Source organism: Vulpes lagopus, chromosome 1, assembly GCF_018345385.1.
Source record: "Vulpes lagopus strain Blue_001 chromosome 1, ASM1834538v1, whole genome shotgun sequence".
NCBI classification, from domain to species: Eukaryota; Metazoa; Chordata; class Mammalia; order Carnivora; family Canidae; genus Vulpes; species Vulpes lagopus.
The window spans coordinates 14,870,137-14,942,225 of record NC_054824.1 but is presented as its reverse complement, the minus strand read 5'-3'; the positions used below and the strand labels follow the sequence as shown (position 1 = coordinate 14,942,225).

General features: G+C 37.6%; 1 protein-coding gene and 1 pseudogene across 1 annotated transcript; one reads left to right on the top strand and one right to left on the bottom strand.

Moving 5' to 3' along the window:
• The first annotated feature begins 18,716 nt into the window (after window positions 1–18,716).
• On the top strand, window positions 18,717–18,803 carry LOC121475484 (annotated as a pseudogene).
• A 2,387-nt stretch (window positions 18,804–21,190) lies between these two features.
• Window positions 21,191–46,584, bottom strand: MCHR2 (melanin concentrating hormone receptor 2). The gene is made up of 6 exons (XM_041753018.1): window positions 46,498–46,584; window positions 46,040–46,247; window positions 38,021–38,230; window positions 32,804–32,998; window positions 30,156–30,275; window positions 21,191–21,487 (listed from the first exon to the last, which is right to left on the bottom strand). The coding sequence occupies exons 2-6, from the start codon at window positions 46,219–46,221 to the stop codon at window positions 21,202–21,204; spliced, it is 993 nt and encodes a 330-aa protein (XP_041608952.1). The 5' UTR covers window positions 46,222–46,247; window positions 46,498–46,584; the 3' UTR covers window positions 21,191–21,201.
• Between the last annotated feature and the right edge of the window lie 25,505 nt (window positions 46,585–72,089).

Genomic DNA, 72,089 nt, shown 5'->3' with positions numbered 1-72,089 from the left:
CATTGATTCATCCTGGAGAGAAACACAGGATTTGGGGAAGTGAAAGGGCCAGAGGAGTGAATGGGAGCTGTGATACAGTTTTTGAGGATTAATCTGACTTCAGTAAGAGAATGGATTTTTTCTGGAGCAGGTGAATGGAGAGATGCCTGAAGGAGTTTATTTTTACAGCTTCCTTCCTATGTCCACATCTTGTGGTAATGATGATCTAGGAGGGTGAAAATGGAGAGGTTGTAGAAACATAAAATTATAAGCCTTGCATACTTTACCTTTAGCATAGTCAAAAATTTTAAGCAGTACAATAAACTGGTAGCATAATAGAGTGTTTATTGTAAGAAAGTATATTGACAAGAACATTGTATATAAACTTGTGTTCATTTAAGGTCATAGGCTATATTGGTATAGCAACTTTAGAATTTATTGATTTACTGTAGAGTTAGCTGCATTACTATGGTTTAGCTTTGATAACTCAACCTAGATGAAAGCTCTGAAAATTTTCTTAAAAATAGGTGGACAGTTGAAGGCATTTATTCCCATTGAAAAAGAATTCACAGGGCACCTGGGTGGCTTAGTGGTTGAGCACCTGCCTTTGGCTCAGGCATGATCATGGGGTCCTGGGATCAAGTTCCACATCAGGCTCCCCACTGGGAGCTTGCTTCTGCCTTTGCCTATGTCTCTGCCTCTCTCTCTCTCTCTCTCTCTCTCTCTCTCTTATTAATAAATGAATAAAATTTTCAAAAAAAAAAAACAAAAGAAAAAAATTCACAAGTACAGTATAGTTTCTTACAGATTGATTTTTAACCACAACTCAGAATTTGTTGTTGGATTGGAATGGATTCTGAAGACCTAGGAAAGGTGAATGAATCTGTGATTCACTGACTTTAAGCAGATTGTGCTCTGAGTTTCTTGCATCTGGTGACAGAGTCCCAAGATTTTCATCCATACACTTGAGGCAAAATGACCTGTGTAGGAACTCAAGTTCTCATTCTGATTGCTCAACTCATCATTGTGGATAAATCTTTGGATAAAACTTGGTATAAATCTTGTAATATCTTGAAAAGGTTTCTGAGGTCTAATGAAGTTCTAAAATGCCGTAACTTTGATTCTTTCATCTTCTTGGGACCAGTAGAATGTATTTGAAGGGTAGTTGTTTGGGGTTTGAGAGCACCCAGTGGCATGAAACCGAGAACTAACTGGCACTTAAAGAGAATGAGACCATGGTTCTGTTACCATGCTTAACTGATTGCTTTCAACTATATCTGACAGTTCAAAAAAGGCATTAGTTGGTTCTCAAGACTCTTAGAAAAATCTCTGGTTGCTCAGGCAATAATACTATTAGTTGCTAGTTAGTTTACATCAAGGTAGGTAAAAAGATGCCTTTGGAAAAGGTATTGACATTTTGTCAAACTTAAAATAATCTTTTTTGGCATTATATTTACCAAACTGAATATTTCATGCTCAACTCTAAACACATTTAGACTTGGTTTCAATAGTTTCAGGGCCCACATGTGTCTCAGAGATAATTTAATACCATATTTCATTTAATGTTCACTTACATGGTCTGTTTTTGCCACACTTTGTACTAAATTGATTCAGAAGAGTTAATCTTCAAACACTCTTACCTCCTCTGCCAGCTGGTCTCTTTTTAGGTTCTTTAGATGATATTGGACTGGTAAAAATAAAGGTCTTATTTTGTTAAGTGGCTATTCTATCATCAGAAGATCAAAACAGACTCTAGTCAATTTTCAGGCCAATCAGTTAAATCTTCTTGTGTATAAATGGGCAGTGTGGTAGCTATCTGAGAGTTCTAAAACTAAGGAATAATTTATTTGGTTCAAGTTTTTTTTACTTGTAAAAAGTAAAGTATTTACAAATATATAACATTTACAGCATATAATTTTAGTATTTATTTGTAAATTAATAAAATATAAGGAATAAGTGGAGAAATATGGGCAATGAAGGTAAATATGGTCTGTATTAGTTAGGAATCAGTCAGGAAAAGAGAAAGCACTAGGTATCTCAAGCAGAGAGGAAATCAATGCAAGGAGTTGGTTAATAACTTGTTGGAAGGATGGAGGAGCAAATCAGAAAAGAGTGTATTACCCACAACATTAGCTGCCATCCCTGGTACTGCCACTGCCACTGGAGCTTCCAGAACTTCTTACTATATTAGGAGGTAAGAAGAGATGAGACGTTTTCATTGAGCAGTTAAAGATCTATAAATGAGACCTGTGTGCCATGAGGGCTAGAAGAATACTCTGAAGATGGACTGGGGAACGATGGCTCTGTATTTCTTATAAAGAGAAGTAATGAAGGAGGTAGATTCAATGATGACTGAGACATAATAAATTTTTACAGAAAATTGTTGCATCGAGGACATTGTAGACTACCTCAAGAATTTGAGAAATTAATTTACTTTGATACTACAATCAAGGGATCCCTGGGTGGTGCAGCAGTTTAGCGCCTGCCTTTGGCCCAGGGCGCGATCCTGGAGACCTGGGATCGAATCCCACGTCAGGCTCCCGGTGCATGGAGCCTGCTTCTCCCTCTCCCTCTGCCTATGTCTCTGCCTCTCTATCTCTCTCTGTGTGACTATCATAAATAAATAAATTAAAAAACTAAAAAAAAAAAGAAAAAAGAAAAAAATTATACTACAATCAAGATGCTCTATTTCACCAGCATGGGGGAGTTATATTTCCTTTAGTTACAAAATGCAAGCCCCCTCACATGCGGAAAGTCCAAACTTTTCTTGGAGTTTCTCTTTATAATTCAAAGCATACCTTATTGATTTATGAATTAGTCCTTGTTATTAATTTGCTGGAGCTGTTCAGGAAAGAAGGAACTTCTGACACATCCTTGGAAACCATCACATCCTTGAAATCCACAAACCTGACTGGGCAATTCTGTCTGCTGGACCTTTGTGCTTGCAGCACTTTTTTCTTCTGGAAATCCTTCCTTTTTGGACTATTCTTTCTCTATTTATTGGTGCTGAAAAATGGGCAGATGCCACACATCTCCATTCTCACTGTGGTAGAACTGAACCTAATACATTGACATAGAAACAAATGTTATGAAACTGAATCCTTGTTTTCTTATTTTTTGGTGGTGGGGAGGTATGGCTGGGAAATGGATCTATATAGAATGAAGGAATCAACCATTTAAACTGGTTTGGTTAATTACTTAAACCAAATAATCACTTGTCTATTTTCCTCTTCACTAAATTGAGCAGATGTTTGACAGAACTGAGTGATTAATTAAATAAAAATGGCTATTTCAGCACATTATTCTGTTATTTGAAATGTATTTTTATTACAACCAGTGAAGTACTGAGTACTGATTTGGAAATAATTTGCTAGATTATTAGATAACCACTAGAGCTTAATATTTTTCCAAAGACATAACCAAGATATAAGGACTGACTTGAAATGCAGGTCATTGACATTTATAATTTTCTTTATATTCTTCATTTAATCAATCACTTCTTATCAACTCTTCTAAGTCCAGTCTTTTCCCAGTATTTGTCCCTTGTAATGTCTCTGTCTTCTCCCTACTTTTGCTTGGCTCTACTTTTCTACAGTCGAGTGATGACAGTGCCAACTATGAACACCTAGATCTGTTCTGCATCATTTTGGTGGTGGAAGAACAGGACTTAAAATCTACCACTATAGGAAGTAGCATATTCTCATGACTTCCAATTAAGAGCTCTTCCTTTTGTACAATTAGTAGGGTTGGATGTAACCTTGAAGGTCTATTGCAATTGAAGGAAAAAATAGAAAAATGCTGGGTGTGTTTAATTATGTTTCCTAAGCATACCACCTTATAGTCAAATGATCACAATACTTTCTTCCCCCCACTAAGTCTCTTAGGAATTGTCAGAATGTCTGAGTGATACGAGGAAAAATTTCAACTACATTTGGACCAGTACACAAAAATGGAGTTTACTGTAGTTGATGCATCTCACAGTTAGTCTGTGAAGTTTGTAATTTACCCTGGGACTCCATATCAAATGCATGGCCGTGATGCATTGGGATTTATTGTTGAGAAATGGTGTGATATAAACAAAGAAGATGATCAGGAAGGGGAGTATAGAGTTTGGCAGAAACCTCTTTACTAGGAATGGACAGGCAGAGATAGAGTGGGAAGTGCAGTTGGCTAATATCAGAGACTCAATCAGGCAAGTCTGGGATGATGATCTAGGAGCTTGGATTCCCAGCTGCGCTTTAGGCAAGCATTTGGCACCTTGTGTCTAAGCCAAAGAACCAAGAGGAACATGGCAATGGGGAATATATGTGCATGCCCTGGTTTTATCTGAGAGTTTTACATGAGTAATTCACACTGTAGATAGTCCATTTCTAGATAACTGGGACTTGGCTGTTAAGAAAAGAAAGAAGGCATGCTGTATAGATGTATTTTTACTTCCTGAGTCTGTGCTTTGACTTGATCTAAATTGTTGTCATCAGAAATAAATTACCATTGACATTTCATTCTTAGTCACAACTCAGAAGTCTTATTCTGTGTTCTTAAAAAATCTTTGGTTTGACAAATAAAAATTGGCAGCTACTATCTATAGAAATCCATTCCCTTAAGATGAAGTTGACAGCACCATTTAATTAAGTCCAATTTTTTCCACATAGGAGAGTTGTGAAGATGAATGAAGTAATTTGAAAACATTTCTTTGATAGCACATGGTAGGAAAAACTTTTAAGAAAAATACTGTCATGTCTAGATTTTAGTGATAGGGACATAATCTTTTCTTAAAGGGGAATCTATCATTTATTGAACTCTGTTCTCTAATCTATGAAAGAATGTCTTTCAAATATATTTGATCTTGACCTAGAATAAGAAATATATTTTGTATCACATACTAGTGCATGTATGTGGACACAAACACACATATACACAACTTATGTTCTATTAATTAAGGGTGGGGGGGAAGAGGAAAAACAGATAGTCGAGAGCCACTAACCTGGTCTCATGGCTCTCTGGTTTGACATGCACCTTGAAAAACAGTATTAGTAATATTTTATGTTATAAAAACAGATAAGCATTAAAAAAGCTGTATGTCAAAACCCTTTATAATAACAAATTAAAGTATAGCACAAGATTCAAAAAAGTGTTTAACTAGAGCAGAATTCTTTCCTTTAGGGATCTAGAGGTTGTGATGAGAGTCTATAACATGTTATTTTTTAGTTCATCCTAATTGAGCACTATCTTCCCCATGGGTTTCTGATTGAACCTTCTTTATTGTGATGAGTGATAAAGAAATTAACAGGCTAATTCCCATACCTAGTCTATTTTTTAATAATAAAATTGTTATTTTTAAAAAATAAGTATTTAAAGATACTGAAGTTATTTCACATTTCTTTTGCATCATATGTACATTTTTTTTCCTAGAAGACAACCACACAGTTCTACACCCCCCCTTCCATTGTTACAGGAATCTAGATGGTAGGTTGGATAATCCCCAGAGATATTTGCTCACATTGGCATTGAGACATTTCTCCAAGTAAAAATCGACAATATCTCTGCTCATTTGTTTAGCTTTGTCAAAATGATTGGCCAGTTTTGTGGCAATAGCCTGACCTTATACTTTAATGATTGTTTACACAGTAACTACCATGCCAGTTCCCCCAAATTAGAAGGTCTGAACCCCAGTATAGTGTATACTTTATGCTTTTTATAACTTACATTCTGCCTTCATTTTTAAAGTGTACTTTGTATTCAAAATCTCACACTGTTTCAGCAAGAAATCTGTACAGAGTAGTGACATGCTGTTTTGATTATGTCTCAGCTCATCCATTTAAGAAGGCTGAAAAGTTGTTTCAGCAGATTTCCTGCAGGTGTGCCTGATTACCTGGGCTCCATTGTTTCAGGAAGATAAATGGAAAACTTAGATCTTCATGAAATAAGGACTGGAGGGAGAAATTCTGCAATGAACTGTCTTAAAAAGCAAGAAGCTTTCCATCCCTAGAAATCTTTAATCATAGATATGGTGACTGCTGTTGGAGGTATTTTGGACAATATGGTGATGTAAGATTGTAAGGCTCGTAGACTTATACGGTCTTACCCAATTGGGAGATTTTATGAGTTTAAATTATGTCAAAGGACTGACATACTAGGCCTTAGGATCTATTGAATTTTCAGTGGCATACACATGGGCTGGTACCCATGTAAGGCTGGCACCCAGTGGTTAAGTTTGGGTTCAGCATGACAGCATCTTCAGTAAAGCTTGTGCTAAATTTATTCTTCAACTTAAAAACATCAATTGCCATTCTCCAGACTATTCTTCTTTGTCAGATGTCAAACTCTGATTTGAAGAAAAGTTGTTGAGGTTTAAAGATTGGGTAATCCAGTGTCACATGTGAAAACTCTTTGAAGAACTTCTCATGATTCTTAACCATTTTAAATCACAGGTCTCTTCAAGACTCTATCCAGAAAAGTATGCACTGAATTTTATAGGCTTGGAAGACTCACCCCAGATTAAGAATACTTGTATGGAGAAATGTATTTTCTTAAAGTCTCACCTTTTCACTTCTTAGGGATTGCCAGAACACACCAGTTACTCCTGAAGTTATTATTATGAGGCACTGAATCTCTTTCTGCAAATTAAATACCTTAACAGAAGTAATAAATACCTCTCCTACCTAACAATAACTGTGAGTTATGTTTACACTAAAAGTCATCTCAGAATTGAGTTCATAAAGTTGTAAAAACAATAGAAATTCAAAGTAAAAAGGCTAATGAATGATTATATAAAAATGAAAAACTGTTCAGCAAAGAACACTAAAAACAAGATTAAAAAGAAAATGGGAAATTGGGGGAAAATAATTGCAATAAACATTTAGTATATAGACGGCTTTTAGAAATCAAAAAGAAAAACGTTAAAAACCAATGTAACAAATGGTCAGAGTATGTGAAAATATGATTGTTTTTACACCAGTTATTGAGTCATTACACCAGTTATTGAGTCATTACAGTGTGGCAGGAAAACACCCCTGTCCTCAAGGGGTTTAATTCACAGTAAATGGAATACAAATGACCAGTTAACATGTGAAAAATCCCTAACTTAAAAGTGTACAAAATTACTGAGAAACAACGTAGGCCTGTCATAATAGAGACAAAAATAATAATAATACTGAGTATTATTGAGAAGATGGGAAATAGATGCTCTTATCTATTGCAGATAGGAAGTTCCATAGTGGCAACTTTATGGAGAGTATCTTTGCAACATGTATTAAGAGTTTTAACAACTAGGTACTCCTTGGTCTATTTATTTCCCTTCTATAAATCTGTTCTAAAAAAGTTAAAAACTCAAATATTTATGCACAAAATCCATTGTAGTATTAGCTATAACCTCGAAAAAACCTGGAGTAACTTAATTCTATTTAAAAATATGTACTATGGCCAATATATGTTAAAATAACACATATACTTAGGAAAATCTAATCTAGAAGGCATTGTGATTTTCATTTAATTCTTTTCATTTTGTATTTCTGAGTTTTCTATATTATTTTTCTTTTTCTTTTTTTGAAGATTTATTTATTTCTTTTTGAGAGAGTGAGAGAGTGAGTGCAGGAGGAGGTATGGAGGGGGAGGGAAAGAGAGAATCTCAGGCAGACTCCTGGCTAAGCACAGAGCCTGACACAGGGCTGTATCTCACAACCCTGAGATCATGACCTGAGCAGAAATCAAGTGTTGGGTGCTTAATCAACTAAATCACCCAGGTGCCTCTCTATGTTATTTTTCTAATGAAACATTATTATAATAAAATATTAGCAATAATTATTTTGGGCTGCTGAATTTGGGATGGTTTTTATTTTCTTCTAAAGAACTCCTGCTCTTCAGATCCAGTGTAATTATAATTTCTTTTCACTCCTACTCTTCTAAAGGAAATAATTTATTTGCTTCCCAAATTCTCTATAGTGAGCATTTTTGTATCTTTTATGAATTTAGAGAAAAAATAAGCAGTACTTAAAAACATGTCTTGACAGCAAGAATATATTCAAATCACCTTTGAATTATAATAGATTTCTGGAAGCAAGAAAGAATTTACTCATGTAGAGAAGACACTTGGTAGAACCAGCCATCTTTAGAACCTGTTGTTATTTGCTTAGTAACATTTATAGGATTTTGGTTTATTGAAAAAGAAGACAGGATTGAATATTTTCTGCTTGATACCTGATGTAACTATATAATTTTGAAAAGGTTATTCTTTGGACTTTCAAATGTTCTTAGAAACGAAGTTTAGAAATTGGTCTACAGAAGTCTAAGCTTTAAGTTAAGCACTTGCAGCATTTATCAAATACTGTTCTCATAGATTCACAGTAAGGCATTTGAAACCACATTAAATCTTTTTTTATCTCATTTATTTATATTTTTTCACATTAAATCCTAAGAAGTGCAAATCAGATGCCTTTTAGAAAATCCTAGCTAAAACCTAACTAAGGCAAAATATCTACAAGCATTTTAATATACAAGTGATATGCCACTGGTTTATTACTACATTCAAAATAAAAAATGAAAAGGAGAAGTTTAAAGAGATTTGTAAGATATTTCAATCACAAAAGCCTTTTCATAGTTGATATGAGAAATCTTCCTAAATGTTAACATTTAGATACGTGTCTTTCAATGCCCACATAGGACTATGGATACCCACACACAGCACACACAGATGCCCCAACATCCGTTCAAGTATTCTTTGACTTCTTTCCTTATTTATTTATTCGATCACTTGAGTGTTTCCTGGACACTTGTTATGTGATAGATACTTAAGTATCACCAGTACCATGATGAGGTCGGTATGTTTTGATTTGAGGAGCTTAGAAATGTAGTGGGTAAGACAAGTACATAATTGCTATTACTGATTATGTTCTATATAATAGAGGACACCACAGAGTAGTATGTAATACAAACAGGAAATGATTAATTTGGCTTTCTTTGGGAATGGGAGTGTAAGAAATAACAATTACATTGTGTCTGAAGAGCAGGAGTTTGTTAAGTAGAGAGTATTCTAGGTAGCAGGAATGGCACTTAAAAAAAAAGCATGGATTTATGAATGTATACCCCCATGAATATGACTGACCAAATTGTAGGGTGAGTAGAGAGGAATGGCCCTTAGAGTTCAATCATGAAAGGCTTGTAGACCAGGCTATATTTAAGCCTCAATCATGGTGACCTGGAATATGACTATTGTCAAGCCCTTCCAGGCCAGGTGTGATCTTCTCATCTTCCTGATCTAATATCCCAGAGGGTTCTGTTTGGGAATGCAAATACGGGCTTCTCTTTGTAGAAAGCAGTCCTCCAGTCCTGCTGAGTAAGTGCTTTGCCTAAGCCCATTTGTCTCTTCAGGTGTACCTCCTTCAGAATCAAATAGTAAACAATGCCCAGAGCGCTTTCACAAGACCTTCTCATTTGCAATGACCCAAGAAACCCAGCTTTAATAAGCAGTGAACACCTACTCAGGCTGGCAACTGGGTCAAAATGTTAATTATTCTTCAATAGCCACATTTTTTTTCTCTCTCTTCATTTGCTTTTTCACCTCCTCAGAGACTTTAATCAAGTTTGAATTTTTCTTACTGCTGAGACTAGTGTAGTGTTAAAAATAAGTTAGCCCTTTGTCTGTCTCCTGGGCACCTATAATCTCAGGCGTCATTAGCTTCTCTCCCTTTCCAAGTTAATTATATTCAGTGTGAGCTTGAATTTTCAAATCCATCTGCTTTCTCCATCTCTGGAGATAGTTTATTTATATCTACTATTTTAAATAGAAAAGAGATGGAACAACAATTTTTTCATACTTTAAATGTTTTGAGTTTGATGCAATAGCCAATTCTTTTAGAATAAAATCAATGAGATTCTTTCAGAATAAAATCACAGCATCTCTGGGTTTAGCACTGACAAAAAACTACCCAGTAAAACTAAGACATGGTTCTGCTATTCTCTCCTCTAGGCACATCACAATTTATAATTATATACATATTCCTGTATTTACATTTGTAATGCCAACAGGGCTGTAAACTCTGTAAGGGCAGGAAAATGTTTTGTTATCATTTTATATCTGAAACTTAGTATATTATCTGGAATATGCTAGGTGCTCAGTAAATCTTTATAGAATGAAGGAAGAAAGGAAGAAATCAATTTCATAGTAACTGTAATGCTTTAGAAGCTCATAAATTTTTTATCACCAAGGTGATAAAATTTTTTATCGCCAGTTTATTAATTTTTACTTTTGTGAATGCTATTTTGATTACCTATTGCTGTGGAACAAATTGCCTCAAAACTTATGACTTAAACAACAACAATTTATTATTTTTCACAGTTCTGTGAATTGGTTGGGTGGTCCTCTTTGGCTTTTGTTTGGGTCACTCATATGACTATGAACACTGGACAGTCAGCTAAACTCTAAGATCCAAGATGGTCTCATTCACGTCTGGGAGTTAGCATTGGCTACCAGGTTGAGTGTCTCAGTTTTCCTCCACATGGCTTCTCATCCTCCAGTAGGCTAGACTGGCATTTTACTTGATGTCTCAGTGCAGGATTCCAAGAGGGCACAGGTGGAAGCTGCAAGCTCTCTTGAGGCCTACACTTTGAAATTGACCCAGTGTCACTTCTGTTATAATCTGTTGATCAAAGGAAGTCACAAGTTTAGCCTAACTTCAAGGGATGGGAAAAAGACTACTTCTCAATAGGAGGAATTGTAAAATATTGTTCATACATTTTTAAATTTGTCCAATATTTTAAAGTGATGATGATAATGAAGATGATAAGGGTGATGATGATACTAAAAGTACTAAGTATTTACACTAAGCAGTGTTCTAAGTGCTCTCAGTGTTTACAACTCACAAAAGAAGTGTGAATTGGGTGATATCATCATCCTCAATTTATAGATGGGGAACCTGAGGGTTGGTTAGAACAGTTAAAGAACTCAAAGTATTACACAAATTTAGGGATGCAAACACAGATTGATTAACTTTAAGTCTATAGTTTTCCCCTCCTTCCTTTTCTTTCTACTCTTTATGAAGTAGTAAGTCCCTGCTGACTGTGTTATGTTTTTCCATGTCAAGATCAATCCTGATTTAAGTAATCAGAGATTATTGTAGTGACTGAGTTGCTAATAAAAAAGAGTTGAATAAATAAGTTGATATGTATGCACTGTTTACTACTAGTAGCATGATTTTAATAATTGCTAAGAGAGTGGGTTCATTATTTATTATTAATTAATTAATTAATTTTTTAGCCCTTTAAAAATTGATTTAAGGGGTACTTAGGTGGCTCAGTCAAGTAAGCATCCAACTCTTGATTTCTGCTCAAGTCATGATCTCAGGGTCGTAAGATCCATGCTCAGCAGAAAGTCTGCTTGAGATTCTTTCCATTTCTCCTACCCTACTCTCTCTCTAAAATAAATAAATAAATTTAAAAAATGATAATAAAATTGATTTAAAAGCAGAGAGACAGAGATTATTTGATGAATACAGATTATAGCTGTTACTCTTCCTGGGTTACTATTTCAATTGGTAACTTTCCCTTAGGCTAGAAATCTCAAAACAGTTTCCTCTATTGTCTTCTTCAGTCTACACAACCAACTTTATTTTTTTGGAAGGTTTCTCCTGTCTCTCTCCTTGTTTGCACTTCCATTAGACATAACTCCTTGCAGCTCAGAGTCTGGTCTATGGAACAGAAATATCGGCATCAACTGGGAACATGTTAGATAATGCAGAATTTCAGACTGCATTAGAACTGCTAAACCTAGAACTGCTAAATCAGAATCTGCATTTTTTAAAAAAGGAGAAGATAAATAAAATTAGAAATGAAAGAGGAGACATTACAACCGATATCACAAAAATGCAAAGAATCTTAAGAACAATGAAAATGAAGACTCATATGCCAACACATTATATAACCTAGAAGAAAGAGATCAATTCCTAGAGAAATATGATCTTTCAAGATTGAATCAAGAAGAAATAGAAAGCCTGAACAGGCCAATAATGAGTAAAGAGACTGAGTCAGTAAAACAACAACAACAACAACAACAACAACAAACTTCTAACAAAGAAAATCCCACAAACAAATGAATCCCACCAAACACTCAAAGAAGAATTAATATATCAATCTTTCTTAAACTATTCCAAAAACAGAAGAGGATAGAACACTTCCAAACTATTTTATGAGGCCAGATACCAAAGATTCAACAAGAAAACTATAGGCTAATATTTCTAATAAATTTAGATGCAAAAGTCCTCAATAAAATGCTAGCAAACTGAATTCAACAGCATACTAAAAGGGTCATACACCATTATGAAGTGGGATTTATCCCATCCCAAGGATGGTTCAACATTCACAAATTGATACTACATTAACAGAGTGAAAGATAAAAACTACATGATCATCTCAATAGATACAGAAAAAGCATTTGACAATATTCTACATCCAATCAAAATATTCAGAATAGGTTTAAAAGGAACTTACCACAACACAATAAAGTCCATATATGAAAGACTGGTAGCTAACATCAGACTTAATGGTGAATAAAAGCTTTTTCCTCTAAGATTCAGTAAGAGGCAAAGATGCCTACTCTTACTAATTCTGTTCAACATAGTACTTAAAATCCTAGCCAGAGCAGTTAATTCGGCAAGAAAAATAAATGAAAAAACACCAGTTTGGGAAGAAAGAAGTGAAATGATCACTATTTGTAGATGACGTGATCATATATGTAGAAAACCCTCAAGACTCAGCAAAAAACTGTTAGAACTAATAAATACATTTAATGAAGTTGCAGGATACAAACTCAACATACAAAAATCAGTGGCATTTCAATACACTAACAACAAACTATCTGAAACGGAAATTAAGAAAATGATCTCCGGACTCCTGGTGGCTCAGTGGTTGAGCATCTGCCTTCTGCTCAGGACATGATCCTCAAGTCCTGCATCAGGCTTCCTGCGGGGAGCCTGCTTCTCCTTCTGTCTATGTCTCTGCCTCTCTCTCTGTGTGTCCCTCATGAATAAATAAATAAAATCTTAAAAAAAGAAAATGACCTCATTACAATACCAACTGAAAGAATGAAATAGGAATAAAATTATCTAAAGAGGTGAAAAGCTTATCAGCTGAAAATATAAAATATTGATGAAGGATAGTAAAGAAAATACAGATAAATAGAAATATATTTTTCGTACATGGATTGGAAATAATATTGCCAAAATATCCATACTACCCAAAGTGATCTATACGTTCAGTGCAATCCCTATCAAAATCCCAATGGCATTCTTTTCAGAAATAGAAAAAGCAATTCTAAAATTCATATAGAAATACAGATGACCCCAAATAGCCAAGGCAATGTAGAACAAGAAGAACAAAGCTGGAGGGCATCATACTTCCTGATTTCAAAATTTATTTTAATAACTAAAGTAATTAAAATAGTATGGTGCTTGCATAAAGATAGACATGTAGACAAATCAAACAGGATAGAAAGCCCAGAAACAAATCCATGCATTTATGGCTAACTCATCTTTGACAACAGTACCATAGACACACAATGGAGAAAGAATGGCCTCTTAAAGAGTGTTGGAGAAACTGGATATCCACATACAGAAGGAAATTGGACTCATCTAACACTATGTAAAAATGAGAGATAATCAGCACAAAATCAACTTAATATGATCAAAGACTTAAATGTAAGACCTTGAATATGAAACTACAAGAGGAAAACACAGGGAAAAATCTTCTGACATTGGTCTTGGTGTTGATTTCATGGATATGACACCAAGTACACCAAAAGACCAAAGAAAAAATAGGCAAATGGGATTGCATCAAAGTAAAATGCCCCTGCACAGCAAAGGAAACAATAAATGGAGTGAAGAAACAACTTAGAGAATAGGAGAAAATATTTTCAAATCATAAATCTTATGAGGGGTTAATATCCAAGATATATAAGGAACTCAAACAACTCAATAGCAAGAAAACACATAACCTAATTAAAAAGTGGGCAAAGGACCTGAAAAGATACTTCTCCAAAGAAGTCCTACAAGTGGCCAGCAGGTAGAGGAAAAGTTGCTTAACTTTACCAGTCATCAGGGAAATGAAGTTGAAGTCACAATGAGATATCACCTCACACCTGCTGGGATAGCTATTATCACAAAGACAAAAGATAAGTGTTGGCAAGGATGTGGAGAAAAGGGAACTTTTGGAAAAAAAAAAAAAAAAAGAAAAGGGAACTTTTGTATGCTGTTAGTGGGAAGGTAAATTGCTATAGCCATTATGGAAAATGATATTGTGGTTATTCAAAAAATTAAAAATAGAGTTGCCATATGATTTAGCAATCCCACTTCTGAATATATATCTAAAATAAATGAAATCTGGAAGAGATATCTGCATTTCCATGTTTTTGCAGCATAATTCCCAATAGTCAAGATACGGAAATAACCTAAATGTCCATCAGCAGATGTGTGGATAAGAAAAATGTGATAAACACAGCTAACACACAGACACACACACACACACGCACCACACACACGTGAGAGGAATATTATTCAGCTTGTAAAAAAGAAGGAAAGCCTGTCATTGGTGACTACATCGATGAACTTGGAGGACATTATGCCAACTGAAATAAGCCAGACACACAGAGGATAAATATTGCATGATCTCACTTATGTGGAATCTAAAATAGTCAAGTGTATAGAAGCTTTGAATGACATTGTGGTTGCCAGATTCCAGGAGGTGGGGTGCATGGGGAGATGTTGGTCAGAGTTCAAAGCTTCAGTTCTGCAATATGAGTAAGTTCTGGAGATCTAATGTAGAGTATGCTGGTTATAGTTAGCAATATTGTATTGTGTACTTGAAGTTTGCTAAGTGGATAGATCTTAAATGTTCTAAAAAACAAATAAATAGGGTGATAAGTATGTTAATTAACTTGATTGTTATAATCATTTAACAGTCAATACATACATATATCAAAATATCAAGTTGTTTACCTTAAAAAAATACTATTCCTGTTTGTCAATTTCACTTGACTATAGCTGGAAAAAATCCTCTGTTAAAACTTGGGGGGAAAAAAGAATCTATATTTTAACAGAATCCCCAAGTGAAATGCATGTCTTGTAAATTTTGAGGAGCAATGACATAGTGAATGGACAAGAGCATCAGATCTGGGTTTGAATTTCTGAGTGCTCTTACTAGCTATTTGTAGATGACTAGCTATATAATTTGAGGCTGGCTACTTCAAGCTCTGATTTCCTCATCTATAAAATGGTGACAATAACAGTAATAACAGTATGTAGCTTTAAGGGTTGGTGTGAGGGTTATAGAAGATTATGCTCAATATCTGGCACATTTTGTGTACTCAGGAAATGTTAAGCATATACAACTATTGTCATTGTCTAATTGGCAGCATTTTTTTCTCCCATTGGACCATTGTGATAATTTCCTGCCCCCTTTTCTAGTTTTAGGCTCTTCCCATTCATCCCACCATATACTCCAGTGCCAGTTATTTCTACCAGCAAAGATTTGATTGTGGTACTACTCTTCTCAAAAAAACCTCAGGGTATCTCATTGCACTTATTAGCATTTTACTGCATTTGTGAGCCAAACTTCTTTGCGTGAAATTTACAACTTCCTTCTCTCTGAGTGCAGCCAGGAGAGAACGATATACTGCAAAGAAGGAAGGCCTGAGGAGGGAGCTTTAGCAATTTGCCCTCGTTTTAACAATAAAAAGCTGCTTGACTTTGTCTACCCTTCTTTGGGCTCCAATTTTCTAATTCATACAATTAAGTAGTTTGATTAATAGTTTTACCAAGGTCTTTTACATCTAGTGACTGATGAAGCAACTCTACTGCACATTAGGAATTCCAGAACTTTTGCACAATATTGAAAGCTGGAGAGAGGGACCTCATTCCTTATTTCTTATTCCTGGAAATAATTTTGTCAGTTGTTTGGAAATGTTAAAAAGAAAACCACAGGCCCAAAATAGTGTCACTTAGACCAGGTTCCTAAACCATGGCTTATTACCTAAACTAATTACAATTTCAACTTTCCCTAGAAATTTTGTCTTAACTAGTCAGTCACGAATTTTTTGATCAGTGCCAATGAGTTGGCTGAATGCGCCTCCTCCATCACCCAAAGAAAGATGAGGACACCTTCATGGTCAGACCCTTGCCTTTACTGATTTCCCCTAAAGGGAAATCAGCCTTTCCTGGAATAATCCTTTCTTTTGTTAATAACTTTCCTGCCCCATGCCCCTTCTGTAACAACCTTCTATTTTGTACAACTCCTCTTAGAGCCTTTCTTTTTCTTTTTCTTTTTCTTTTTTTTTTTTTTTTTTAAAGATTTTACTCATTTATTCATGAGAGACAGAGAGAGAGAGAGAGAGAGAGGCAGAGACACAGGCAGAGGGAGAAGCAGGCTCCATGCCGGAAGCCTGATGTGGTACTTGGTCCCGGGTCTCCAGGATCAGGCCCTGGGCTGAAGGGGGGCACCAAACCGCTGAGCCACCCAGGGATCTCTCTTAGAGCCTTTCTGTTTGCTAGATGGGATACTACCCAATTCTTGAATTGTTTAATAAAGTCAATTAGATCTTTAAAATTTACTCGGTTGAATTTTTGTTATTTAACAGTAAAAAACCTACATAGGATATTTTAGAGAGCGGTTATTAAAAAGTGCCTACTGTTACTTAAATATTTCAGTGAAAGAGGTAATTGCCTTGAATATTTTTCAGAGAAATAGCAAGCATATTGTATTCAATTAAGAAGCACAACACATTTTTTATATGTGCTAGAGATAAACTGTATTCTCCATAAAGATCATGCTTTTTATTTATTTATTTTTTTTTTATTTTTTATTTTTTTAAATTTTTATTTATTTTTGATAGTCACAGAGAGAGAGAGAGGCAGAGACATAGGCAGAGGGAGAAGCAGGCTCCATGCACCGGGAGCCCGACGTGGGACTCGATCCCGGGTCTCCAGGATCGCGCCCTGGGCCAAAGGCAGGCGCTAAACCGCTGCGCCACCCAGGGATCCCAAGATCATGCTTTTTAGAAATGTTTTTTGCGGGATCCCTGGGTGGCGCAGCGGTTTGGCGCCTGCCTTTGGCCCAGGGCGCGATCCTGGAGACCCGGGATCGAATCCCACGTCGGGCTCCCGGTGCATGGAGCCTGCTTCTCCCTCTGCCTGTGTCTCTGCCTCTCTCTCTATCTCTCTGTGACTATCATAAAATAAATAAAAATTAAAAAAAAAAAAAAAAAAATAGAAATGTTTTTTGCTTTTGATTAAGATGCAACTTTATATTTTTGAATAGGTTTCTGATATAAGAGTACACTTTTGAAGCAGTCTCCCAGAATTACATTCCAAGTAATGGAGTGATGAAGCCCAAGATAACTTTTTACTCTCAAGAAACTCAAAGTTTTATTTTCAGGATGCCATGTTAAGTTTTTCTGTTGTTAAGGTCGAAAGTACTTGTGGCTTTGTTGTTATAGAAATACAATTAATTTCAAAATTATTTACATTTTTTTCTCAATCCTGTGCCTGAAAAAAGTAAAACATTTTGTGAGGTGTTTAACTAATTTAGATCCTTTTATATGATTAATTTATGTATTTGGATTTAGGTATATACTAGTAGGGAGGAAATCTGTTGGTAGAGAATTGTTTCATTGAATAATAGAGATGAATACATGTAATCTTAGAAGAAAATGTGATGATAAATTGTCAGTGTTTTTTTTTTCAATTCAGTAATATGCAATTTACCCACATGTTAGTGTTTTTGAAATTAGGGTATGCTGTACGTTTAATGTGAATGTTTAGTGTTCTATTTTTGTTTCCCAAAGGCAGTTATTCAGTTAATGGTGCATTTTACCATGAATTGTGTTTTAGAATTGAGAAATCACTAGAGATTGTTTTCTGGGTCACCCAAGTAGGTAGAATTGATCTACAGGAAACATAGGAGACGCCAGATTTTCAATTCTTGAGACTGGGTAATGTTTTAGGCATTATTATTTTTTTTTCCAGTGGAGCCCAGCATAGTGTCATAGAGGTAAATTTTTATATAAATATGTGGTAAATAATGAATATACAGACACCAAAAATCTAGATGTCTAGAAATCTAGAAATCTAGATGACACCAAAAATCTAAATTTAGCATAGTCTTTTGGATGGACATCGCTGAACCTGAACTAATTACTAAAAAGACAAATGAACTAATTTAATATTATCCTTCCTGGGATGAAGTCATAAAGGAGTCATAGCTGTAGGGCTATTCCTAGCCTTAGGCAAGGGAGGAGGCTACCTGTAGAATGAACTAAATTTTTGGGATAGAGCAGTGTCAACAACAACAACAACAACAACAAAAATAAAACTGAGGATAGTAAAAGAAAATATTGTTAACTTCCTATATTTTGCTTTGGGCTCATTCCATGGAACTCTGTGAAATAAATAGAAAATTAATATCTGCCATCCTAACAAAAAGTTATGAATCATGAAAATTATGAAAGCAAATTATGAGAAATCAGCTTTTTTTTTCTAATTCTATAACTTTTCAAACATACACAGTCTTTATTTACTCACTGAGCTCTCAGAAATGTGTTATAGTCATTAAATCTTAACTTTAATTTTATTAGTTGTTTTTCACTGTCCTGAAAAGAAGGAAAGTTTGGTGGAAAGAACTCAGGGCTGGTTTCTAGCTGCCCATTAGGGGTGGGTCTTCAGACAGACACTGGACTGTGTTAAAAATAACTCGATTTTAAAACTGTGCTTTCAGGGATCATTTCTATAGTTTGTTACTAGAGAAGTTTCTCTGAATGGGTAAAAATAACTTCATCTTTCTTGGGATTATTTGTCTCATCTGTAGCATCTCAGAATCTCTAAAGTATCTTTCAAGTCCCAGATTCCATGACCCCTGTGATATTATAACCCATGAAAAGCAGTAATTTCTAAGACTTCAGGTATAATATAAGTGCCCAGATTTCTGAGAATCTGGTGGATATTGCCTTTTGACTATTAGCCATATTTAGGACACATTTTACTAATTCTGAACTCTTTAAGCTTTGCTCAGGAGAAGCTATATTAAGGAAATATGAAATCCTTTATATAAGAAAGTCTTGCAAATACAAGCTACTAGCCAGAAATAAGTAAATATACAAGCATTATTCATTGATTTGTATTAATTGGTCAAAATTTAAATGAGGTACCAAAAATTGAATAGGCATAGAGGAGGAATATGATTGTAAATAATGATAAATACCCAAGTATTAATTAGATATGGGAAACTGATCATTAACTTGTCTTAAAAGTAAACACGTACACAGTCTCTATCAAATCATCTCAACGAATTTGCATCTGTGTGTGTATACACTTATGTATAGAAAAACTATATATAGAGGCCCAGAAAGGATTTTAATAGTCATCCTTTTTATTTTGTACTTTGATTAAATGCTAAAGTTCTTTACAACTCTTTATAAATTAAATCACAAATTAATTTATATATTGGAATTACTTGAGGCCTATTGGAAATGCTATTAGAAAAATGTCTGTTGTTTTAAAATTATTTAAGTCTTTAAAATCATATTATCTGTGTTAAAAAAGACAACGGAGGTAAACTCTTCAACTGTTTTTCAGTTACCAAATGGCAACATCTGTTTATGTCCCATGGTGTTGGGTCTTCAGATGTCAGGGTCACTCACTGAACCCTGACTACTGCACCTTAGGAAAGTAAGAAGGAAAGCCTCTGGAATTGTAGCCATGACATAGCTTCTTCTGAAATTGTAAAGAAGCATGTAGGCTCTGGGTGTAGCTCTGTAGAGCTCAGTTACAGAACTTACAGAACTAAAATATCTCAGAGGTAACCTATATCAGTCTCATGTTGTTTACATGATCTTTAATCTAGATATTCATTTATATATTACCTTGTTTCAAAATAGTCTTTAAAAGATCGAGAACCAAACACATTGGGTTAAAAGTCACGTGTGCTGACAGTTGAGATATAAAAATGAACATTAGGTTGTTAAAAAAAGCTGGTCTCTGTGACTCCTTTATGTAAAGGGTAGTTTAAAAATCAATTTAAGACATCCATGGAGCAAGTGATTTTATGATTTAGATGATGGAGATGGATTTATAGATTTCATCCACAAACAAAATAACAGTGTTTTAACCTTTGTTGAGAATACAGGCTTTAAAAGCATTTCTTTCTTTTCTTTCTTTACAAAGTGCATATTTGCTATAAGCTCAAAGAGGAAAAAATAGATATAATTAACATATACAAATTTAAGGGGTATTACTTTTTGTACCCTTGAACAAACATATACTGTACCCAAAGAGAATGTATCTGATTGTATGCTTAACAACCTGAAGAATACTATTATTAAAATGTAGATGCTGGTTTCTATAATCTGTAAGCATGAGAACAAAGCTAAATGCAAAAGGATATGCTTAAATCATCAACTAAATTTTTACAGACATTAGTTCTTTCCTTATGGAATTGTAGAAGAAAGCAACCCCCCAAATTATTTGACCCTCTGTAGTATGATTGGTACAGGTTGCCAAGGTGGTAGTTTCAAAGGACAGAAACAGGCAGACCTGGATTTAGCCCAGATCTTACGTAGTTTTGCAGGATCAAGCCTATCACTAAACCTTTCTGAGGCTAAGTAAACTGAGGTAATACCTCATGAGTTTGTTACATGTAATCTTACATATTGCATATGTTCAATACATGATAACTGTTATGGTAACAGGTGGAGCTGGTTATTGAAGGCATTAGATTGGATCATACAAAATTTTGTAGATAAAAAATGGCCAAATTTCAGACCTCATTGTAAGGTGTTCTCTTCTAGACACCTCAAGAGTACTATTGCAGTGAGCAAAGTATGGATGGCAAAGCCAGATTCCTTGGTGAGTTTTCAATCAATAGTCATGGATGGCCTTTTTATCAGTGATAGTTACAGTATGCTGAAATAATATCCACAACCATGGAGCTTAGGTATCTCAGACTATCCATCCCTTACTTCCACTGCAGACAAGTATTTTACATTTTACTAAAGTTAGCATATTAAACTCATTGCATTCGAATGGTTATAATTCTGTTCCATGCTACTAAGAGTCAAAAGTACACAGGAAGGATGGACACAAGCACACTGTTTCACTGGCCCTTTCTAATAATATCAATAACATAGACAAGCCTATCTACTTATGGTGATCCATGTACTCTCCTAAAAGCTCGATTTCAAGGTATTTTCTATATTGTTGATTTCTCAGTCACTCTCCTTTGTACTTGAGGCAGGCGTTTCCGGAAATTTCCACTCAGCATGATGTAGAGGAAAGGGTTAATGCTGCTGCTGGCATAGCTGAAACAGATGGAGAGATAATAGCCTACATGGAAGGCCAGTGTGGGCTGCTGCATCTTTAAGTTCACCAGTTGTATCACATGGTAGGGGGCAGCACTTAGGATAAAGACCGCCACCAGCACCAGCACCATCTTTGTCAGCTTCATCACTCTCTCTTTTGGAACACTGGGATTGTAACTATAAAGGAAATATTAGGATAGACAGAACATAAACAACCATAGAAATTATGGGGCAATGATTTCCTAGAACTTTCATCAACAGAGATGTAATGCAGTTACCATGTGCCCCTTGATATGTTGTGATGAGAACTGATTTTTTCCCAAAGCACATAACTACAGTCTAATTGTGATACAATATCAGAAAAATTCAGATTGGAAACATTCTACAGGATACCTAACTAGTACTCCTTAATACTCTTTAGGTCATGAAAAATAAGAGAAGAGTAGAAACTGTCATAGACCAGAGGAGACTGAGGAGACATGACAACCAAAAGCAATATAGTATTCTGCATTGAATCCTAGACCAGAAAGAGGACTTTAATAGAAAAATTGGGATACCAATTTCCAAAAAATTGTAATGCAATAAGGGATAGAGTTTAGTAAGTAGTAATGTACCAATGCCATTTTCTTTGCTTTGAAAATTGTATCATGGTAAGGTAAAAGGTATTAATGGAGAAACGAAGTGAGTATATAGGAACTTTCTCTACTGTTAATGTAACTCTTCTATTAATTTAAAATTATTCCAAAATAAATGTTTTAAAATTCCCAAGTTTTATCACGTTATATTTAGACATTCAATAGAAATGTCCTAGGGACACAGTTGAAGGTACATTTTACATTTTACCACAGGGACACATGTATATGTATATATACATATATATATATGTATATATATATAAAATTCCCTAGGGTTATTCATATATATATATTAAAAAACAGCGTGGCAGCAGAAAGTTATTGTAAGGTAATGATTCCTCTGCAGTTTATCAGAGTAGGCACCATCATTCCTCAAACTTCTTCCATTTTGAGGGATAACTAGACAGTGTGAGCTCTGTTTCATAAGATGCTCTTTGCATTTCTGAGAAAAGTGCTGGGAACACAGTGATCTGCTTTAGTGAACTATCCTAAAAGGGCTCAAGCATCCTTTCCACCTGTCAGTTCTTAATGTTCCATATGATTCCATTTCAACTGTTTTACCAGCTCAGCTGCCTATAATACATTTAGAAGCTAAATTATTTTTCTATATAACTGTGGCTGCTTCTCTTTCCCATTCTAAACAGACCACCCTTTAGGGGTGCAATATTTCCAAAGAATTTCAAGAAGCTAAGTGAGAAAAAATATCATGGGTCAGTAGAACACCTGTACCTTTGGCATTGGAGTTTGCTATAAATTTTGGCTCATGGTCAAGTTGATCACCTATTTGACTTCTAGGGAAGATGATGGGTTAGGAGAATCCTAAACTCATCTCATTCCATGGATACACCCAGATAACACCCACATTAGTGTAAAGAGTCCAGAAAATGATCCAAAGACTGGCAGAACAGACTCTCCATGGTTAATCAGAGAGAAGAGGGCAGGCACATCAAAATGGTTGGAAGGACAAAGATGCAGTCTTGCACCAAACTGATATGTGAGACTGTTTTCTGGACGGCAGGAAGCTCTAAGCATGATGAAGGCAAAGGAGCAGACCCTACACCAGGTACCCCAGACAGGGGAGGACTTGCACTTGGAAGATGAATCTTCACCACATTTGGCTTTAAAATCAGAAGGGCTTAACTTCACAAGTTTTGCAGTCAGTGAGACTTAACACCTGGAACTTTAAAAGTCATCAGGGTCAGCTCTGGGAGAGCCAGAGCGTAATAGGAAACTGAGTTCCCACCCTTAAGGAGACAGCACAACAAACCATTCCTTGGAGATAAAGAATAAAAGCAGGATTTTGAAAAATGCCTGGAGTTTGTGGGAAGATTTATTTACTAATCTCAGAACATTTGCAGGAGGAGCAGAAATTATTAGGAGACTTCTCCAAGAATAAAAGAGCTGGGAGTGCCATTTCTCTCCCTTGCCCTCTGGCCTAGATACATGGACACCTAGGGAACCAGTATAAACACTCTCTACTTGGCTTGCTCACAGTGTGCCCTACCCTTCCTGCTCTCCTCAGAACTCTCCAACATGCCCTTGGTAGCCTCAAAAGTGGCTACATGTCCCCTCCCAGAGCAGAACTATGCAAATCTTGCCAACGTCACATTCTCTGGATCTGTATTCTCCAATGTACCTTTGGCTGAAGCCCATGCAAAACAGTGCCACAAGCTTGGCAGTGTGCATATAGCTTGGATAGTGGTCAACAGCACTCCAAAGTGACTCTTGCCCTGGGGAGAAGGGAAGATAACCACCCACACCAGTTCCACTGTGGTCCCAGTAATGGCCCCAGGGCAGAAGTCTGGCCTGATTGCAGGCCCTGACCAACAATGAAAGCTTCTCTGGGGACAACACAGGGAGAGTGCCCTACAGTTCAGTGTGACTATAGCTGCTCCAGATGCCTGGTCTGACCCAACTCAAGACCAAGGCAGCCCCATATTGATCCATTAACAACACAGGAACCAAACCCTGCCTACAACAGGCATAGAGAGCCATTGCCGATGACTGGACTGAAGACAAATGCAGTTCAGCTATAATAGTAAGGCACATGCAACATGTATAGGAGACATCCCTGAAGTGCCAGGTTCTGGTGAACAATGAACATAGCACTGCAGAGGACTGTAGAGCCTTTTCTTCATAAGGCTACTACTTTCAAGAGCAGAAGATATAGCTTAGTTTCCTAACATATAGAAACAGACACGGGGTTAGACAAGATGAGGACCAGAGGAATGGGCCCCAGATGAAAGAACAGGACAAAATTACAGCAAGAGAGACAAATGAAATGGATATAAGTAATATGCCTGACAGAGAATTTAAAGTAATGGTCATAAAGATACTTACTGGACTTGAGAAATTACTGAAATTAAAAATATACTAGAGGGAATTAATAGTAGAATAGAGGCATGTGTGCTGCCAAAGTTAGTACAGAACAGTAAAATAGAGGAAGCAGAAGAATGGATCAGTGACCTAGAAGACAGAATAATGGAAAGCAATCAAGCTGAACAGGAGAGAGGGGAAAAAAATGAGAATAGATTACCCTTAACTCAGTGACACAATCAAGCATAAAAAATTTGCATCACAGGGATCCTAGAAGGAGAATTGAGAGAAAAGGGGGCAGAAAATTTATTTGAAGAAATAATAGCTAAAAACTTCCCTAATCTGAGGAAGGAAAAAAACATGCAGATCCAGGAGGCACAGAGGTCCCAATAAAATCAACCCAAGGAGATCCACACCAAGACATATAATAATTAAAATGGCAAAAAACTGACAGAGAATTTTAAAAACAGCAAGAGAAAATAAAACATTTACATAGAAGGGACACCCCATAAGACTTCAGGTTGATTTTGTAGGGAGGAAGAGAGTGACATAATATATTCAAAGTACTAAAAGAAAAAAAACCCTGCAACCAAGAATGCTCTCTATTCAGCAAGGCTATCATTCAGAATAGAAAGAGAGATAAAGGAGATCCCCAGACCAACAGAAGTTAAGAAATTCATCATCTCTAAACCTCATAAATATTAAAAGGGATTCCTTGAGTGGAAAGGAAAGACCATAAACAGGTATTAAAAAAAGTAGAAAGCATAAAAGTAGCAAAAATGCCTATAAAAGCAGCCCAGGGATTCACAAAATAAAAAGATGTAAAATATAACACCATATACCTAAAATATTGGGGGGAGGGGAGTAAACATTTAGTGCTTTTAGAATGGGTTCAAACTTGAGACCATCAACTTAATACAGACTGCTATATATAAGATGTTATATATAACCTAATGATAACCACAAATAGATACACAAAATATATAGAGAAAGGAATCCAGGTATATCACAAAACAAAGCCATCAAACTATGAGAGAAGAGAGTAAGAGAAGAAAGGAACAAAGAAGAACTACAAAAGCAACCTTAAAATAACTTTAAAAATGACAATAAGTACATATTTATCAATAATTACTTTAAATGTAAATGGACTAAATGCTCTAATCAAAGATAAGGTGATTGAATGGACCTATCTATATGTTGCATACCAAAGTCTTAATTCATTCCTAAAGACACATGCAGATTGAAAGTGAAGGGATAGAAAAACATATATCATGCAAATGGAAGTAAAAAACAAAGCTGGGGTAACATTACTTATATCAGACAAAAAAACTTAAAAAAAAAAAAAGATTGTAACAAGAGGCAAAGGATATGACATAATTATAAAGGGAACAATCCAACAAGAACACATAACAATTGTAAATATTTATGGAACCAATATGGGAAAATCCAAATACATAAAGCAGCTATAAACAAAAATGAAGGAAGTAATTGATAGTAATACACTAATAGTAGGAGACTTTAACACTCCACTTACATCAGTGGATAGATCGGATAGAAAAATCAACAAGCAAACAGTGGCCTTGAATGACACATTGGAACGGACAGATCTAACAGATATATTCAGAACATTCCATTTTAAAAGAGTGGAATACACATTCCTTCAAGTGCACGTGGGACATTCTCCAGAATAGATCACAAGTTAGGCCACAAAACAAGTCTTAACAAATTAAAAAAGATTGAAATCATATAATGCATCTTTTTCTGACCATATGCTATGAAGCTAGAAATTAGACACAAGAAAAAGTCTAGAAAGAACACAAATACATCGAGGTTAAATAAAATGTTACCAAATAATGAATGGATCAATCAAAAAACCAAGAGGAAATAAAAAAATATGTACACAAATGAAAATTATAACACAATGGTCCCATATCCTTGGGATGCAGCAAAAGTTGTTCTGTGAGGGAAGCTTATAGTTGTATAGGCTTACTTCAAGAAGAAAGAACAATCTCAAAGAAACATCCTATTTTTATACATAAAACAGTAGAACAAGAACAAACAAAACTCAAAACCAGGGAAACCCGGGTGGCTCAGCAGTTTAGTGCCATTTCGGCCCAGGGTGTGATCCTGGAGACCGGGGATCAAGTCCCATGTTGAGCTCCCTGTGTGGAGCCTGCTTCTCCCTCTGCCTGTGTCTCTGCCTCTCTCTCTCTCTCTCTCTCTCTCTCTCTCTGTGTGTGTGTGTGTGTGTCTCTCATGAATAAGTAAAATCTTAAAAAAAAAAACAGTAGAAGGAAAGAAATAATAAATATTAGAGCAGAATAAACGAAAGAGAAACTAACAAATAAAAACACCCACAATAGAAGAGATCAGTGAAACCAGGAACTGGTTCTGTGAGGAGATCAACAAAATTGATAAAACTTTAGCCAGACTCATTAAAAAAAAAAAAGAGAGAAGACTCAGATAAATTCAGGAAGAGAAGAAATAACAACCAACACTATAGAAATAGAAAGGACCATAAGAAAATATTGTGAAATATTATATGCCAACTAATTGGACAACCTAGAAGAAATGAATAAATTCCTAGAAACATAATTTCCCAAAACTTAATCAGGAATAAATAGAAAACTTGAGCAGATTGATTATAGATCAATCTTGAACAGATTTCATTGCTAGGCAGCAATGAAATTGAATCAGTAATTGAAAAACTCCCAACAAATGAAAGTCCAGGACCAGATGGCTTCACAGGTCAATTGTAACAAACATTTAAAGAAGAATTAATACCTATTCTCAACCTATTCCAAAAAAAAGAAGAGGAAGGAAAGCTCCCAGATTCATACTATGAGGCCAGCATTACCCTGATACCAAAACCAGATAGACACTACAAAAAAAAAAAAAGATAAGTCAATATCTCTGATGAACATAGATGCAAAATCCTCAACAAAATATTAGCAAACCTAATCCAACAATACATGAAAATCATTCACCACAATTAAGTGTGATTATTCCTGGGTTGCAAAGGTGGTTCAATATTCACAAATCATAAAGGCCTTTTATGAAAAACCCACAGCTAACATCATACTTTATGGACAAAATCAGCAAGGATATTCTCTCTCACTGCTTTTAATAAACATAGTACTGGAATTCTTAGCCACAGCAATCAGACAACAAAAAAATATAAAAAGCATCTAAATTGAAAAGAAGTAAAACTTTTCACTATCATGCAGATACATAATAGTATATTTAGAAAACCCTGAAGACTCCACTAAAAAATCTACCAGAACTGATAAATGAATTCAGTAAGGTTGTGGGATACAAATCAATATATAAAAATCGTTTTCATTGCTATACACTAAGAATGAAGTAGCTAGAAAGAGAAATTAAAGGTAACAATCCCATTTACAACTGCACCACAATTAATAATATGCCCAGGAATAAACTTAACCAATGAGATGAAAGATCTGTGCTCTGAAAACAATAAAACACTGATGAAAGAAATTGAAGATACCACAAACAAATGGAAAGATATTCCATGCTCATGGATTGGGAGAACCAATATTGTTAAAATGCCCATACTACTCAAAACAATCTACAGATTTAATGCAATCCTTATCAAAATACCAATAGCATTTTTTCCCCACAGAACTAGAATAAATAATCCTAAAATTTGTATGGGACCCCAAAAGTCCCCAAATAGCCAAAGCAATCTTGGAAAAAGAACAACCCTGGAGGTATCACAATTCCAGATTTCAAAACATACTACAGAAGTGTAGTAATCAAAACAGTCTGTTAGAGGCACAAAAAATAGACACGTAGATCAGTGGAACAGAATAGAGAGCCCAGAGTTAACCCCACAATTATATACATGATCAGTTAATCTTTGACAAAGGAGACAAGAATATGCAATGGGAAAAAGACATTCTCTTCAACAAATGGTGTTGGGAAACTGAACCACTTTCTCACAACAAGCACCAAAATTAACTCAAAATGGCTTAAGGACCTAAATGTGAGATCTTAGTTCATAAAAATCCCAGAAGAGAGCATAGACCGTAATTTCTCTGACATCAGCCCTGGCAACATTTTTCTAGATAGGTTTCCTGAGGCAAGGGAAGCAAAAGCAAAAATAAACTGTTGGGACTACATCAAAATAAAATTCTCTTCACAGCAAAGGAAACTATCAACAAAACAAAAAGACAACCTACTAAATGGGTTGTCATATTTGCAAGTGACATACGTGATAAAGGGTTAGTATCCAAAATATATAAAGAACTTATTCAACTCACCACCAAAAAACCAAATACTCCAATTAAAAATTGGGCAGAAGATATTTCTCCAAAGAAGACATACAGATGGCCAACAGACACATGAAAAGATGCTTAACATCATTCATCATCAGGGAAGTGCATTTCAAAACCACAGTGAGATATCACCTCATACATGTCAGAAATGGCTAAAAAACAGAAAAAAACAAGTCTTGGTCAGGTGAGGGAATGTGAACTGGTGCAGCCACTGTGGAAACAGTACAGAGGTTCCTTAAAAAATTAAAAATAGAATTACCATACGATCCAGTAATGTGGCACTGGGTATTTATCCCCAAAATACAAAAACACTAATTTGAAAAAAGATATATATTACCCTTTGTTTATTGCAGTATTATTTATAATAGCCAAGGTAGGGAAGCAACCCCAGGGTTCACTGATAGACATAAATAAAAAATGTGTGATTTATACATGTGATGGAATACTACTCAGCCGTAAAAAGAGTAAAATCTTGCCATTTGCAACATGAATTGAGCTAGAGAGTATAGTCCTGAGGGAAATAAGTCAGTCAGAAATGGAAAAATAACTATATGCTTTCATTTGTAGCTGGAAGAAACAAAGCAAATGAATAAGGCAAAAAAAAAAAAAAAGACAAAAAAATAGACTTTTAAATATAGAGAAGAAACTAGTGGTTGCCAGCAGGAATGTGAGTAGTGGGCATGGGTGAAGGAGGTGAAGGGGATTAGGAGGGGATTAATTAAGAGGGGGTTATGTGTGGGAAATCTAGTGAGTTTGTCTAAAACATACAGTAATCTATTCTAAAGACAGATTTTAATAATATTTAAAAAATCTACCATGTTATGTATTTACTGACTCAATTTGGTATAGACAATTTCAAGTAGAAATAATTTTTTAAAAAGATTTATTTATTTTTAGAGGGAGAGAGAGAAAGTACACAGGAGAGAAGGGCAGGGGGAAGAGAATCTTCAGACACCCCAACCCCCACCCTTCAACTGAGCATGGAGCTAGGCAGGGCTCCATCTCATGACCCTGAGACCATGACCTGAGCCACTGTCAAGTGTTGGATGCTTAACCATCTGAGCCACTCCGGTCCCCCTGGAAAATAATCTAGATTTATTCATAAAGGTTTTTCCCAAATCTTTTGTCTTAGGGTAAGTCTTTGGTTTTATTTAGTCCTAATTAATCTTGTCCTAAGTATTCAAATATTAATGAGATCCCTATTCTCAAAATTATAAAATTAAAACACAAAAATTAGAAAGTTATATTCAGCATCTATATTTACATATGTACACAACTCTGCAAAGTGTACAAATAAAACATTTAAATAACATTGTTGATGAAAAATATAAAAGTATTCTTTAAATAGCATCTTGAGTTCTGTTTACATTTTTATGAAACCATTACCTCAGTGATTGGAACATTTATCACTGAGAGATCTCAAATAGCTGCTTCAGAACATGTCCTGTTTTCAGAAATTGCTCATGTAGACATTAATGCCCATATGTCTAAATGTGGTATGTTTCAAGTGATTGTTGTTTAAATTTCTGTTGTAGATGTCTTAGGATTTCTGAATTGTTCTTTCAACAAATAAAACAAAATAGGGTAAACACTTACCATCTTGCATCTTTATTCTGTTGATACATCTCCCAAGTATAGCATAAAATTAAAATATAGCACACCAAAATCAAAGGCAAAGGGAAAAAAAAAGTTGTTATCGTCAAATAAAGTGTATACCTGTAAAATGAGAGAGAAGATATGACTGTCATATTCACAAGGCCAGGAACTGTCGTTTACAATTTATGAAGCATGATTCTCTAATTTTTCAGGGCCTGAGATAAAAGTCCTAGGGGAGAAGTTAAGGATCTTTGCTACTTTTACATAGAGAAAAATAAAATAAGATAAAGACAGAGAGAGAGGCAAACCCTAAGGTAAACTCCAGGGAACAAACTGAGGATTGCTGAAGGGGAGGTGGGTGGAGGGACAGGGTAACTGGGTGATGGGCATTAAGGAGGACACTTGTTGTAATAACTGGGTATTATATGCAAGTGATGAATCACTACATTCTACCCCTGAAACTAATACTACACTATATGCTAACTAACCTGAATTTAAGTAAAATCTTGAAAGGAAAAAAAAAAAAAAAAAAGAAACTGTAAAATGGGGAAAAAAAAAAAAACCCTTCATTGTTTGCTAGCAACGGTACTTTCTCCTCTCACCAAGCCCAAGGCTACTGAGTACAGACAGATGAGAAAATGTATTATTACCATTATCTTTTAGTATTATTAACAACAATACAGAATAGCAGGTAGAATTTATTATATAGCAGGCACTGAATACTTTACATACTTTAATCCACTGAATCTGTCCAGCCCTGTGAGTTCAATTGCCATTAGAGAAGAACAGCAGAAAAGAACAGTTAGAGAACATGTTCTTCTCATGTGAGAGAAGCACAAACTAAGACACAGTGGGATTAAGTGGCTTGCCCAGCTAGTGAGTAGCAGAGGTGGGATTTGAACCCAGACGGACAATTGAGCTGCACAGCCCACATTTGTAATCAAGGCTCCAGCTGGCCTCTCCAAAGGCCTGTTGTGAAATGAGCCAGTCTCTTTGTCGGTGCTCCCCCAGGGGAAATTTCTCAGGTAAGAATTCCCGTTTCTGCACAGATGCCAGGTATCCTCCTTCCTGGAAGAACCTTGGCATTGGTAAAAGAAGACAGCCCACATTGGGTAGGTGCAGACAGGGTGGCAGAGAGAGAGAGAGAGAGAGAGCACCTGGGACCAGAAGGGCTCCAAAAGTGCTTCCAATCTTAGTTCTCCATAAAATTCTCTGGGGAGATCAACCCTTGAGCCTCAGAATATCCTTTATGATAACCAACCAAAAACAGCAGAAGCAGCTACTGGTGCAAAACAGTGAATCCTTGTTATTTCTTTGGCAAAGACTGAAGTCCTACAGTCACCAGGTTATGCTCCTCTTTCAGATATGTCGGGGTCCATATTAATGTATCAGTGATTAATTACTGTACTAGTGATTAAATATCATTTCACCGTTAGATTGGCAGGTGGATTTGGTCTGTGGGTGCAGCCAGTGCTGGTGGGCGAAATAATGAATAAACAATCAATCCTACTGATGTTGCAGTCCTCTGGAGATTTTCGTTACTGGAATTGGAGCCTTGCTGGGGCCTCTACCATCATCCCTCTTGGACTGTGACTACATGAGGCAAAACTGACTCATCCATTTAACAAGTGGTGGATGAGAAAAAGGAATCTTCCAGATTGACCCGAGATAATATATGCAAAAAAGCATCTTACACAATACGTGACTCTTAGTAAGCCAGGAAAATATTTTAGTCATAGACTCTAATGCTATGTTCAAAATTTCAAATAAAATTTTTGACTTAATTTTTCTTTTCAGATTAAAATGTGAGAAATCCCTATGTTGGCTGCTGCGTTAGTTACTGAGAGCTACTATAACAAGTTACCACAAACCCAATGGCTTAAAACAACAGAAATTTATTGTTTCCATTCTGGAGTAAGAACTGAAACTAAGGTGTTGGCAAGGTTGATCCTTTTAGAGGCTCTGAGGGAGAATCTGCTCTGTGCCTTTCTCCTTGACTCTGCTGGTTTCAGGCAATCCTTGGTGTTATTTTGCTTGTAGACTCATCACCCTGTCTCTGCATCTGTCTCCCCAGGCACTCTCCTCTTTGTGTCCCTTCAGTTCTCACTCTCTTCATCAGGGCACCAATCCCTGATTTGGGGCTGGCTGTAATCCAGCATGACCTCATTTAACTTATCTGCAAAGTGCATGTGTTATCTGCAAAGACCCTCTTTCTAAATAAGGTCACATTCACAGGTACTGAGTATTAGGACTTGAGTAGATCTTTTTTTTGCAGGGAGACATCATTCAACCAAACTCCAGTGGCATGCTGATAAGGCCTGAGTCTTGGTAACTCCCAGGCCTTGTTGGAAATTTTGCCCCCCCTTGATTTGGTTGTGTCTGGTTGCCATGGATCTTTAAAATCCGTATTTAAATATGTTTGTGTCCACTGAGGCTATATAATTAAACTCCAGATCTGTTTCTAAAGGTTACCTTCCCCTTAAAATCAAGCTACCAACCTGATTGTGCAAAGCAGAAAACTAAGCAGGGAGACTGCCCCTTAGAGGATCCCCAAGGACACTCTGTGCCGCTGCTCACGTGTTGACAAGGAGGATGAAGCACTTCACAACTTAATTCAACTCTATTTTTCTTAAGTTTTAACAACCTACCGGAGTACATCGTCAGGGGATGTTAAATCAAAAGCACAACTCTCCACGCCGTCTTTAAATTTGATGACCTTCGAGTAGACCCAGACAGGCAGCGCCAGAATGAAGGAAGCTGCCCAAAGGCCCAAATTGATGCGGATGGTCTTGTACCTCGTTCTCCAACTTGTAAGTCGAAATGGTTGGACGAGAGCCAAGTACCTGCAAAGCCAGTTAAGAAGGGTTTGGGAACAATCAATAAAAGCACTGAGCTCCAAGGATGAAAGGTTCATGACAAGAGTAAATTATTAGTATTATTATCCTCCCTGAAGCACACCTCTATCAAGGTAAAAGAAAGTTATATTTTTTAAGAGCTGGCTGGTACCTGTAGAGAAAACAACTCTTGACCCTGCAAGTCTGAATAAACCACTCACTGAAATCGCTGTCATTTCCACGAACACACTGGTAATAGTGAAACTCTGCCCTGTGCAAACTCTCTCTTTACGAAGGTGCTTCCCATGTAGGCTAGGCTCTGGGAAACTTTGTCTCTGAGTGGGGGTTTCCTCCAGGAGGGAGAGGCCCTCTTTCCAGTAAGATTTACTGACAGGGAGGCAGGAAGGAGGCCAGTGCACTGGCTAGTAGGATCCCCTGGCAGGATGAGGTTCTGGACCACTGGGACAGACGTTTTGCCCAGATGGCCTTTCAGTGGGGGCCACCAGCTCCTGGAGGTTCAGGTTACAGAAGTCGCAGTGAGGATAAACAGATGTGGCTAGTACAGACAACGCAAAGTCCTCAGGGAACTAAGGCTGGACGCCGGAGAGGAGAAATGGGCTGATTTCATAGGGGAAGGGGTTTTCTTTCTTTTCATTTTTTTTTCCATTTCTGATCCAGTAAAAAAGGATAAATCGTTAATTAAACTTGAAGTCCTGACATATCAAATATATTTGGTTGTCTAGAAAATCCAAGAAGAATTTTTCAGAGCCAACTGAAAGCTAAAGGGTGAGAAAGAACCTAGAACCCAGGAGGAAGAGTATTTGTGAAAGTGCAGTTTTGCTAGAGTTGCAGGTGTTGCAAGGCAGTATTCACAGACATTAAATAAATGCAAAACACGTTCTGATGGTCATTTAATTTTTATAGAGCTACTTAAGTAAGATTTATAAAAATTAAAAGATTTCCTGTCCCTGTTCTTTCAATTTTGTATAAGAGACAGGACGTTTTAAAGGACACTTAGTTAAGGGACTATTTGGCATGGAGACACTTGTGGCCCAAGGTACCCCAGCCCCTCCTCCTTCTGCATATTGTACCTTCATTACCTGTGGCTAAGGGGAGAAGGACCCTCTTCCCCAGCTGGGGAAAGAGATGACGTGGTACTTGTACAGCAGCCCAGCCATCATTCTGTCTGGGATGAAAGGATGATGGAATCATGGCATAAAGAGATTAGGGAATCTTCTCTGATTACATCCTCATCCTAACACTCTCCTTTCCCCATCTGAAAACGCTTCAATGATTTTCCAGCACCTTTGAGATAAAATTCAGAATTCTTACCATTATTTGCAAAGTCTTTCTCTACCTGTCCCTCCCTGTCACTCAGGCTGTCATTTGTGCCCATCTCCCTGCTGGCCTTCCTTCAAGGTCTCTTCCCTTTCAGGGCCAGGTGCATGCTGTCCTTCCTGCCTAGCAGAATCTCCCTCTGATTCATCTTACTCTTCCGTTGAGTCTCTATTTAACAGTCTGTGTCTCAGGAAAGCCTACCCTGACCACTCACTGTCTATAATGGCCAATGACTACATGCAGATTATAGGGGAACTCTCCTTTTCCTTCCTAGTATATATCATTGTGTGGAAATACACATTTACCTGTGTGACTTTTCACTTAATATCTACATCTTGGGAGTAGAAGCCCCACGAAGGCAGGAACCTTGACTATCAGCTTAGTGCTGTTCTATCATCCTGTATCCAGTGTAGTTCCTGGCCTGTAGTCTTACTCAATAAATATTTGCTTAATGAATGAATAACTAAATAGGGAATTTGGCTTCTACTTACTTTTGATATTCTAGAGAATTTATTTATGAAATTAGTCTAGGCAGCTTTCATCTGGAGGTATATATTTTTAATATTTTGGATGTTTACATAATTCTTTTGGTATGATTTAGAGGTAGGCACCCCCTATTGAAATATTCCACACCTGTAGTTATTCCTAATCAGAAAAAGAAAAATGAAAATTATCAGAAACACTTGAAATTTATGTTCTATTAAACTGGCAATTAAAACCACTTAAATGTATAAGCAATCAGGATCACTGATGGCACGGTCATGGCCTATACCATAGTTACGGCCTTGCAAAGAAAACTCCATTTCTTCTTACAAAATTGCAGATATTGGGGCACCTGGGTGGCTCGGTCATCTGCTTTCAGCTCAAAATAGCTCAGTCATCTGCTTTCAGCTCCGTCATCTGCTTTCAGGGTCCTGGGATTGAGCCCAGCATCAGTGTCCCAGCTCAGCAGGGAACCTGCTTCTCCCACTCCCTCTGCTGCTCCCCCTGCTTGAGCTTTCCCTCTCCCAAACAAAGAAATAAAATCTTAAACCCCCAAATCGCAGATAGTGAAGTTTTATGCATTTTGTACAGATGGAACTGTAAGAAATGCTGAAGAGGAAAAGATTCAGGTTTATGGAATCTTCACTTTTCTCTGGTGATGTGATCCTCTAGAGTGAGGGCCAAGCAAAGTGCCCAAGTGTCTTAATACTAAAGTAAAAGTTTAGCATACTGTGTCCATTCGATTAAAAAAAAATGACATTCATAGAGCACCTGGGTGGCTCAGTCAGTTAAGTGTCTGCCTTTAGCTCAGGTCATGATCTCAGGGTCCTGGGATGGAGCCCCAGGTCAGGCTCTCTGTTCAGCAGAGTCTGCTACTCCCTCTCCCTCTGTTCTCTCTCTCTCTAGTAAATAAAAATCTTTTGAAAAAATGACATTCAGGTGTATAAGACACATATGCACATGAGCACATATACTCACAGAAAAGAACCCGGGAACCTTAGGAAATGTGTGCAGTTGGTCTGTTCCAACACAGACAATGTCCATTCACTTTATTTTCAGTAAGAGATTTACAGAAGACATACGACTTCCCTTCTCTTTTTTTTCTTAAAGCATTGTTAAAAATTTCATTTATTTATTCATGAGAGAAACAGAGAGAGAGAGGTAGAGACACAGGCAGAGGGAGAAGCAGGTCCATGCAGGGTGCCTGACATGGGACTTGATCCCGGGTCTCCAGGACCACGACCTGGGCCAAAGGCGGCGCTAAACCACTGAGCCACCCGGGCTGCCCCACGACTTCCCTTCTTTAAAGAAAAACCAGTACTCTCCTGTCTTCAGAGTATAGGATATGAAGAAGCTTTTATTATTTCTAAGAATGGGATTATGATTGGTAAGATATGTACTTGAGGTTGCTTTTTTGCAGTGGGGTTGCCCTGTGCAGAGCCCTCTCCCTGCATTGGAATGCTGGCAAGTTCACCAGGCTTCACTCAAGATACTGTCAGCATTGGTTGGCATAAGCTGAACTAACCAGACCTACATAGTACATTGATTTTAAAATGTGGTATTAATTATAAACTGAGAAGAAGCGCACTCTATTTTTTGAGAATTCTTTTACAGAAAAGCAACAGGTTATAAAAAAAATGCATTAAACATCATGTCTGAATAATAATGATTCAGTGAGGGATCCCTGGGTGGCTCAGTGGTTTAGTGCCTGCCTTTGGCCCAGGGTGCGATCCTGGAGTCCCGGGATCGAGTCCCACATCGGGCTCCTGGCATGAAGCCTGCTTCTCCCTCCTCCTGTGTCTCTGCCTCTCTCTCTAAGTCTATCATAAATAAATAAATAAATCTTAAAAAAAAATGATTCAGTGAATTATTTCTTTGAACCTCTCTATTCCTTTGTTTATTCATTTGAAAAACTGCTCATCATTTCCCCACCCCAAGGGTACACATGGAAGGGTAAAAGAGGCAGAGTTCAGGGAGAAGTCCTGGATTGGACCCAGGAAAATTTAACATAGCCCTCAAGACTAATTGTCAAATCATTCATTTATTAGTACTTTTTGAGCACCCATGTGACAGGCACTGTCACACAGATACTTGGTATAAGTGACCCTCCCTTTGTGGAATTTACATTTAAGGGACAGAGGAAGCTGAACAATAAACAGTGCACACATCCATATACAAAGTAAATTAAACTGTGATATATTGGCAGCAAGGGAGAAAGAAAAAGGTCAGAGCAAAGGAGGTCAAGTGTGCTGGGCTAGGGTAGGGATGAAAAGAAGATGGATGGAGATTCTAAGTAGGTTGTTCTCTGAGATAATTCCTGTTACGCATATTACTGTGTCTTTAGGGCTTGTTTCTGTTTGGGGAATGCTGCTAAAACCTAGTCTGGAGTTCCTACCATCTGGATGATGCAAAGATATCCTAATTTGCCTGCTTCTTGAAGAGCCAGGTAATGAGGTAGTTGGGAAAGCAACCTGCCATGTCAAGAGACAGCCTGGTTTTGAACTGGCTCCACCACCCACTAGCTCCACAAGTACCCACCATTGCTGCCATCTCCTCAAATAACATTAGCTTACATAGTTGGTGAATATGGTTGTGGCACATTCCCGGTCACAGTCGAATGCATTTTTAATGATGTAAAGTGGCATCATTTGCATTAACCAGTCATAACAATGGGTGTACTAGAACATCTCTTCAGAGCTATTCAGGAGCCCAAATCTAGTCCCCAGATTCCTTTAAGCTGCTAGGTGATGATAGGACTCAGGCATTCAGCATATCAGAAATTGCTCTGGACAGAATGAGGAGACCTACTTCAGTTTTCAGCTTTGCCACTGACTCACCATGTGCCTTCAGAAAGGCCCCCCACTTCTTGGGACTTCAGCTTTCTTATTGTAAGAATTATGGGGGCACTCATTTTGGTTTTCAACATTTCATGACTTCAAAGTATTTTTATCTGGCAGTGAATTATAAATAAAACTAAAGTTAAAAAGAGTGATTTGCCAAAAGGAGATTTTAGTGTTTTAAGTTTTCCATTAAAAAATAAATTTCAATAAAAGTTGGAAAAAATATTTTTAAGTCCTATGATGAAACAAGCAAAGGATGAGGAACTTGGCTGTTACACAGTAGCACTGATATTGCTTAAATTGGGATGACCATGGGGAAGCACAAGCACTTCTGCATTATGTTAAGCTATTTCAGAGTTTCTTCACTTACCTGTCTATACTCATCACAGTCATGATGGCACTACAGGCAAACTGGTTGCAGGTATCCAGGGATGTGATAATGGTGCAGAGGGGCCCCCCAAACACCCACTCTCCTCCCCGGGCCCACTGATGAATAAGAAATGGCATTCCAATGATGTGGACCAGATCAGCCACAGCCAGGTTGCAGATATAAATGTCAGGAATGGTTTTTTTCCTGGACCTGAAAGAAAAGCAAGGAAACTGACAATTGATATTCAAAGTATGTACCACCTTAAGTATATGCCACCTGTTACAAATTGGTAATTGTTAAAATGAATTTTAAAGAAAGTTAAAAACACAAATGCACATACGAATTCCTAGTCTTGTGCATATTTAAACATTTTGAACTATACATCTGATAACTAACTATGCTGGCTACAAATTCTTTGATGTTGCTTTCAAAAAATGGAACCTAGTTCCTTCTGAGTGTGATTAATCTTAGTAACCCACTTTTCACAAATGGAATATGGTAGAAATGACAATGTGTGACATAAGAACATAAAGGCATTATAGGGTTTCTCCTTGCTCTCTCTTGGATCACTTTCTCTGGGATAGCCACCTGCCGTCTTGAGGGTTACACAAGCAACTTTGTGGAGAGGTCCACGTGGAGAGGAGCTGAGGCCTCCTGCCAACAACAAGCACCGGTCTTCCAGGTTTGTGAGTTAGCTACTTTGTTTTTTTTTTTTTTAATTTTTATTTATTTATTTATGATAGTCATACAGAGAGAGAGAGAGAGAGGCAGAGACACAGGCAGAGGGAGAAGCAGGCTCCATGCACTGGGAGCCTGATGTGGGATTCGATCCCGGGTCTCCAGGATCGCGCCCTGGGCCAAAGGCGGGCGCCAAACCGCTGCGCCACCCAGGGATCCTGAGTTAGCTACTTTGGAAGTAGATGCTCCCACTCCTGCCGAGATGACTGTTGCCTTGGAGGACACTGCAACTTGATAAGAGACTCGGAGCAGAACCACCGAGCTAAGCTGTTCCTAGATTCTCGCCCCTTGAACTGGTGTGAGATAATAAATGTTTGTTGTTTTAAGCCAGTAAGTTTTGGGGGTAATTTCTACATAGCAACAAATTATACCAACTCTAAGCTCAGGCAAAAAGCTTAGTTCTTGCTTATTTCTAGCACCAAAAACAGCTGAACAAGGAAGACCAATGGTTTCCATTGTATAATGCCTTTTTTCCCCCACTGAAGTGGAAGTCAAATCCTAACAGGTTATTCTTAAAAAAATTTCAACTTTTATTTAGTAATATTCCAGCAAAATCTAACCCAATAGCAAAGACTATAAGACTCTGAAATCTAGAGAAGAAATCTGAAAAGAGTAAACTGGTAGAGAGCCCAGAGGATGATCTCATGACTCCTGTTGGGAGGAGTGAATTCAGTGCTATCTAGATATGGCACTCTTCTCTCTAGGAAAAGGAATTTTCTAAGAGCAGAAATTTAAAATTCATTTGGTCCCTATGTTCAAGGAGTTGGGTTATTCAATAATAAACAGGTAACATCTTTCTCTGGGAGATGCTATTAATTCAGCAAGCATTTTGTTTGTCAACAAACCAGTTATATGTCAAGCATAATATTGTGCTCTGGGGCTGCAAAGCTAAATAATCTATAAACTGTAACATCAAGGAGCTTGTAGTCTAGGTATGTCTAAATAAATAATCACTGCAGTGCAGTGACAAAGCTAGAGCTAGCACAAGAAGCACACAAAGGGGCTTCTGCCCCTTACCCTGGGGACAGTCGAAGCAGATTTCTTGGCAGAAGTGGCATCTGAACTGAGGACAAATAAGACTTTAAAGAGCATTTAAAAATTAGCCCTAAGATCATACCACAATTACTAGTTCACTCAGTACAGAGCTTTGCTTTGTGATTTGGAGGCTAGTGTGTGTCTTTATTATTCATTGGCTGAAAATTCTACAGCCTGTGAACTTTATTTCTAAGCCAGTGAATCCTCATGTGAGACTAGTCGGTGAGGATATTTTACCCAGGCTCTGGCAAGCACACATTGTGGGGCAGTTACGGCCATTGAGTACTTAACTCAGCAACCACACTCTGGGCATTGTTGATGCACTATAAAGCATGTTGGTTCCTTGTCCCCAGCAGGTTGGTGACTCATATCAGAAAGACCCAGAATGAGAAGAGATTTGAGGAAAAGATCGTGTCAACCAAAAAAGCAGCCAAGTGACTGGCCTTGGTCTCTCATCCTCTGTCCTATCCAGGCCATTGTCAGTGGGAGTTGGGGAGGAGCAGTGGGGTGGGAGAAATAGACCCTAGAGGTCAGGTAGAAAGAGTTCCACATGAAAAACACCACAAAAAACCCCCCATAAATCAGCCTATAAACAGATGTTATTTCCATTTGAATTGGGATATAAACCATAAGTGGTTGTGTAGGGTCTAATTGCAGCAATTAGATTCATGGCCCTTGCTCTTCTCTAGACAGACACCCATCATTTACTGTTAATGAATTATGGTAATTCTATTGTTGAGGACAGTGCAGACCATTAACTAAATTAAAAAGAATGAAATAAAGTGTTTCTAGATGATATTATTTATGGAAAAAATTCTGAAGCAAATGATCTGGGCATAAGATAATAGGGTAATAAAAACACATTATGTTCATTATTGCTTTCTTTACTAAAAGTGACAGCATAGAAATTAAAATTGTAAAATCTTTACCTATACAACTTTCATTCTTTTTTTAGGTCTAATTTATGTCTAGATTTTCAGTTGCCAGATTTCATTAGATTCCTGTCTCTCCTGACTTAAACATTTAAAATAAAAAATGTAGCCTTGTGATCATTTTAGCTAACATGTTTTCCATATGGTTAACACGGCCATATCTAAGGCTCACTAATTTAAAGAATGATAAGATAAATTATGGTATTCCACATTACCCTGCAATAATTACATAGTTGTTACAAATCATAGTCAAGAATATTAATCAAAAGGGAAACATACTGATTAAGTAAAAAAAAGTTCCAATTATGTATGCAGCATAAATTTATGTAACATTTAGAGAATTTATTTCAACATGTTTAAAAATATGCTGGAATCATATGTCAAGTGATTACAATGTTTATCTATTGGTTAATAGTATAACTGATTTTGACAAACTTTTTTTATTAAAAATGTATTTACATGTTGCAGTCAGAAGTAACAATATATGCTATGGATTAAATAAAACTGGTAAAAACATATAACACCACATATGCAGGAGGCTGCTTTGCTGATCAGCTTGCTCTCAGATCCATTTCCCAGTCTTCTCTAGCTTTGTTCCTGGGTCTCCTTGCCAACTGGCTTTTGGTTGGTTTTGGCCAATAAGGAAGCACTACTGGAGGCAAGCTGGAGGAGAAGCCAGGGCATTTCCTTGTTCTTTCTGCTGTTAGCATCTCTGCCAGTGGCTGCATTCCATCCATGGCTCCACCTTCATCCTGTAGCCTCTATTCTATGGTCCCAGATCCCATTATGGCTGTAGTTCCCACCAGGCAGTTCATACTCCTGAGGTCTGTAAAACCACTGACCTCCTTTTCTCCATCCAGCTCAGGGCCAAGAAAAGGGTGGTGGTGTTGGGGTGGAAGATGGTGGTGTTGGTTAGGACACGGTAGTAGCTTCCTACTTTTGTATATCTCTGGGGTGCTTTACCAGCCCCTGTTTGGCATTTATCTCTATTCTTACTGTGAGCCAACTCCAATGGATTAGTTGTGATTTTGTGAAGCAATGTGCTAAGAACAATTCTGAGTCTTCACACAAGGACTATTTACAAAACAAACATCTGCACAGATTAGAGATGACTGGCATGAATGGGAGAGTTTAGGATAAAGTGACATATTTGCCAACTTTGCTCTACATACATAGTGTAGTATAGTTGAAAGAGAACCTAACAGGGAATCCCATCTTCATTTCTATGCCCTCCTTGTGTCCTTGGGCAAGGCATTCAATCTCTTTAGATTCCAGAGTTGTCTAGGTGTATTGGACCATCACAACGAGGCTCTCAACAACTTTCCAGTTCATGTACACAAATGTGGCTGAAAGTTTCTGCAGTATCTAAAGCATAGGCTATATGTATGTATACACCAACAAGAACTTACATGTGGCTGACACTCCTGAGAGTGGCTGAGGGCTGGATCAGAGGGGGCCAGTAGTTATGATTTAAGCTGGGTGGGAAAATGGAAGAGGACTTGTTCTAAGTATTTCCCCTCCCTGTCTGTTAGTACCTGGTGTTCCACTATTAGGTCACTAATGTTCCTTCAGGTTATTGCAGCGACCCTCTTGTAATCTCTCTAAAAAATGTAGATACCTTTGGGAGGGTTAAAAGTAAGGTGTCTCAGTAATTCATGATTTAGTGTGAATTCATTGACTTGACAGGGAGTTGAGGTCAAAGAATGATAGAACGAGGACTTTTTATTTTTCAGGAGACAGGCATCCCTTAGAGAGTCTCTGCCTACATGAAGTTGTCTGTCAGTAGACAGGTGAAAGATGTGTTCAGGAGGTGGGAGTGGGGGACTGATGGAGAAGAACATCCTCCCTTTTGTGGAAGTAGCTTCCCAGGGCCCACTGTGACTGTGGAACGTACTTGTGTAATGAGGCTGAGTCCACTAGTCTCTCTCTGAGGGATTAAACGGGGAAATGATTCTGTTATAACTGGCCCAATTTCCCTCCTACATTTTTGTTTCCTAATCTGGTTTCCTTTAGACCAGCTGTGAATTTAACATGTGACAAACTAGTAATGATCTGCCCTCCCTACTTTATAGTTACCTTCCTTAATGCACACATTGCTTCTTTTACAAATAGCCACCTAGACTCTCTTTTTCTGGAAACTCCATCTTCCTTAAACCTATTTTTTTCATACATGTTTCTAGTCTTCCTTTGCAAAGCCAGTAGTTAGTTTATTGCTTGCTTCCCATCATTGCTAATGATCTTACTGACTTTCAGTTCTATTCATTCTCTTCTGAGGCAGATATTCATCATAAACGAGAAAGTCCTAAACCTTTTTTTTTTTAGACTTTATTTATTTATTCATGAAAGAGAGAGAGGCAGAGACATAGGCAGAGGGAGAGGCAGGCTCCACACCGGGAGCCCGACGTGGGACTTGATCTTGGGACTCCAGGATCACGCCCTGGGCCAAAGGCAGGTGCTCAACTGCTGAGCCACCGAGGGATCCCCAGTCCTAAACCTTTAAATATATCTATTTCTCCTTATTTTTTCTGTAGTCTTAATATTTTAATTAAAGTACCCATCTGCTAAGGGAGTAACAAAAGATCATGGCAAGACATGATGAAAATATTAATATAAATTGCCTTAAAATTTTTGGAGACCAATTTTTTAAAAAAAGTGTTAGATAAATTCTAAGCCAAAAATAAATTAAAATTAATTTGCTTTCAAATGGCTTTTGAAAGACTAATACATTTTTGGAGAGCAACTTGCAATGAAAAATATTAAAGTCCTAGTAAGAAAAATTAAAATTAAGTTGCCCCCCAAATGTTTTTTGAAAGATTAAAAGATTCATCTTAAATGCTCCATTAACATATATCTTCTCACATATTACCTAGAAAATGGTAATGATAGAAAGGACAGATTTTTCACAATCATTGCAAATAAGTTGGTCAGTATGATGGCTCAGGTTTTCTTTTTCAGTTAAATGATTATTTGCTTTAAGTTGAGAATTTGTTTCTAGGAATTATAGCTCAGTATTGACTTTTGGAAGAGTTCACATTCCATATTTCTTCTTTTTTTCCAGCTTTGTCTCCAGATTAATACGATCAGGCTAATACCTTTCAGTGTAATTTGAGGAAAACCAAGAATTTTCTCTGGCCCCAAATATCTCTCCAACAGCTTGTCACAGGGTCTGAAATCTAATATTGAAGAGTCTTTGCATATAAAAGTTGCCTGTAGAAAATGCAACCATTTCTGCAGGGCCAACACATTATGAGAACTTGATTTCTCTCTAGTGGGGCCAAGGCTCTAAGGGTATGCAACACACTACATGTATCTCTAGGAGAGGACAGTAAAAATACCAATAGGTATGAGGGAAAGATGGAAAGAGAAATGGGCAGGAGCAACAGGCAAAGAGAGAGCTAGAGACATTCTCATGTTTCTATCAACTTTCTACTTGGAGCTATTGCCTCCTTGAGGCTTCCTGAGAATATCTGTTTATTTCTCTTTCCCTTCCTTGAACTTATTATTTGAACCATCTTTTTTTTTTTTTTTTTTGCCCCTGCTTGATTGTTTCTAATGTATTGTATTTTTTTTTTTTTCAATTATATCTGTTTAAATCTCATCTTTTCCACTAGTCTATGAGCTTGTTAGGTCAGATGCTGCCACATTTCTTTGGGATTTTCATAACCTTTGGTGCTGGGTTTGCAATAGGTTTTAGTAATACATACTGAGTTGAACTACTTCTAGCACTTAAAAAATTAATGTAAAATGCTTGATATTCCAGAAACCAATATCGCACTGTATGCTTGATATTCACAAATGGCTTTTTAGGACACAATAAAAAATGCCTGAATTCATTAAGAGTAAAATTCTAATACACTAAATAAATCTTCAATTATGGATGGTGTAAAAAATTCCATTGATATGCTACACCGAACTGCAGGAATAATGACAATAATAATTTGAAAGTAGGCTTGCTGATGAGAAGCCACTTGGGGAAAGTGACCAGTTACGAGCTTTCTCAGGGACGGTGAGTGTCACATCCATCACCATCCTGAGGGCTGCTCTTGCTTTTAATTGTTTCTGGGAGAATTCTTCCATCCACATGGTAAATCCACTGTCATTCTAGTTTAATGATTTGTTTATTTTTATTAGGGTGGAGAAAATAGCCTGGAATTTGCAGTCATGGGATTTGAGTTCAAGCCAGGATTGTCACTTACTAGCTATGTGATGCTGGACAAGTTATTTTCTCTCCTAAGCCTCTTCTAAATGGGTATAATAATAGTACTGCTCTTTTGAGGACTGAATGATTTGCAGCTGTGCTTAGTAAGTATAATGTGCTACACAAAAGATTGTTGTAGTCATATGTTAATATAATGCTGAAAACACCTACTAGGTAGTACTCTCAAATGTGTTTTCTTATATAGAAACAAGAATGAAATTTTATTTAATGATGGTTATAAGCATGATGAGAGACCAGGATAATAACATTTAACATGTTGATTAAAACAAGTAAATGTGAATATAATCAGGATAGCAAAGATATCAAACAGTGATGGGGCACATGTACACCAACTCTGAATCCATCTGTCAAAGCCCATGGGAAGCAAGAAATTTATTCTTATTCTCCAGGTTGAGCCTTATGCCCAAGGTTTGAGAGGAAGTAGGAAATTATCTGAATGAGGCGGGAGATGTGAAGCAAAGGCAGGAGGTGCTCAGGAGCAGATATCTCTCAGTTTGGCCTACATGGGGCTGGCTGGTCTAAGCCCACCATCTGTGACTGCCTGAATCTTTGGGTGATAAGTAAAGTCTCTCTCTTGTCCAAATGAGTGCAATATAGTCCCTTTCACCAACTGATGAGGGTAGTTTTGTTTTGTTTTGATAAATACAGAAACTTCATCTTTATTGCTGTATAAGCATCTGCGGGCTATACACAGGATAACTCTTATTGCCAGAAAATAAAATGGTTGCATTGCAGTTTTGCTCCATGCCTAGGTTCCACCTCTAGAGATTCTGAGTTATTTAGTCTAAGATGAAACTATGTATTAGGAGTTTTGAAAGCTCCTCAGGTGATCTGATAATGAAGCTAAGATTGAGGATGACTGCTATAAAAATTCACTAACCCAGCAGTACACATTGGCTTGGGTCTTTTCATTTTGAGTTTTGCAACTTAGATGTTACTTAATACGTGATGCAAATAATCTATAGAATCTCTTTTAATTATCTTAACCAAATATTTCCCAAACCAAATATTTCCCAAAAATTATATAAAGGGAAAAGGATTCATTTAGTGAGTATAAGATGTGCCTAAATTATGGAAAAGATAAGAAGCTCTTACCTTATTATAGTGAATACAATGAGGATGTTGCCAACTAGCCCCATTGAACAGATAATCCCAATCATAGAAGGGAGGATAATTGTATCTAAAATACTGAGGGTGTGATAAGCAAACTCTTTATTGCAGGATTTGTTCAAAGGTTCAGCAGAGGTGTTCCAACAGGATGAGTGAAGTGAATACATTGTTCATGAACTTCCAGTGGTTAAAGCTGTGAAAGAATAAAAAATGATTTATTTAATGAATTTAATGAATTTTTGAGGCAGTTCCATGCACATAGCTTTTCTTTAATTCAAAAAAATGTTTATTGAGGTTTTCTTTGCACCAGTAATCCATGCAACATAAGATTCCAGGTGAATACGACTGCTCCCTATCCATAATGACCTCACAGATTACCAGAGGAGATATGTAAACAGTAAATTATAGAACAGTGTACTGATAATAAGAATATGTTATCATACCTTAATGTAGTACATTCTTTGAACATTGCTGATATTTACTCAGTATGTGTTGGCACGGATTGTTTACAGCTGGCATCTGTTCTTATTGGTCTGTGTGACTAGTACTCCTGCAATACTTAGGTTGTTAAATATATCTTCTCTGTCTGTAATAAAGTGCATGGAGACACCAACTCTGATTATTTAGGAATGGAATGCAATAAGACTTCCTGAGATGATTCCCAGACTATCTTAAAGGATGAATAAGAGTTATCTCAGTAGGGGTGCCTGTGTGGCTCAGTAGATTGAGCATCTGACTTTTGATTGTGGCTCAGGTCATGATCTCAGGGTCATGAAATTGAGCCTTGTGTCAGGCTCCACACTGGGCATGGAGCCTGCTTAAGATTCTTTCTCTCCCTCTTTTTTCTGCTCCCAGTCTCGTCTCTCTTAAAAAAAGAGAGAGAAATGGATGCATTAAAAAAAAAGCTCAATGAAGGATAATGCAGGAAGGAAAAGGTGCTGTAGCTAGTATGGTATCACGTACAAAGTATAATTATGGCAACAGGAAAAGTGTGCTTAGAAAAACAAGTAAAGAAATGAAACCAATAGATCTGGAAAATTATTTCATTGACAAAGACACTTAAAAATGCCATCTAAGTCTTGTTTCTGGTAATGGTAACTTGGGTAACCCAGATTAACCCTCCCACTGAAAACAATAAAATATGCTGAACAAATGTTTATATGTATATGTATGAATATGTGTGTGTTTATGTATACAGCAATTTAAAAATCAAGATCTGAAAAGTTACTGGGCCCTCCTTGACCAGTGTATGGATGTGATCCTGTAATGGGGAGGTAAGCAGAATATTGAAGCACCAAGGCTGTCTTTATCCAGAAGGCACTTATTGCTGCCACAGCTATTTGAGCTCTGGTTCCACAGAGAAGTCAAGGCCCACAGCCTACTAAGGTGGAAAATTTTTCAGGAGAACCCTTCCTCTGAACTGGAGCCCCAGGGGTTACATCCCCATGTATGGAGGAACTGGATTTAGATTTAGATTTTTCTCTCCTACCTCTGCAACATTTGGGAGCTGCTTTGCTATTTTTGGGATGGAGAAGAAAATGGGTCTCTGGGGCTGTGGCTTCCAGAGAATCCTTTTTTAGGAAGGTCCAGAAGAATTCTCTCTCAGATTTGCACCTGAGTAGGCAAAGCCTAATGACTCTCAAGAATTGAACTTAGCCTGATCTGGTCCAGGAGTGTGAAGCCCCTTAGGTACCAGGCAGATGCAAATGCAAATCCCTTTTGAAGGGGAAAGCAGTTATTTTAAGGCCCCAGAAAACTCTTAAAATATTCTTTGAGGTTAAAGGCCAACAAGCAAAGATGTAAGCATTGCTTATACACTGCTTGAAATGGATTAGACTTAAAAGTAACACTCTAAACTATAAAACTGCAAGAAGAAAATGTAGGGGAAAAGCTCCTCAACACTGGTCTTGACAACAGTTTTTTTTTTAAAATGATACCAAAAGTGCAAGGAACAAAAGCAAAAATAAATAAGTGAGACTACATCAAACCAACAAGCTTCTGAGCAGCAAAAGAAACAATCAGGCAACATACGGAATGACAAAATATTTGCAAACATTCCATCTGATAAATGGTTTTTATAAAAAGTATATAAGGAACTCGTACAATCCAATAGTAAAATATAAATGGGGAGGGAGGGGCAAGATGGCGGCAGAGCAGGGTCCCCAAGTCACCTGTCCCCACCAAATTACCTAGAAAACCTTCAAATCATCCTGGAAATCTACGAATTCGGCCTGAGATTTAAAGAGAGACCAGCTGGAATGCTACAGTGAGAAGAGTTCGCGCTTCTATCAAGGTAGGAAGACGGGGAAAAAGAAAGAAAGAAACAAAAGGCCTCCAAGGGGGAGGGGCCCCGAGGAGCCGGGCTGAGGCCGGGGCGAGTGTCCCCAGGACAGGAGAGCCCCGTCCCGGAGGAGCAGGAGCTGCACCGACCTTCCCGGGGGAAAGGCCTCACAGGGAGTTAGAGCAGGACCCAGGAGGGCGGGGACGCCCTCGGGCTCCCTGGGACACTAACAGGCACCTGCGCCCCGGGGAGAGTGCGCCGAGCTCCCTAAGGGCTGCAGTGCTCGGCGGGACCCGGAGCAGCTCGGAGGGGCTCGGGCGGCGGCTCCGCGGAGGGGGCTGCGGGGCTCCGGGAGCAGCTCGGCGGCGGCGGCTCGGGCGGAGGAAGAAGCTCCGCGGAGGGGGCGGCGCGGCTCCGGGAACAGCTCGGAGGGGCTCGGGCGGCGGCTCCGCGGAGGGGGCTGTGGGGCGGGAGCGAATCCAACAGCGCAGGCTCCGGAGCACAGGGCGCCGGGACACAGCCCAGGATCCGGCCTCCCCCGGGACAGGCAGAGGCCGGGAGGGCCCAGGACAGCAAGGACGCTCCTGCCTGGAGCTGAGCAGATCAGCGGCCCCGCCCCGGAGCCTCCAGGCCCTGCAGACGGAGAGCCCCGGAGTTACTGCGGGGGCTGAATTCAGGTTTCCAGAGCTGCCATAGCCCCTGGGGTTGTTCCTCCTGGGGCCTCACGGGGTAAACAACCCCCACTGAGCCCTGCACCAGGCAGGGGCAGAGCAGCTCCCCCAAGTGCTCACACCTGAGAATCAGCACAGCAGGCCCCTCCCCCAGAAGACCAGCTAAAGGGACCAGTTCCAAGGGAAGTCAAGGGACTTAAAGTATACAGAATCGGAAGATACTCCCCCGTGCTTTTTTTTTGTTTTTGTTTTTGTTTTTTTTTGTTTTTTGTTTTGTTTTGTGCTTTTTTTTCTCTCTCTTTCTTGATTTCTGATTGCTTCCCCCACCCCCCTTTTTTTTCTTTTTTCTCCTTTCTTTCTTTTTCTTTCTTTTTCTTCTCTTTTTCCCCTTTTTTTTTCTTCTTTCTCTTTTTTCTTTTTCTCTTTTCTTTCCTTCTCTCTCTTTTTCTCCTTTTCCCAATACAACTTGTTTTTGGCCACTCTGCACTGAGCAAAATGACTAGAAGGAAAACCTCACCTCAAAAGAAAGAATCAGAAATAGTCCTCTATCCCACAGAGTTACAAAATATGGATTACAATTCAATGTCAGAAAGCCAATTCAGAAGCACTATTATACACCTACTGGTGGCTCTAGAAAAAAGCATAAAGGACTCAAGAGACTTCATGACTGCAGAATTTAGATCCAATCAGGCAGAAATTAAAAATCAATTGAATGAGATGCAATCCAAACTAGAAGTCCTAATGACGAGGGTTAACGAGGTGGAAGAACAAGTGAGTGACATAGAAGACAAGTTTATGGCAAAGAGGGAAACAGGAAAAAAGAGACAATTAAAAGACCATGAAGACAGATTAAGGGAAATAAACAGCCTGAGGAAGAAAAACCTACGTTTAATTGGGGTTCCCGAGGGCGCCAAAAGGGCCAGAGGGCCAGAATATGTATTTGAACAAATCCTAGATTAAAACTTTCCTAATCTGGGAAGGGAAACAGGCATTCAGATCCAGGAAATAGAGAAACCCCCCCTAAAATCAATAAAAACCGTTCCACACCTCGACATTTAATAGTGAAGCTTGCAAATTCTAAAGATAAAGAGAAGATCCTTAAAGCAACAAGAGACAAGAGATCCCTGACTTTTATGGGGAGGAGTATTAGGGTAACAGCAGACCTCTCCACAGAGAGCTGGCAGGCCAGAAAGGGCTGGCAGGATATATTCAGGGTCCTAAACGAGAAGAACATGCAACCAAGAATACTTTATCCAGCAAGGCTCTCATTCAAAATGGAAGGAGAGATAAAGTGCTTCCAAGACAGGCAGGAACTGAAAGAATATGTGACCTCCCACGCCCAGCAGAAGAAGAGAGTTAATTAAAATTCGAGCAGAACTCAATGAAATTGAGACCAAAAGAACTGTGGAACAGATCAACAGAACCAGGAGTTGGTTCTTTGAAAGAATTAATAAGATAGATAAACCATTAGCCAACCTTATTAAAAAGAAGAGAGAGAAGACTCAATAAAATCATGAATGAGAAAGGAGAGATCACTACCAACACCAAGGAAATACAAACGATTCTAAAAACATATTATGAACAGCTGTACGCCAATAAATAAGGCAATCTAGAAGAAATGGACGCATTCCTGAAAAGCCACAAACTACCAAAACTGGAGCAGGAAGAAATAGAAAACCTGAACAGGCCAATAACTAGGGAGGAAATTGAAGCAGTCATCAAAAACCTCCCAAGACACAAGAGTCCAGGGCCAGATGGCTTCCCGGGGGAATTCTATCAAACGTTTAAAGAAGAAATCATACCTATTCTACTAAAGCTGTTTGGAAAGATAGAAAGAGATGGAGTACTTCCAAATTCATTCTATGAGGCCAGCATCACCTTAATTCCAAAACCAGACAAAGACCCCACCAAAAAGGAGAATTACAGACCAATATCCCTGATGAACAAGGATGCAAAAATTCTCAACAAGATACTAGCCAATAGGATCCAACAACACATTAAGAAAATTATTCACCATGACCAAGTAGGATTTATCCCCGGGACACAAGGCTGGTTCAACACTCGTAAAACAATCAATGTGATTCATCATATCAGCAAGAGAAAAACCAAGAACCATATGATCCTCTCAATAGATGCAGAGAAAGCATTTGACAAAATACAGCATCCATTCCTGATCAAAACTCTTCAGAGTGTTGGGATAGAGGGAACTTTCCTTGACATCTTAAAAGCCATCTATGAAAAGCCCACAGCAAATATCATCCTCAATGGGGAAGCACTGGGAGCCTTTCCCCTAAGATCAGGAGCAAGACAGGGATGTCCACTCTCACCACTGCTATTCAACATAGTACTGGAAGTCCTCGCCTCAGCAATCAGACAACAAAAAGACATTAAAGGCATTCAAATTGGCAAAGAAGAAGTCAAACTCTCCCTCTTCGCCGATGACATGATACTCTACATAGAAAACCCAAAAACCTCCACCCCAAGATTGCTAGAACTCATACAGCAATTTGGTAGCGTGGCAGGATACAAAATCAATGCCCATAAATCAATGGCATTTTTATACACTAACAATGAGACTGAAGAAAGAGAAATTAAGGAGTAAATCCCATTTACAATTGCACCCAAAAGCATAAGATACCTAGGAATAAACCTAACCAAAGAGGTAAAGGATCTATACCCTAAAAACTATAGAACACTTCTGAAAGAAATTGAGGAAGACACAAAGAGATGGAAAAATATTCCACGCTCGTGGATTGGCAGAATTAACATTGTGAAAATGTCAATGTTACCCAGGGCAATTTACACGTTTAATGCAATCCTATCAAAATACCATGGTCTTTCTTCAGAGAGTTAGAACAAATTATTTTAAGATTTGTGTGGAATCAGAAAAGACCCCAAATAGCCAGGGGAATTTTAAAAAAGAAAACCATAGCTGGGGGCATCACAATGCCAGATTTCAGGTTGTACTACAAAGCTGTGGTCATCAAGACAGTGTGGTACTGGCACAAAAACAGACACATAGATCAATGGAACAGAATAGAGAACCCAGAAGTGGACCCTGAACTTTATGGTCAACTAACATTTGATAAAGGAGGAAAGACTACCCATTGGAAGAAAGACAGTCTCTTCAATAAATGGTGCTGGGAAAATTGGACATCCACATGCCGAAGAATGAAACTGGACCACTCTCTTTCACCATACACAAAGATAAACTCAAAATGGATGAGAGATCTAAATAGAAGACAAGATTCCATCAAAATCCTAGAGGAGAACACAGGTAACACCCTATTTGAAGTCGGCCACAGTAACTTCTTGCAAGATACATCCACAAAGGCAAAAGAAACAAAAGCAAAAATGAACTATTGGGACTTCATCAAGATAAGAAGCTTTTGCACAGCAAAGGATACAGTCAACAAAACTAAAAGACAACCTACAGAACGAGAGAAGATATTTGCAAATGACCTATCAGATAAAGGGCTAGTTTCCAAAATCTATAAAGAACTTATTAAACTCAACACCAAAGAAACAAACAATCCAATCATGAAATGGGCAAAAGACATGAAGAGAAATCTCACAGAGGAAGACATGGACATGGCCAACATGCACATGAGAAAATGCTCTGCATCACTTGCCATCAGGGAAATACAAATCAAAACCACAATGAGATACCACCTCACACCAGTGAGAATGGGGAAAATTAACAAAGCAGGAAACCACAAATGTTGGAGAGGATGCGGAGAAAAGGGAACCCTCTTACACTGTTGGTGGGAATGTGAACTGGTGCAGCCACTCTGGAAAACTGTGGAGGTTCCTCAAAGAGTTAAAAATAGACCTGCCCTACGACCCAGCAATTGCACTGTTGGGGATTTACCCCAAAGATTCAGATGCAATGAAACTCCGGGACACCTGCACCCGATGTTTTTAGCAGCAATGTCCACAATAGCCAAACTGTGGAAGGAGCCTCGGTGTCCATCGAAAGATGAATGGATAAAGAAGATGTGGTTTATGTATACAATGGAATATTACTCAGCCATTAGAAACGACAAATACCCACCATTTGCTTCAACGTGGATGAAACTGGAGGGTATTATGCTGAGTGAAGTAAGTCAGTCGGAGAAGGACAAACAGTTATGTTCTCATTCATTTGGGGAATATAAATAATAGTGAAAGGGACTATAAGGGAAGGGAGAAGAAATGTGTGGGAAATGTGTGGGAAATATCAGGAAGGGAGACAGAACATAAAGACTCCTAACTCTGGGAAATGAACTAGGGGTGGTGGAAGGGGAGGAGGGCGGGGGGTGGGGGTGAATGGGTGACGGGCACTGAGGGGGACACGTGACGGGATGAGCACTGGGTGTTATTCTGTATGTTGGTAAATTGAACACCAATAATAAATTAATTTATTAAAAAATAAATAAAATATAAATGGTATGATTAAAAAATAAACAAAGGAGTTGAATATATCGTATTTCCAAAGAAGACGTACAAATGGCCGACAAGCACATGAAAATATGCTCAACAGCACTAATTATCAGGGAAATGCAAATTAAAACCACAATGAGATCACCTCACACCTGTTAAAATGGCAGAAATAAAAAAGACAAGAAATAACAAGTGTTGGCAAGGATATGGAGAAAAGGGAAATTTTTTGCACTATTGGAAGAAATGTAAATTAGTACAGCCACTGTGGAAAACAATATGGAGTTTCCTCAATAAATTGGAATAGAATTACTATAAGATCCAGCAATCACAATCCTGGGTATATATCTAAAGAAAAGGAAATCCGTATCTCAAAGAGATATTTGTATTGTCATGTTCATGGTAGGGTTACTTACAACTACCAAGACATGGAAACAATCTGATGGATGAATGGATAAAGAAAATATCACACACACACACACACACACACACACACACACACACACAAATTATTCAGTCATGAAAAAAGGAAATCCTGCCTTTTATGACAACATGGATGGAACTTGAGAGTATTATGCTAAGTGAAATAAGTCAGAGAGAAAGAGAAATAGTGTATGTTCTCATTTATATATGAAACCTAAAAAATCTCAACTCAGAAATAGAATGATGGGTAGTAGTAAAAGGAAAGGGGAAATTGCTCTTCAATGTATGTAAAGTTTTAGTCGTCAAGATGACAAGAGTCTAGAGATCTGTGTAACATTGCTTATTCAGCATTCAACACTACTGTTCACTTAAAAATTTGTTAAGAGGATTGATAACTTGTGTTATGTGGTTTTTTAAATCAGGATAATAATAAAAATATGTGAAAGGACAAAATGAATGTTTGAGATATGGGGCAGAGTGACTCTTACATGTTCTAGATGGAGTATTTCAGTCAGTAGCCTATTATTAAAATATGTTCACAAAAAGCAAAAGGTAACATGGAAATTGGGAAAAAAGGATTATATTAAGGTAGCAAAAAGGCAACCCTCACAGGATATTTCTGAGACATATAACCAACAAAAGGCTCTTGTTTAAAATATGTAAAATATGTATATAAACCAATAAGAAAAATAGAGAGAGCTCAACAGAAAAATGGCCATATACTTCAATAGGCATTTACAAAACAGGTATCTAACGGTCAATAAACATCTTCTAAGATATTCAGTATCATTGGTAATAAGGAAAAGGAGAATCAAAACCACAATGGGATATCTACAAATATCTACTTAGATTGGTAAAAACTTTCAAGTCTGAGAATTCCAAGTGTTGGTGAGGATATAGAGCCACAGAAACAACCCCAATATCAGTATAAATTGATATACCGCTGTGGAAAATAAGGAGGCGTTATTTATTATAGTTGAACATATACATATTAATCTATGACCCAGAAACTTCCCCAGAGATGGCATATACCTAGAGACTCGTGTTTATATGTCCTAGGATGAGTGCTCTTGAGTGTTCACCAAAATATTTACTTTAAATGTCTTAAAATAGTTAAAATGCCCATTAACACTGTGATGGATAAATCAATTGTGATAAACTCACACAATGAGATGATTCACAGTACTACAGGAAACAGACTACAAGTACACACAATAGCATGGATGAATCTAATGACTTAAGGTTAGGGAAAAGCAACAATTCATACAGTATGATTCCATTTACACAGAATTTAAAGACACTAGCAAAACTAATCTACATAATTAGGGACAGAGATAATAATGGTAAACATGAAGAAAAGCAAAGGAGTAATAACTGGAAAAGTCATATTGATGGGAGGGTTTTATGTATGGCTCTGCAGGTTATATTAACAGTAAAAATAAGTTTTTAAAATGCAGTCTAATATCTAACCATATGGTTTCAAGGCAATCACCTAAATCTCTGTTGTTTCTTCTTTATTAGTACTTACCTTACGCTTGAGTTTCCTACTTTGCCTCTGTGTTTCTATCCTGTTATTTTAGACATTAAAAATCAGCTAATATAAATGTTAACTTTGATTGCATTTCTGTTATGCTGAAATTTGATGTCAAAAGATATGCAAAAATTTTGCAAGAGAGCCATTTTCAGGCAAAACAGTTATATATGACTGGCTGAACTCATTGAATAATCTCACACAGAGAAACATTCACAGTCAGGCACCTCATGTTGTTTTAAAAGCAACAAATGCAGCTATTTGAAAAAGCCAAGATGACTAATTTATTTCAGTTTTCATTATGTTATTTAGATCATGAAAAACCAATGCTTAAGAAAGATTTGGGGGGAATATGCAAAAATCTAGTGTTTAATAGGTGCAAATGAACTTTAGGACAATTGTTGTTTAAGTATTTCCACAAGTTCAAGAAAGAAAATATGGATTATATATTCAAAATAATAGGTTTGGGGAACATATATGCATTTTTCGAAATGATGATTTAAATTTAAGACGTAGGTAAACATTTTCCAATGAATTATGTATAGCAGTATCTGTTATCTCCCAAATAATTTATGTATTTAATTATCTCTTCTCCAAATACAATCTACAGGAGTATGACTCCCCAAGTTTTAGCCAACAGTCATGCTAATAAGTATGTTTCTAAGACTAATGGCCTCATGTCTAACATTTCGGAGTATAAATGAAATGGCTACGTGTTATTTTTTTAACATTTAATAAAATAATTTGCAAGTCAGAAGGCTCACCTCTGATTGACAACTCCTGGACTGTTAAAATCTCAGCCCAAATCTCTTCAGCCTCACACTTCCATCTCTCTCTACCTCTTCCTTTATTTATCACCCAGCCCTCAAGTTCGCTGACGAAGACAGGTACTTCAGAGAGTGGGAAAAGAAGTTATCCATAAAAGAATACTGTGTGTGGAAAGAACCCTGGAACTAAACTGTAACCTTTAATCTAAAACCTTTGCTCTTGTTATTAAAAACCTGACAAGGTGAAGAGCCCTGTTACCTTGGCAGTTACAGTTTTTCTCCTGATGTCAACTAAAACCTTTGTGTAGGGTCTCCTGTAAATGTTGGAATTCAAAGCAAAGGCAAATTGGTGCATCTGTAAAAATTCTATACAATTAAAATTTTATGAATCCTTCTGTCATATTTATAAGAAATTAATTACTCAACAATTCACCTAATTTCAAATTTGAGACATGCATCAGTTGAATAATAAAACTTCTTGTCATTTATCTCCTCTTGTTAGCTGTGGCCAGTAGTGGCCTGCTTTCCCTCTAGGTATATGAACACGAGAAAAGCTAAACATGAAAAGCTACTGGCCAACAATACTTGGTGCTTCATAAAGCTCAGCAAGTACCGTATTCTTATGTTATCCTTAATAGACACTGTTGATTAGTTAAGTATAAAGAAACAAAATATTAATTCACTGATGGTTGATAAATATTAGCTGTTGAAAAGTTTTAAACTTTATTTAAATTATGTTCATATTTTAAATGTTAATATTTGCTCAGAAGGCTATTTTTTTTATTTTTTTAGAATCTTTTAAACTAAGAATCTCTCAATTCTTTTTTTTTTTTTTTTTTTTTTTTTTTTTTTTTTTGAATCTCTCAATTCTTAAGTAAGATTTCACTATATCTAACGGCCATTTTCATCCAGGACAACCATGAAAACCAGTGCTTTCTGTGGCTGATTTATTTTGCTTAGCCTGAAACTCTAGCTCCATCCACATCATTGCAAATGGCAAAATTTCATTCTTTTTTTATGGCTGGATAATATTTCTTTGCATATATATGCAGCTTTAACCATTTATTAGTCAGAGGACATTTAGGCTCTTTCTGTACTTTGGCTATTCTAGAGAATACTGCTATAAACATCAGGATGCATTTAACTCATGTAGAACTTAAGAAAACAAAACAAATCATCATAGGGGTAAGAAAAGAGAGGCAAACCAAGAAACAGACTAACTATAGAGAATGAACTGATGATTATCAGAGGGGAGGTGGTGGTGGGGTCAATAAAATAGGTGATGGGGATGAAGGAGTGCACTTGTTTGATGAGTACTGGGTGTTGTACGTAAGTGTTGAATCACTAAAATGTACACCTGAAACAAATACTACACCATATGTTAACCAATTGGAATTTAAATAAAAGTTAAAAAGAAAAGGAAGACCAATATTTAAATAAGATTAACTTAGGGGCATCTGGGTAGTGCAGTTGGTTAAACACCTGACTCTTGGTTTCGGCTCAGGGACATAGAGGTTGAGCCCCACGTGGGGCCCTGTGCTGGCACAGAGCCTGCTTAAGATTTTCTCTCTCACTCTCCCTCTGTCCCCACCCCCCCCACACACACACTCTGTTCACGTTCTCTCTTTCTCTGTCAAAAAAATATATATAACATTTTTTAAAAGATTAACTTAATAAATACTCCTTTGCAGAAAACTATCTGCATTGTCTCTATATGTTTTCCTGTGGTACCTGTATGGTAAACTGGTCCACCCAAGTATTAAATGAAAGTACTTTTCCCTCAAAAGTTCTTGGTGTAAAACTCTTTCTCATTTATTAAATTAATAAATTAAATTTCTCATTTATTAAATTATTAAAGTTTTGACACTTACTGAAAATCTAACTCCAGAAAAGTGGTCCTAAATAGTTGAAGACATCTTTTTGTCGGAAGATATTCTTAAAAAAAAAAAAAAGGAAATTTATGCTTGTGAGGTTGGTGTTGAGAGAAGACTGACAGTGTCAATTTAATGTATTCTGATTCACATCGTTCATCTATGTACACTGACATCTTCATACATACACAATTTATTCATGATGACTAGGACAAGCAAAAGGAGGAATGGATATAAAGGAAATTAGATTTTTTTTAAAGAAAAAAAAAGACGGTGTTAAGAAGTGTGAAAGGTGTTAAGAAAATGTACATGGTAAAGAGCATGATGTAGAGAATAAATCAAAAGAACAGATGATGAATTTACTTACATTGCAGTGATATTTCACACAATTTCGTTTATTTTAATAAATGAATCCTAAAGCAATAATCCTCAACTGTTTTTCAATGCACATAATCATGTTGACGGGATTAAGTTGATCTGATGAGCCAGCTTTATGGGTGTTTGTCTTGTTACTCCTTTCAGGTTAAATATCAGAAAAAAAGTTACACGGGAAAAAATTCTGTGGCTAATAACTAACAAAATCAATAAGATTGTTTCAATAGCCATAAGGCACAGATTATAACACATTTACTTGCTATATCCCTGCCCCTCCCCCCACACACCTGTAGGTCCAAGTTGTATAGAATTTCTTTCCAAGTTATGGCCCAACTAAATCATGGCTCTTTATTTTTCACCTAATTCACCTATCTCCTTCCATTCTATTAAAAAAGAATCTTTAAGAAATCTCTCTTTTATTTTTTTAAGATTTAATATTTATTTTAGAGAAAGAGTATGAATGGGGTAGGAGCAGAGGGAGAAGGAGAATCCTCACACAGACCCCTGCTGAGCAAGGAGGCTGTTGTGGGGCTCAACCCCAGGGCCCTGAGATCATGACCTGAGCCAAAATCAAGAGCTGGACACTTAACCAACTAAGCCACCCAAGCATCTTTGTTAACTATGTGATTTTGCAAAGTCTCAACCTTTTAATGTCTGAGTTTTTTTAGCCTAAGTAAAAACAAGTTATCTGGTGGGCAGCAATGCTGCACAGATTTGGGGCATCTCTGGTTGGCATTAGTGCTCTAGGAGATGAAGCCACTGATGTGATGAATGATGTGAAGGAGCCTGGTTGCTATAGGCACTGCTTGTGTAGCCCAGCTGTTCCTCAGCTCAATCCTTCAAACCACCACCTACCTACCTACACTTTCTGGCAGTTTCTTTTGTACCAGCACCTTTCAGTTTCTGCATCTGGACTGTTCAGGTCTTGCTAAGGTAAGGAGTGCTGTCTGGAATCCAAGGCCTGCTGCTCAGATTTGTTTTACCTTTAAGGGATTTGCATCCTTTGCCTCTTATACTTGCTGGCCCCTTGCCACACACATTTCTTCATCAGCTACTCATTCCACATCAGAAGTGATCTTAGGCTTATAGAGACCATAATGCTAATACCTACCTGATTACTGATTTTGTTTTAAGTTTATTTTCACTTTTATTATGAGGTTATATTTAGTAAATTTGGTTTGATGTAAGTAAATGCTTAACTTTTGGTAAGTGATTAAGGTCTGGGATACAGTCTGACATGTTATCCCACTCATTCATGAATCACTCTCAAAACGTGTGAATAAAAATTAGTCTTCCTCTGCTCAAGCATTATCTAACATTTTAATTAGCACGTTCAAAATCTCCTTTGACCTTGAACTATACTAGCTAGGAGGGAATGTTCTTTGCATATTTCAAAACAGGTTAGAGAGTCCAGACTCTCACATTCTAGGCCTTCTTTTTCTAAACTCTTTAGATTCTTTGGAAAACTCCAGCTACCATTTTGCTAGAGAAGGTTTTTATTTTTATATTTTTTAACAATAGTTGTAAATAAATTTTGAAGGAAATATAGTCTTTGCTTAGGAAGAACAGAGTATCTATGAGATTGTTCAGAGGAGTTGTGGTATTAGCTGTATGTAGTAGGGTTGTGTCAATACTTTCATGAGTCCTAGGTAGTTTTGCTTTCATGAGTCCCTTCCTCCATAAAAACTTAACAATTATATCTTATAATTGCATTGGTATAAATATAAATATAATCCAGGTTGCATTCTATTTATTTTTCATTTGAATTTAGAAAAAAATAAAACATTTTCATTGGCCTCTAAAAGTTTCGTGGCCCCTGGGCTTTGTGGCTTCTCTGCCTAATGGATAAGTCAGTTCTGCTTATCCTTACATTAAGAAAAAAAAAAAAAGACAAAGTATTGACTTAGAAACTCAAAATGTCATGCTGCTCCCTCAGCTTTGAGTGAAGATGAATAACTTAGAAACAAGGCTATTATTACTGTCAGCGGAGCCACGGTGAAATTTACTAGATGATGAGTTTATTTTATCATGCTAACATTCAGTGTTGGGCCATATCATATGTTTATTTCTGGAAATAAATATAAACGAATGTAAATACTTCTAATGTGTGGTAAGATCAATAATTATACCCTCAAATTGAGTAGGCAGGGGATACAAACATTCAGCACATATTCTTGTGTTACATGGCAAAGGTATGGAGAAGTGTGAGGAAGAAAGTACAACTGAACAGCCTGTCTGACAGGGTCACAACCAAAGGTAACCTTTCAGCAGCTCCAGGAAGATGCCCCTCCACTAATGCTTGATGACACTTGAAACTAATTTAACTGAGAATATAGACTTTGCATATCCATAGTGCAAGTATTGTTTATAATGTGAACACTCCTGTGAAAGTGAAGCATTATACTAAATGCATGATGCAGAATTAAGGATTGCCATCTGAACTTTCTCAGAAAGCAGGTTGCATTAAGGGTGGATGTCCTGGTTTTGCCTAGTTTTTATAATCTGGAAGAGGCTATGGGAAGTCAAGACAGTTCTTTAGAAGTATAGGTCATCCATTGGCCTTCCTTGAAGGAGGAATAGCATGTTGGGGGTGGGGTGGGGGGATACAAATAAGAGGCCAGGTACTCTTCTTCATTACTTGTACTATCATCAGAGTGAGAGGGCAGTGGACTTTCTGAAGCAGTGTTAGTCCTGTCCTTCTGATATTCGTTGGGAGTGTGGGCAGGGATGGGATGGGGAGAGGAGAAGGTGCCATGGCTAGAATTGGGCCAAGAGAACCAGCAGTGCTTTAATACAATTGTGCAGGTTGTGCACTGATCAAGGGTGCCACATTTAAGGGGGGATGGTTTATTTACTTCGTAGGTATCATAGGTTTATATATTTATTAAAACAATTTTCTGGCTGATGGTAGTATTTTGTTTTAATAAAATTGGTATATATTCTGACAGATGAGAGTCAAGATTCTTGGGTAAGGAGAGAATCTCTAAATTGTAGAAAGACACATTTAGGCAAGTAGCCCTATACCCCTTTAGGAAGTTCCTCAGCTTGAAAGAATTCCTGCATTTTGCCCTCTTTGAGGACAGGAGTCATGTATTTTTCCAACATTTTTTCTTAATACCTAATATAGTAGCACAGTTTATTTTTTTTATTTTTTTATTTTTTAATTTTTTTTAGTAGCACAGTTTAAATATGAAATTAAACTTTCCTCAGAACCAAGGTTGCCAGTAGCCACATGTGACTGTTGAGCACTTGAAATATGGCTTGTTTGAATTGAAATGCACTGTAAGTGTCAAATACACTGGATTTTTAAGACAGTGTGAAAAAATATAAAATAGCTCCTCAATAACTAGTTTATATTGGTTACATATGGAAATGATAATTTTTTACATAATGATTTCAATAAAATATATTATTATAAAATACATTATTAAAAATAATTTCACCTGTTCCTATTACTTTTTAAATGTGGCTCTTGGAAAACTTGAAGTTACATATGTGGCTTGCATTGGTGGCACATATTACTGCTGAACAGAGCTCTGCCTTAGAAAGCTGACTAGAGGGATCCCTGGGTGGCGCAGTGGTTTGGCGCTTGCCTTTGGCCCAGGGCGTGATCCTGGAGACCCTGGATCGAGTCCCACATCGGGCTCCCGGTGCATGGAGCCTGTTTCTCCCACTGCCTGTGTCTCTGCCTCTCTCTCTGTCTCTCTGTGACTATCATAAATGAATAAAAATAAAAAAAAAAAAGAAAAAGAAAGCTGACTAGAAAAAAATCCTTGATAATAATATATACAATAAACATTTACATTATCACCCATTTAATACCCTTTAGTTAGTAAAATTCTGATCCATTTCATATTATCTTTAAGAATGATATGATATTAAATAGGGTTAAAGAAGAAAATTTCTGAAAAGTGTATGTTTCTTCATGGCAAAGATGTTAAGTTGAAAAGAAAAATTGTTTTTTTAATGGCTTGGCACTTTACCCAGATAATTTGCAAGTTTTTATTTGGAGAAGAATGTTGTTTGTTCCTGAAAATCTGCTAGCATTATTTAAGTAGCCTCATATGATACATAGTGTCTCATGTTTGGTACAGATTTTTGTTTAATTTGATCATTTCAATTTATATACTGGTTATGGTTGTATAGTTTTATTATTTTGAAGTAGTTTATTGTTTTGTAATTTATCTATAAATTAATGAGAAGGTAAGCATTCTGAAAGCACACCAGCAAGCTTTACTTGACTGATTAGGGACCTTTGTTAAGTACAAGGTATGACTTTTCCTTGGCACCACAGGTTCTCCTTTGGGAATGAGTGAGATGGACCAAAGGAAGGTCAATATACCCTATTGAATCTGGATTGTTCTTTAAAAAAAAAAAAAGACTTTATTTATTTGAGAGAGAGAGAAGCAAGAGACAGAGCATGAGTAGAGGAGGCAGGAGAGGGGCAGAGGGAGAAGCAGACTCCCCACTGAGCAGGGAACCCAATGTAGGGCTGGATCCCAGGACCCTGAGATCATGGCCTGAGCTGAAGGCAGACACTTAACCAACTGAGCCACTCAGGGGCCCCTGGACTTTCTTATGCTAAGTAGAGATAATTTACCTGGAAGTATCTGGTTGCCAGGTCAGGTCAGGGCAGGGCAGGCTGAGATTGAAGCTGCTTCTGTGTGTGTGTGTGTGTGTGTGTGTGTGTGTGTGTGTGTGTGTGTGTGTAGAGGGATGGAGAGAGAGGGAGAGAAAGAGAACTTTCTGATATCTTTTTTTTTTAAGATTTTATTTATTCATGAGACGGGGGTGTGGGCAGAGACACAGGCAGAGGGAGAAGCAGCAGGCTCCATGCAGGGAGCCCGGACGTGGGACTCAATCCCGGGTCTCTAGGATCACACCCTGGGCTGAAGGCAGTGCTAAACTGCTGAGCCACCCGGGCTGTCCTCTGATACAATCTTTCTAAGGACTAGACATTACTGCCAATGAAACAGTATCTATATTGGGAGTGAGGTATACAATTGCCATGACAATGTGGAAGATTCCTTTATTGTGTCAGTATTCAGTGTTCGACCTACATGTACTGCTCACAGAACTAATTTCCAAAACACCAGAGAAAAGATATGTTCATTCAGATATATACAATCCCAGAAGGGATGCATGAAATATTTAGTATTCATTTCTGCTGCAGGTTTTCTAATGAAAAGTTATTATATATTTGAGTAGATGTCAAGATGGTGTTGTGAATTTAGCAAAAGAAACCCTTAGATAATTAACACTTCTTTCAAATAGGTAAAAGCCTCATAAAATAAGACACATTTTAGTTTGATAATCAGAAATCTACTACAGTAAAAAATACAACGGTCTTCCTAATTGCTAATCTAATACTTGGTCATCAAAGATAATGATTCATCTGCATGTTTATTTTTATTATCGTTACTATATTTTTTAAAGATTTTATTTATTTATTTATTTATTTATTTATTTATTTATTTATTTATTTATTGAGACACAGAGAGGCAGACATAGGCAGCGGGAGAATTAGGCTCCATGCAGGGAGCCCGATGTGGGACTCGATCCCTGAATTGGGATCTCACCCTGAGCCAAAGGCAGCCACTCAACTGCTGAGCCACCCAGGGATCCCTATTGTTACTATTTTTAATTTCAAAAGTACAGACTATTCTAAGCTGTGGTTCAAATAAAAAGCTACCAATTCATATATCTATCACTTATTATGTTATACTGAAGACAAAAGAACAAAGATCTTTTATATAATAATAAAAAATAACTGGGGGACCTGGGTGGCTCAGTCGGTTGAGTGTCTGGCTCTTGATTTTGGCTCAGGTCATGGTCTCAGGGTTGTGAGATCCAGCCCTGCGTTGGGCTCCATGCTCAGTGGGGAGTCTGCTTGAGATTTTCTCCCTCTGCCCTTCTCCTGCACTCTCACTAGCTCTCTCTCTCTCTCTTAAATAAATAAATAAATAAATAAATAAATAAATAAAATCTTTAGAAAAAAAAAAAAACAAAAAAACATGGGCACCTAACCTCCCATTTCAGGCACCTGAAACTGTATAGTGTAAAGAAAAAAGTTGTTGCTGAAAATCTACTAGCATTATTTAAGTAGTCTTGTGTGAACATAGTACTTTTTTAAAATTTAAAATTAAAAATTTTTTTTTGAGTACACGCTTGATTTTCATCCCAGGCTTTTTAGGACATGACCCTTCTCTCTCTTGCATGAATTGAAGGGTACCCCCTGATAAGGAGTGCTTATGGGAAAGAATGGTTGATATGATCCCAGCCATAGCCTAGGAAACATTCCTGAAGCCATTAAAATATTAAAATCATTTCACAAAGGATAAGAGGAGTTACAGGCTTGTCTCACGATTAAGAGTATAAGCTCTGGAGCCTAAGTACCTGAGACTGAATCCTGCCTCTGACATTCTCTCTGACCTTGGGCAGTCATTTCACTTTTCTATTCCTTAGAATCTTCATCTGTAAATTGGGGAATAATAATAGTACCTACCTCATCTGGGTTGTTATGAGGATTGAATGAAATAGTGCATTTAAAGCACCATGCCAGACAGAGAGTAAGTGCTCAGAAATATTAGTTGTAGTTTAATTCTCCTCACAGTTCTATGCCCATAGTCCTTGAAGTATTGATGCAGAAAATGAAATTGACAACTGTTAGTTTATTTAATACATTTCCTTAGCATGATCTTGGCCCATCAAATTTCCAATGTTATGAAGATATCTGTTGTTAGAGTGGCCTACTCTTTTCCCTAAACTTTGTGGTTCTGCCTTGACGAGCACCATCTTTGCCTCCTCTCTGGCTCAGACTTGCCCCTACACAAGTACCCTGTGTTGCTGTAAGATTTCAGAGGACCTGGCACCTGGGTGGCACAGTTAGGTAAGTGTCTGAGTTTTGGTTTTGGCTCAGGTCATGATCGTAGGGTCCTCAAAGCAAACTCCACCTCGGGTTCCACACTTAGCGTGGAGTCTGCTTGGGATTCTCCCCTGCTGCTCCCACATGTGCTCTCTCTTTCTTTCTCTTAAATAAATAAGTCTTTTAAAAAAGGTTTCAGAGGGCAAGAAAGAACTAGTCAATTAAATAAATGTTTATAGTTGGAAGGGGGCACTTTTACCCCATAACCATATTCTGTAATTCCTTCTCCTGTGTATCTAGGAGATTGCTGTGAACAAAAGGGTAAGTATAGAAGGTTTTACAGATGTTTTATTTACTAAAGTTGAGATAAAAATGATTGGTATTTTCTGCTAAACAGTTTCCTGCAGAGGTAAGAGTTTCAAGAACACAGAAGAGGGTGGCCATTAAGAAAAGACATCCTAATGCTGAGCATCAATTTGTGACCTGAGCTGTTTTCCTCAAAACTGGGATCTGGCCTCTGGGAAAATCCTTATCCTCAAGGGGGGCCTGGCCAATGATGTGTGGGTATAGGACTGGGAATGCTGGGACTGAATCCAGGTTCTACCCTACCAGGGGTGAGACGTGGGCAAATTACTTAACCTCTTAAAACTTTAGTTTCCTACCTGTTTAATGAGAAGGATGCAACCCGTCTCATAAGGTTTTTTTGAAGAAATGAGATGGCATAGGTGGTGCACCGGGCACATAGTAAGCATGAAATAAATGCTGGTTATTGCTGTTGTTACTGTTAATTTTCTATCTATGCCTTTGCTCACGTTCTATTTGCATAAAAGTACCTTTCCCTCCTTGATGATGTGGTGAACTCTTCTTTTTCAAAATGCCTCACCTTCTTGGAGAAATATCCTCCAATTTTTTTCCAGTGCCATGAGTCTCGCCTGCCTCTGTGCTCTCAGGTTTTGTATGTACTTCATGATTTTTAGTGCTGTGCTCACACTTCCCTTCCCCCAAATTGTAAGTTACTGTAAACACATGGCATATGTTTAGCATCTGCTTTTTGACTGAATTAACAGGTAGTTTCTCTCTCCAACCCTTTAATCCTCCTGAAAACTTCCCATATACCTTGCATCTAATTCCACACTCTGTAATTTCATGGCCCCTGAAACCCCTTGCTCCCCACCCATCTTTGTGTCCTATCCAGACGGGCCCTCTTTGTGTTCTTCTCATAGCCCCACTGCTTCCCTCCGTTAGGGCAGCTGCTTCTCCCACCACAACAGAATTCCTCCTTGGCCTTTCACAGCCCATGTCAAAGCCTTAGTTCATGTATAAGGATATTTTGTTTACTGTTTGATTAAAACCAAATTCTCTTTTATTTCTGTTTCAAATTACATTTAGTTTTGGGGCTCAGCCACTAGCCCTCAGCAAGTTGGTACCACATTTGGACTCACAGCAGCTCACCTTTCCCCAACCCTGTTCTGGATGACTGTTCAGAAATATAAAGTACCCAGGTATGTCACAAAGGTGACATCTCAAAAGGTACTTTGTGGTGAGAGTGGTCTTCCTCAAGGTGTGTGTAGCTGGTGCCAGCCATGAGGCTAGTGACCCTGTCGGAAAAGGATTTTTCTTGCTTCTGGGTGCTCGTGATTAGAAGTTTGTTCATAGAGGATGTCATGAGTAGAGAATTATGTCTCAAAGCACCATCCAAGCCTGCAGAATATGCATGACAACCGTCCTTCCTGTAGCTAACTCTCTCCTGTTCTATTATCGTTCTGTCTGCTGTTCTGAACTTTCAGAAGAAGCAAGCCTTCTCTTAATTGTTCCAAAAGGAGAATTTGAGATCATCACAGTCTAGCTTTTGCCTCATCACTCCAATAAAACTGTTCTTGTCGAGCTTACATAATCTGATAGTTGGCTACAGTGAAATCTTCTTATTTTAGTTGATTTCCTGGCAATGGCTAATGTCATTGCCTAATCCCTCCTTGAAACACTCTTTTCTTTTATTCCCTTTCACTATTTTTTATATTCCTCAAATGATGAGACCATATAATGTTTGTCCTTCTCTGATTGACTTATTTCACAGAGCATAATACCCTCCTTTCTCTTGACTTCCTTAACATCACACTTGCTTAATTTTCTTGTTACCGTTTGTATGTTCTTTTCAGTCTTCTGTGCTGGTTTCTCTTCCCTTGCCAGTCCTTAAAGCATTGACACTCCTTAATGTTTGGTCCTAAGCTACTACCTCTTACCCCTCCTCCTCTCTGCCTGATTTCAGTGATTTTGTGTGTGCGCGCGCATGCGTGTGTACATTGCTGCTAAAATGATAATCATGGTGTTGATAGAGATGATATGTACTGAGTTCTTATTACATGCCAAGCACTTTAAGAATTTCATCTGTATCAAGTGGTTTAATCATCACAGTAAGCCTATGAGGTAGAACTATTATTACAGGTAAGTGCAGAATCCAGAACTGACCCAACAGTCTGGCCTTGGATCGTGCACTGTTAGCACCCTACACTGCCTGTTTCAATTCTAAAATTCTGTCTTTATTCCTCAGTATCACCCTTGGATTTCCCATGGGCGCCTCAAATAATAAACATTAAGAACTAAACTTATCATCCTCCGTACATGCTCTTTCTCCCGTGTTCTCTATTTGCAGGGATGGCACCACTTCCACTCTGGTGGCCGAACTGCACACCTGGCATCGTCTTTGCCTTCAGTCTCATCTACAATTTAATTAGATAGCAGATTCTCTCCATTCTGTTCCTTTCCCCAGATCCAACCACATTTCTCTAGCCTTATTGCTACTACCCTGAATTTGGCACACTGTAAGTACCCTCTGGTCCAAGTTCCTGCAATAACTTCACAACTGGTTTCCCTGCTTCCTGTCTTGTTCCCTCTGCAGCCATAACTAAACAGATGATGTAAGTGGTCTGTTTACATATCCTTGAATGCCTCCAAGGCTAGCAGCTTGCCACCTCTGTGTGGCCAGATGACAAACTTGTGCTTCTCTCTTCTACCTCGGCTTCCGAACCTGCTCCTCACACAGTGTTGGTTCAGTTCTTGGAACCTGCCACAAACTGCTTCATCTTTGCCTCTTCGCACTCACCCTTCCCTCTATCTTTAAGTTTCTAGTTTTTAGCTTTGTACATTTTAGTGTTTTCATATTTTAAAAACTTACTTTGTCAGCATGGGTACATTATCCTTTGACTCACATGTATTACACAAGAAACATCCCATCTTCTTTTCCTCTTCCTCTTCTAATTTTTGATAGGTATGTAATTAAAAATTTTCAGGGCCTCTAGCAGGCCATCCTGATCCTTACACTCACTTTAGGGTTAGTTCTATGGTTAAATACCTTCTGTACCCCCTGCCATTCGTTTTCTGTAGGTAAGGAATTTGCCAAAAGCCCCACAGAAAGTAGGTGGCTGAGCCAGTATTGAAACCTAAGTTGCATGCAAAATTCTGTGTTGTTTCCACTACTACATCGTGTTTCTATTGAAAGTAGAAACACACACATATTTAAAAGATAAACTATACTGAAAGCAAAAGAGATCAAGACAGTACACAGGAAAAAGAAGCAAAAAACATAAAAAGATAAAAAGGAAACATGGTAAAATCAAAATAATATATGTAAGAGACTACAATTTGCTGGCATAAAACATGTAAAAATAAAAATTATTTTAAAATTCTATGTGGGTACAAAAGATTATATATATTTTTTGGTAAGATATTTGCAAGCCAATAATTAAGTCAAATAAAAGGAAATGAGAGATTAACAAGCCTAGAGAAGGTTAATCTTTTTTTTTTAAAGACATTAAAATGGGTTAAAAATCATTAGTGATAATGTGCATTCCTTGAACAAAGGCAGCTGTTGATGCTAGCAGAATATTTAACTAAACCTATTCGATCTCCCAAGGGATAGGCTTCTTGCAAGAGATTTCTGGTTTGGTTTTCTTTAGCTGGTTGTAAATCATTTGGGATGCCTTCAACTTCCAGTTTGAGAAGAACCAACCATAAATAGCTTAAACATAACAGACAAGTCCAGAGATAAGGTGCTGATTCCAAGATTGTTTATTTCTGTGGCCTAATGGTGATATCAGGTTCTAGGTCCTTTCCATCTTTTTCCACTGTAGCCTCCTCATAAGGTAAGCTTTCTTCCCCAAGGCAGCTCCAAACACCACATTTTCACATAACCACAAAAACAAACAAACAATAAAACAGAAGAGAAACCACCCCCTTTTTTTGTGGACATGTTGGAGATCATGCTGTCCTTTCCAAGCAGCCTTTTCTGCAGACTTCCCCACAAGTATCAATGGCTGGAACTGTACCACTTGCACATTGCTAAACTAGTAAATAGAGGAGCACAATTATAGTGATTGGTCTAAAATAATCTAGATTTCTCCCTTGCCCACTCTGGGGGCTAGGGATGAACATAAACTCTCCTGAAGCACACAGCCATGCAAACCCAATGCAAGGAGAAGAAAATAACCAACTAACACCATTTGTCATCAGTGGAGACAGAACAGAAAGACTTTACCCTTTACCCTTGACCAATTTTGTCTGGAACCACAAATGACCCCAGATAGCCAAAACAACCTTGAAAAAGAAAAGCAAAGCTGGAAGCATCACAATACCAGACTTCCAAGTTATATTACAAAGCTGTAGTAGTCAAAATAGTACGGTATTGGCACAAAAATAAACACATGGATCAATGGAACAGAACAGCAAGCACAGAAATTAACCCACAACTACATGGTCAGTTAATCTTTGACAAAGCAAGAAGGAATATCCAATGAGAAAAAGAGTTTCTTCAACAAATGATGTTGGGAAAACTAGACAGGTACATGCAAAAGAATGAAACTGGACCACTTTCTTACACCATACACAAAAATGAATTCAAAATGGATTAAAGACCTAAACATGAGACTTGAAACCACAAAAATCCGAGAAGAGAGCACAGACGGTAACTTTTTTGACATCAGCTGTAGCAACTTCTTTCTAGACATGTCTCATGAGGCAAGGAAAACAGAAGCAAAAATAAACTGTTGGGACAACATAAAAAAAAAAAAAAAGCAAAGGAAACAATCAACAAAACTAAAGCCAACCTATGGAATAGGAGAAGATATTTGCAACTGATACATCTGGTAAAGGGTTAGTATCTAAAATTTATAAAGAACTTCTAAAACTCAACACCCCCAAAATGAATAATCCAATTAAGTAATGAGCAGTAAATGTGAATAGATATTTTTCTAAAGAAGGCATGGCATACAGATACATGAAAAGTTGATCAACATCACTCATCATCAGATAAATGCAGATCAAAACTACAATAAGCTATCACCTCACACCTGTTAGAATGGCTAAAATCAACAACACAAGAAACAACAGATGTTGACAAGGCTGTGGAGAATGGGGAACCCTCTGGCGGTGTTGGTGGGAATGCAAACTAGCAAAGCCACTCTGGAAAACAGTATGGAGTTTCCTCAAGCAGTTGAAAATAGAATTATCTTACCTCCAGCAATTGCACTACAAGGTTTTTACCCAAAAATACAAAAGTACTAATTCAAAGGGATAAGTGCACTCCGATGTTCATAGCAGTATTATCTACAGTAGCCAAATTATAGAAACAGCCGAAGCATCCATTGATAGATGAATGAATAAAGCAGTAGTACATATAAATATATATATACCCACTATATACTATATATATAATGTGTATAATCTATATCTATAATGTGTATAATTCTCTATCTATCTAGATGTGGCAAATAGGAGATAGATAAGTGAGTGGAATATTACTCCACAATAAAAAAGAATGAAATTTTGCCATTTGCAGCAACATACTTGGAGCTAGAGAGGATTATGCTAAGTGAAATAAGTCAGTCAGAGAGACAAATACCATATGACTTCACTCATACGTGCAATTTAAGGAACAAAACAGATGAGCAAAGGGGGGAAAAAAGGAGAGAGAGACACACACAAATCAAGAAACAGATTCTTAACTATGGGGAACAAACTGAGGATTACCAGAGGGGAGGTGAGGGGTGGTGGGTGAAATAGGTGATGGGGATTAAGGAGAGCCCTTGTAGTGATGACCACCAGGTATTGTATGGAAGTGTGGAATCACTAGATTGTACACTTGAAACTGTATGCTAACTAACTGGAATTTAAATAAAAACATTGAAAGACTTGAATGTATAGAAAGAGTTAAGAATTTCATTTATTATTTTAATTAAATAAAACGTACCAAAGTTAACTCAGATTTGTATTTAATTAAATACACAATTGTTACTGTGCTGCATGGTAGTTAGCTGCAACTCATAAGAAATTTTAAAAGGACTGTCATTTTGCCAGCACTAATTTTTTGTCAGCACTAATTTTACAGTCAAATCTAATTTTTAGACACTTCTCTAAAATCATACAATTTTCCCTGGATATGAATACTTCTCTTCTTCTCTGTCTCCTTTTGCTTTTCCTCCTGCCCTTTCCCAAGATGAAGGGACCCCCAATCCTGACTCAGCATTCCCATTCACCACTCCCTCCTCCTCCCCACCCTGCTGCTTGGAAATGTCAGGCCCTGGAGTCTGCAGACTTTGAAGCCACACTTAATTTGGGTCCTTAAATGTATATCTCCTGCTTTATTTGCAGTGATCTTTATAGCATCCCCAATATTTTGGTGTGGGGCAGAAAGAAGAAATCCAGCATTAGGTGAGACTATGGTACCACAGGGAGAGAATGGGTATGTGCCAAATGCTTCACGAACCTCGGCATTTGACAGTTTGGGGTTAAGAGGAATGAGAGCAAGAGTGGAGATAAAGAATGGGGAAAAGAAGGGAGC

What these genes read in the sequence shown, in the direction of transcription:
- MCHR2 (XM_041753018.1), bottom strand. Translation starts at nt 46,221, where the DNA reads ATGTATTCACTTCACTCATCCTGTTGGAACACCTCTGCTGAACCTTTG. An exon ending in ACTGTGATGAGTATAGACAG is followed by an intron (nt 32,999 to 38,020) that starts GTAAGTGAAGAA and finishes CTGGCTTTGCAG; the next exon opens with GTACTTGGCTCTCGTCCAAC. An exon ending in CAGAATAAAGATGCAAGATG is followed by an intron (nt 21,488 to 30,155) that starts GTAAGTGTTTAC and finishes TTTCCTTTATAG; the next exon opens with TTACAATCCCAGTGTTCCAA.